The sequence below is a fragment of the Mesoplodon mirus genome (genome assembly GCF_964341445.2).
Source record: "Mesoplodon mirus genome assembly, contig: HAP1_SCAFFOLD_34, whole genome shotgun sequence".
Taxonomy (NCBI): Eukaryota; Metazoa; Chordata; class Mammalia; order Artiodactyla; family Ziphiidae; genus Mesoplodon; species Mesoplodon mirus.
In genome coordinates, this window is record NW_028295813.1 from 2,386,090 (window position 1) to 2,458,178 (window position 72,089).

Consider the following 72,089-nt stretch of genomic DNA (forward strand, 5'->3'; position numbering starts at 1 on the left):
TATTAGCATTGTGATGAAAAGGTAATGGAGCATTGTGAGGAGAAGGCCATGGCGCATTCTGATGACATGCATCATGGAGCTTTGTGATGACAAGGGCATGGAGAACTGTGATTACAGGGGTCTTCAGCATTGTGATGACAAGTGTCATGGATCCTTGTGATGACTAGGCGTTGGATCATTGTGATGGCAGTGGTCATGGTGCATTGTTATGACAGAGGTAATGCAGCATTGTGATGAGAAGGGCTTGGAACATTGGTCTGAAATGTTTCATGGATTATTGTGATGAGAGTGGACATGGAGCATTGTGATGACAAGGGTACGGAACACTATGATACATGGTTCATGCAGGATTGTAATGACAAAGGCATGGAGCATTGTGATGAGAAGGGCATCGAGCATTGTGATGAAAAGTGTCATGGAGCTTTGTGATGACAAGGGCATTTAGCAACGTTATGAGAGGTTTCATGGAGCATTGTGATGACAATGACATGGAGCATTGTGATGCCAAGTGTCATGGAGCTTTGTGATGACAAAAGTCATGGAGCATTTTGATGACAAGTGTGTTGTGCATTGTGATGAGAAGGGCAGGGAGCATTTTGATGACAGGGTCATGCAGCAATTTGATGAAATGTGTAATGGAACATTTTTATGGCAGGGGTTATAGAACATTGTGATGTCAGGGATCTTGGAGCTTTGGGATGAAAAGGGCCATGGAGCATTTTGATGACAGGGGTTATGGAACACTGTGATGTCAGGGGTCATGGAACATTGTGATTATATGGGGATGTAGCAGTGTGATGACAGAGTCATGGAACATTGTGATTACAGGGGTGATGGAGTATTGTGATGACTACTGATGGAACACTGTGATATCTCTGTTGGGAGAGCATTTTGATGAGAGGAGCATGGAGCATTGTGATTCCAAGCTTTATGGAGCATTGCAATGCCAAGGTTGTGGACCGTTATGATGAAGTGCGCGTGGAACATTGTGATGATAATTGTCATGGAGCATTGTTCTGACAAAGACATGGAGCATTGGGATGACAAGGGTCACAGAGAATTGTGAAGAAAAGTTCAAGGAGCATTGTGGTTACAAATGTCAAAGAGCCTTGTGATGACACGGGCATGGACCACTGTGATGACAAAGGTCATGAAGCATTGTGATGACTGTAGTCACGGAGCATTGTGATGACAGGGGTCATGGAGCATTGTGATAATAAGGGAATAGAGCATTGTTATGACAAGGGCATGGAACATTGGTCTAATAAATTTCATTGATTATTGCGATGAGAGTTGGAATGGCGCATTGTGATGACAAGGGCCTGGATCATTGTGATGACCAGGTCATGCATTATTGTGAAGACAGGTGTCAGGGAGCATTGTGATGACATATGCAATGGCCCGTTGTGATGACAATGGCATGGAGCATTGTGATGCCAAGTGACATGGAGGATTCTGATGACAAAGGTAATGGAGCATTGTGATGACAATGGCTTGGAGCATTGTGATGACAAGGGTCAGGGAGCATTGTGCTGACAAATGCATGGAGAATTGTGATGACAAGGGTCATGGAGCATTCTGATGACAAGCTTATGGAGTATTTTGATGACAGTGACATGGAGCATTGTGATGAAAACGGCATGGGGCATTGTGATGAAAAAGGCATGGAGCCTTTTCGTGACAGGGTTCAAGGAGCATTCTGATGACATATATCAGGGAGCATTGTGATGACAAGTGTATTGAGCATTTTGATGACAATGTCATGGAGCATTGTGATGAAAAGTGCATGGAATATTGTGATGATAGGTATCATGGAGCGTTGTGATGACAAGTGTTATTGAACACTGTGATCACATGGGTTTGGAACATTGTGATGACAGAGGTCATGGATCATTTTGATTTCAAGTAGCATGGAACATTGTGATGACAAGGGCATGAGGCAATGTGATCCCAAGGTTCATGGAGGATGGTGATGACAATGGAAATGGAGTATTGTGATGAATAGTGCATAGAGCATTGTAATGACAACGTCATGTAGCATTTTGGTGACAAAGGCATGGAGCATTGTGAGGACATGTTTCATGGAGAACTGTGATGACAGGCGTCACGGAGCATTTTGAATACAGGCGTCAGGGAGCATTGGGATGACAAGTGCAAGGATCATTGTGATGACAAGGTTCATGGAGCCCTGGGCTGAAATATTCATGGAGTGTTGTGATGACAGGGGTCATGGAGCATTGTGATGACTAGTGAATGGAGCACTGTGATGACAAGAGTCCCGGATCATTGTGTTGTCAGGAGTCATGGAGTGTTGTGATGACAGTGGTCATGGAGCATTGTGATGATATTGGCCATGGAGCACTGTGATGTGTAGGTCGTGGAGCATTGGGCTGAATATGTTCATGGATTATTGTGATAATACGGGTCATTGAGCATTGTGATGACAAGGGAATGGAGCATGGTGATGACAATGTCCTGGAGCATTGCGATGAGAAGACCATGGAGACTTGTGATGACAAGTCTCATGGAGCAGTCTGATGAAAAGGGGCATGGAGCATTGTGATTACAGGGGTCATGGAGCACTGTGATGACTAGGGCATGGAGCTTTGTGATGAGAAGGCCATGGAGCATTCAGATGACATGTGTCATGGAGTTTTGTGATGACAAGGGCATAGAGCATTGTGATTACAGGGATCTTGGTGTATTGTGATGAATACGGCACGGATCATTGTTATGAAAAAGGCATGGAGCCTTGTCATGACAGGGTTCAAGGAGCATACTGACGACTAGTGTCAGGGAGCATTGTGATGACTAGTTTATTGAGCATTGTGATGACAAAGCTCATGGAGCATTGTGATAAGAAGACCAGGGTTAATTGTTATGATGAGCGTCATGGGGTGTTGTGATTCTAAGTGTTATGGAACATTGTGATCACAAGGGTTTGGAGCATTATGATGAGAGAGGACATGGAGAATATTGATTTCATTGTGATGACAATATCCTGTAGCATTATGATGATGGGCATGGTGCATTGTGATGACAGCGTTCATGGAGCATTGAGATGAAAAGGGGCATGGAACATTTTGTTTACAGTGTTCTTGGAGCATTGTGATGACAAGGGCATGGAGCATTGTGATGAGAAGGCCATGGAACTTTCTGATGACATGCGTCATGGAGCTTTGTGATGACAAGGGCATGGAGCATTGTGATTACAAGGGTCTTCAGCATTGTGATAACAAGTGTCATGGAACCTTGTGATGACTAGGCCGTGGAATATTGTGATGGCAGGGGTCATGTTGCATTGTTATGACAGAGGTAATGGAGCATTGTGATGAGAAGGGCATGGAACATAGGTCTAAAATATTTCATGGATTATTGTAATGAGAGTGGGCATAGAACATTGTGAAGACCAGGGTATGGAACACTATGAAGCATGAGTCATGTAGGATTGTAATGACAAATGCATGTTGCATTGTGATGACAAATGTCATGAAGCATTGTGATGACTGGAGTCACGGAGCATTGTGATGACAAGGGCATGGAGCATTGTGATGAGAAGGTCATGGAGTATTGTGAAGACAGGTTTCAGGGAGCATTGTGATGACCTATGTCATGGTCCATTGCGATGACAATGGCATGGAGCATTGTGATGCCAAATGTAATGGAGGATTGTTATGACAAATATAATGGAGCATTGTGATGACTAGGGCTTGGAGAATTATGATGACAAGGGCCATTGAGAATTTTCATGACAAGGTCGTGAAGCATTGTGATGACAAGGTCCTGGAGCATTGTGATGAGAAATCCATGGAGCCTTGTGATGACAATTCTCATGGAGCATACTGATGAAAAGGGTCATGGACCATTGTGATTATAGGGGTCTTGGAACATTGTGATGAAAATGGCATGGAACCTTGTTATGACAGGGTTCAAGGAGAGTACAGACAACAAGTGTCAGGGAGCATTTTGATGACAAGAGTATTGAGCATTGTGATGACAAAGGTCATGGAGCATTGTGATGAGAAGACCATAGATAACTGTGATGACGAGCATCATGGGGCATTGTGATGACAAGTGTTATGGAATATTGTGATCACAAGGGTTTGGAGCATTGCTATGACAGAGGTCATGGAGCATTTTGATTTCATTGTGATGACAATAGCATGAAGAATTATGATGATGGGCATGGTGCATTGTGATGACAGGTTTCATGGATCATTGTGATGAAAAGGGGCATGGAGCATTGTGATTACAGTGGTCTTGGAGCATTGTGATGACAAGGGCATGGAGCATTGTGATGACCAGGTCATGCAGTATTGTGAAGATAGGTGTCAGGGAGCATTGTGATGACATATGCAATGGCCCATTGGGATGACAATGGCATGGAGCATTGTGATGATAACGGCATGGGGCATTGTGATGAAAACGTCATGGAGCCTTTTCGTGACAGGGTTCAAGGAGCATTCTGAAGACAAGTGTCAGGGAGCATTGTGATGACAAGTGTATTGCGAATTGTGATGACAAAGGTCATGGAGCATTGTGATGAAAAGGGCATGGAGTATTGTGATGACAGGCATCATGGAGCGTTGTGATGACAAGTGTTATGGAACATTGTGATCACAAGGGTTTGGAGCATTGTGATGGCAGAGGTCATGTATCATTTTGATTTCAAGGATCATGGAGCATTGTGGTGACAAGGTCATGAAGCAATGTGATCCCAAGGTTCATGGAGAATTGTGATGACAATGGTAATGGAGTGTATTGATGACAAGCGCATAGAGCATTGTAATGACAAGGTTATGTTGCATTTTGCTGACAAAGGCAGGGAGCATTGTGATGACAGGTGTCATGGAGCACTGTGATGACAAGCGTCATGGAGCATTGTGAATGCAGGCGTCATGGAGCACTGGGATGAAAAGGGCAAGGATCATTTTGATGACAAGCGTCATGGAGCATTGTGCTGAAAATGTTCCTGGAATATTGTGATGACAGGGGTCATGGAGCATTGTGATGATAGAGGTCATGGAGAATATTGATTTCATTGTGCTGACAATAGTCGGAAGCATTATGATGATGGGCATGATGCATTGTGATGACAGGGTTCATGGAGCATTGAGATGAAAAGGGGCATGGAGCATTGTGAATACAGGGGTGTGGGAGCATTGTGATGACAAGGGCATGGAGCATTTTGATGAGAAGGCCATGGAACATTCTAATGACATGTGTCATGGAGCTTTGTGATGACAAGGGCATGGAGCATTGTGATTACATATGTCTTGGAGCCTTGTGAGGACAAGGCCGTGGAACATTGTGATAGCAGGGCTCATGGAGCATTGTTATGACAGGGGTAATGGAGCATTGTGATGAGAAGGGCATGGAGCATTGTGATTACAAGGTTTATGGAGCATTGTGATGACAAATTTGTGGACAATTGTGATGCAAAGCGCGTGGCACATTGTGATGACAAGGGTCATGGAACATTTTTCGGACAAAGGCATGGAGCATTGTAATGACAAGGTTCACGGAGCATTGTGATGAATAGTTCATGGAGCATTGTGGTTACAAAGGTAACAGAGCCTTGTGATGACGCGGGCATCGACCACTGTGATGACAAATGTTAAAGAGAAATGTGATGAATGGAGTCAAGGAGCATTGTGATGACAGGGGTCATCGATCATTGTGATGAGAAGGGCATGGAGCATTGAGCTGAGAAAGGCATAGATCATTGTGATGACAAGGGTCAAAGAGCATTGTGATGAAACGTTCATGGAGCATTGTGGTTAAAAAGGTAACAGAGACTTTTGATGATGAGGGCATGGACCATTGTGATGAGAAAGGTCATGGAGCATTGTGATGACTGGAGTCACGGAGCATTGTGATGACAGGGGTCATGGAGCATTGTCATAAAAAGGGCATGGAACATTTTGATGACAAGGGCATGTGTCATTGGTCTAATAAGTTTCATGGATTATTGTGATGACAGTTGGAATGATGCATTGTGATGACAAGGGCATGGAGTATTGTGATGACCAGGTCATGCAGTATTGTGAAGACAGGGGTCAGGGAGCATTGTGATGACATATGTTATGTCCCATTGTGATGACAATGGCATGGAGCATTGTGATGACCGGTGTGATGGTGCACTGTGATGACAAGCGTCATGGAGAATTGTGAATAGAGGGGTCATGGAGCATTGTGATGACAAGTGCATGGAGCATTGTGATGCCAAGTGTCATGGAGGATTCTGATGAGAAAGGTAATGGAGCATTGTGATGACAATGGCTTGGAGCATTGTGATGACAAGGGTCAGGGAGCATTTTGCTGACAAGTGCATTGAGAATTGTGATGACAAGGGTCATGGAACATTCTGATGACAAGATTGTGGAGTATTTTGATGACAATGGCATGCAGCATTTTGATGAAAACGGCATGGGGCATTGTGATGAAAAAGGCATGGAGCCTTTTTGTGACATGGTTCAAGGAGCATTCTGATGACAAGTGTCAGGAAGCATTGTAATGACAAGTGTATTGAGAATTGTGATGACAAAGATCATGGAGCATTGTGATGAAAATGGCATGGAATATTGTGATGACAGGCATCATGGAGCGTTGTGATGACAAGTGTTATGGGACACTGTGATCACAAGGGTATGGAGCATTGTGATGACAGAGGTCATGGATCATTTTTATTTCAAGGAGCATGGAGCATTGTGATGACAAGGGCATGAAACAATGTGATCCCAAGTTTCATGGAGGATTGTGATAACAACGGAAATGGAGTATTGTGATGACAAGCGCATAAAGCATTGTAATGACAAGGTCATGTAGCATTTTGCTGACAAAAGCATGGAGCATTGTGATGACATGTGTCTTGGAGCACTGTTATGACAAGTGTCACGGAGCATTATGAATACAGGGTTCATGGAGCTTTGGGATGACAAGGGCATGGATCATTGTGATGACAAGGGTCATGGAGCACTGGGCTGAAAATGTTCATGGAGTGTTGTGATGACAAGGGTCATGGAGCATTGTGATAACTAGGGAATGGAGCAATGTGATGACAAGAGTCCCGGATCATTGTGTTGTCAGGTGTCATGGAGTGTTGTGATGACAGTGGTCATGGAGCATTGTGATGATATTGGCCATGGAGCATTGTGATGAGTAGGTCGTGGAGCATTGGGCTGAAAATGTTCATGGATTATTGTGATTACAGGGGTCATGGAGCATTCTGATGACAAGGGAATGGAGCATGGTGATGACAAGGTCCGGGAACATTGTGATGAGAAGACCATGGAGAATTGTGATGACAAGTCTCATGGAGCATTCTGATTGAAAGGGGCATGGAGCATTGTGATTACAGGGGTCTTGGAGCATTGTGATGACAAGGGCATGGAGCATTGTGATGAGAAGGCCATGAAGCATTCTGATGACATGCGTCATGGAACTTTTTGATGACAAGGGCATGGAGCATTGTGATTACAGGGATCTTGGAGCATTGTGATGAAAAGTGAATGGATTATTGTAATGAAAACGCCATGGAGCCTTGTCATGACAGGGTTCAAGGAGCATACTGACGACAAGTGTCAGGGAGCATCGTGATGACAAGTGTATTGAGCATTGTGATGACAAAGATCATGGAGCATTGTGATGAGAAGACCATGGATAATTGTGATGATGAGCGTCATGGGGTGTTGTGATGATAAGTGTTATGGAACATTGTGATCACAAGGGTTTGGAACATTATGATGACAGAGCTCATGGAGAATATTGATTTCATTGTGATGACAATAGCCTGAAGCATTATGATGATGGGCAGGGTGCATTGTGATGACAGGGTTCATGGAGCATTGAGATGAAAAGGGGCATGGAGCATTGTGATTACATGGGTCTTGGAGCATTGTGATGACATGGGCATGGAGCACTGTGATGAGAAGGCCATGGAACATTCTGATGACATTCGTCATGGAGCTTTGTGATGACAAGTGCATGGAGCATTGTGATTTCAGGGGTCTTGAGCATTGTGATGACAAGTGTCATGGAACCTTGTGATGACTAGACCGTGGAACATTGTTATGGCAAGGGTCATGGTGCATTGTTATGACAGGGGTTATGGAGCATTTTGATGAGAAGGGTATGGAATATTTGTCTGAAATGTTTCATGGATTATTGTGATGAGAGTGGGCATGGAGCACTGTGATGACAAGGGTACGGAACACTGTGATACATGGGTCATTCAGGATTGTAATGACAAGGGCATGGAGCATTGTGATAAGAATGGCATCGAGCATTGTGATGAGAAGTGTCATGGAGCTTTGTGATGACAAGGGCATGGAGCAATGTGATCAGAGGGTTCATGGAGCATTGTGATGACAATGACATTGAGCACTGTGATGCCATGGGTCATGGAGCTTTGTGAAGACAAGTCATGGAGCATTTTGGTGACAAGTGCATGGTGCATTGTGATGAGAAATGCAGGGAGCATTTTGATGAACGGTTCATGCAGCAAATTGATAAAAAGTGTAATGGAACATTTTGATGGCAGGGGTTATAGAACACTGTGATGTCAGGGGTCTTGGAGCTTTGGGATGAAAAGGGTCATGGAGCATTTTGATGGCAGGGGTTATGGAACATTATGTTGTCAGGGGTCATGGAACATTGTGATGATAAAGTGATATAGCATTGTGATGATAGGGTCATGGAACTTTGTGATACCAGGGGTGTGGGAGTATTGTGATGACTAGTGATGGACCATTGTGATATCTCTGGTGAGAGAGCATTTTGATGAGAATTGCATGGACCATTTTGATTACAAAGTTTATGTAGCATTGCAATGACAAAGTTGTGGACCGTTGTGATGACATGCACGTGGAACACTGTGATGACAATGGTCATGGAGCACTGTTCTGACAAAGACATGGAGCATTGTGATGACAAGGATCATAGAGAATTGTGATGAAAAGTTCATGGAGCATTTTGGTTACAAAGGTCACAGAGCCTTGTGATGACGCGGGCATGGTCCATTGTGATGACAAACTTTATGAAACATTTTGGTAACTGGAGTCACGGAGCATTGAGATGACATGGTTCCTGGAGCATTGTGATGACAAGGGCATGGAGCATTGTGATCATAGGGGCATGGAGCATTAGTCTGACAATTTTCATGGATTATTGTGATGACAGTGGGCATGGTGCATTGTGAAGACAAGGGCATGGAGCATTGTGATGAGAAGGTCATTGAATATTGTGAAGACAGGTGTCAAGGAGCATTGTGATGACATATGTCATGGTCCATTGCAATGACAATGGCATGTAGCATTGTGATGCCAAATGTAATGGAGAATTGCGATGACAAATATAATGGAGCTTTGTGATGATTAGGGCTTGGAGCATTATGATGACAAGGGCCATTTAAAATTTTTAAGACAATGTCGAGAAGCATTGTGATGACAATGTCCTGAAGCATTGTGATGACAAATCCGTGGAGCCTTGTGATGACAAGTCTCATGGAGCATACTGATGTAAAGGGGCATGGAGCATTGTGATTACAGGGGTCTTGGAACATTGTGATGACAAGGGCATGGAGCATTGTAAGGAGAAATCCAAGGAGCATTCTTATGGCATTCGTCCTTGAGTTTTGTGATGACAAGGGCATGGAGCATTGTGATTATATGGGTCTTGAACCATTGTAATGAAAGACCATGGATCATTGTGATGACAATGGCATGGAGCCTTCTCATGACAGGATTCAAGGAGCATACAGACAACAAGTGTCAGGGAGCATTTTGATGACAAGTGTATTGAGCATTGTGATGACAAAGGTCATGGAGCATTGTGATGAGAAGACCATTGATAATTGTAATGACGAGCTTCATGGGGCATTGTGATGACAAGTGTTATGGAATATTGTGATCACAAGGGTTTGGAGCATTGTTATGACAGATGTCATGGAGCATTTTGATTTCATTGTGATGACAATAGCATGAAGCATTATGATGATGGGCATGGTGCATTGTGATGACAGTGTTCATGGACCACTGAGATGAAAAGGGGCATAGAGCATTGTGATTACAGGGTTCTTGGAGCATTGTGATTACAGGAGTCGTGGAACATTGTGATGACAGGGGTGAGGGAGTATTGTGACAAATAGTGATGTAGCATTGTGATATCAGTGGTGAGAGAGCATTTTGATGAGAAGTGCATGGAGCATTGTGATGACAAATTTTAAGGAGCATTGTGATGAGAAAATTGTGGAGCACTCTGATGATAAGAACATGGTGCATTGTGATGACATGGGTCATGGACATTTGTGCTGACAAGCGCAAGGAGCATTTTGATGACAATGTTCAAAGAGCATTGTAATGAATAGTTCATGGAGCATTGTGGTTAAAAAGGTCACAGAAACTGTTGATGACGAGGGCATGGACAATTGTGATGACAAAGGTCATGAAGCATTGTGATGACTGGCGTCACGGAGCATTGTGATGACAAGGTTCATGGAGAATTCTGATAACAAGAGCATGGAACATTGTGATGACAAAGGCATGAAACATTGGTCTAATATGTTTCATGGATTATTGTGATGACAGTTGGAATGGCGCATTGTGATGACAAAGACATGGAGCATTGTGATGACCAGGTCATGCATTATTGTGAAGAGAGGTTTCAGGGAGCATTGTGATGACATATGTAGTGGCCCATTGTGATGACAATGGCATGGAGCATTGTGATGCCAAGTGTCATGGAGGATTCTGATGAGAAAGTTAATGGAGCATTGTGATGACAATGGCTTGGAGCATTGTGATGACAAGGGTCAGGGAGCATTTTGCTGACAAGTGCATGGAGAATTGAGATGACAAGGGTCATGGAGCATTCTGATGACAAGATTGTGGAGTATTTTGATGACAATGGCATGCAGCATTGTGATGAAAACGGCATGGGGCCTTGTGATGTAAAAGGCATGGAGCCTTTTTGTGACAAGATTCAAGGAGCATTCTGATGACAAGTGTCAGGAAGCATTGTAATGACAAGTGTATTGAGAATTGTGATGACAAATGTCATGGAGCATTGTGATGAAAAGGGCATGGAGTATCGTGATTACAGGCATCATGGAGCGTTGTGATGAAAAGTGTTATGGAACATTGTGATCACAAGGGTTTGGTGCATTGAGATGACAGAGGTCATGGATCATTTTGATTTCAAGGAGCATGGAGCATTGTGATGACAAGGGCATGAAGCAATGTGATCCCAAGTTTCATGGAGGATTGTGATGACAATTGTAATGGAGTATTGTGATGACAAACGCATAGAGCATTTTAATGACAAGGTCATGTAGCATTTTGCTGACAAAGGCATGGAGCATTGTGATGACATATGTCATGGAGCACTGTGATGACATATGTCATGGAGCACTGTGATGATAAGCGTCACGGAGCATTGTGAATAAAGGGGTCATGGAGCATTGGGATGACAAGAGCATGGATCATTGTGATGACAAGTGTCATGGAGCATTGTGATGAGTAGAGAATGGAGCATTGTGATGAAAAGAGTCCCGGATCATTGTGTTGTCAGGTGTCATGGAGTGTTGTGATGACCGTGGTCATGGAGCATTTTGATGATATTTGTCATGGAGCATTGTGATGAGAATATCATGGAGCATTGGGCTGAAAATATTCATGGATTTTTGTGATGACAGGTGTCATGGAGCATTGTGATGACAGGGGAATGGAGCATGGTGATGACAAGGTCCTGGAGCATTATGATGATAAGACCATGGAGACTTGTGATGACAAGTCTCATGGAGCATTCTGATGAAAAGGGGCATGGAGCATTGTGTTTACAGGGGTCTTGGAGCATTGTGATGACAAGGGCATTGAACATTGTGAGGAGAAGGCCATGGAGCATTCTGATGACATGTGTCATGGATCTTTGTGATGACAAGCGCATGGAGCATTGTGATTACAGGGGTCTTGAAGCATTGTGATGAAAAGGGCATGGATCATTGTGATGAAAATGCATGGAGCCTTGTCATGACAGGGTTCAAGGAGCATACTGACGACAAGTGTCAGGGAGCATTGTGATGACAACTGTATTGAGAATTGTGATGACAAAGATCATGGAGCATTGTGATGAGAAGACCATGGATAATTGTTATGATGAGCATCACAGGGTGTTGTGATGACAAGTGTTATGGAACATTGTGATCACAAGGGTTTGGGGCATTATGATGACAGTGGTCATGGATAATATTGATTTCATTGTGATGACAATAGCCTGAAGCCTTATGATGATGGGCAAGGTGCACTGTGATGAGAGGGTTCATGGATCATTGAGATGAAAAGGGGCATAGAGCATTGTGATTACAGGGTTCTTGGAGCATTGTGATGAGAAGGTTCATGGAGCTTTGTGATGAAAAGGCCATGGAACATCGTGATGGCATGGTTCATGGAGCATTGTTATGACTGTTGTAATGGAGCATTGTTATGGCAAGGTCATGGAGCATTGTGATGAGAAGGCCATGGAGCATTCTAATGACATATGTCATGGAGCTTTGTGAAGACAAGGGCATGGAGCAATGTGATGAGAGCTTTCATGGAGCATTGTGATGACAATGACATGGAGCATTGTGATGCCAAGGGTCATGGATCTTTGTGATGACAAAGGTCATGGAACATTTTGATGGCAAGGGCATTGTGCATTGTGATGAGAAGGGCAGGGAGCGTTCTGATGACAGGGTCATGGAGCTATTTGATGAAAAGTGTCATGGAACATTTTGATGACAGGTGTTATGGAACATTGTGATGTCAGCGTTCTTGGAGCATTTTGATGAGAAGGGTCAGGGAGCTTTGTGATGACAAGGCCATGGAACATCGTCATGGCAACGGTCATGGAGCATTTTGATGATAAATGCCATGGAGAATTTTGATGACAGGGGTTATGGAACATTGTGATGTCAGTGGTCATTGAGCATTTTGAGGAAAATTGTTATGGAGCATTTTGATGACAGGGGTTATGGAACATTGTGATGTCAGTGTTCATCGAACATTGTGATGATAAGTGCATGTAGCATTGTGATGACAGGAGTCATGGAATATTGTGATGACAGAGGTGAGGTAGTATTGTGACTAATAGTGATGTATCATTGTGATATCAGTGGTGAGAGAGCGTTTTGATGAGAAGTGCATGGAGCATTGTGATGACAAGTTTTATGGAGCATTGTGTTGACAAGATTGTGGAGCACTGTGACGACAGGTGCATGGCACATTGTGATGACATGTGTCATGGAGCATTGTGCTGACAAGCTCATGGAGCATTGTGATGACAAGTGTTATGGAGCATTGTGCTGAGAAAGGCATAGAGCACATTGATGACAAGGGTCAAAGAGCATTGTGATGAAAAGTACATGGAGCATTGTGGTTAAAAATGTCACAGAGACTGTTGATGATGAGGGCATGGATCATTGTGATGACAAACGTCATGAAATATTGTGATGACTGGAGTCATGGAACATTGTGATGACAGGTGTCATGGAGCATTTTGATAACATGGGCATGGAGCATTGTGATGCCAAAGGCATGGAGCATTGGTCTAATAAGTTTCATAGATTATTGCATTGACAGTTCGAATGGCGTATTGTGATGACAAGGGCATGGAGCATTTTGATGACCAGGTCAAGCAGTATTGTGAAGACATATGTCAGGGAGCACTGTGACGACATATGTAATGGCCCATTGTGATGACAAGGGAATGGAGCACTGTGATGACAATGTCCTGGAGCACTGTTATGTGATGACCAAGGAACCTTGTGATGACAATTCTCATGGAGCATTCTGATGAAAAGGCGTAGGGAACATTGTGATTACAGGGGTATTGGAGCATTGTGATGACAAGGGCATGGAAAATTATGATAAGAAGACCATGGAGCATTCTGATGACATGCGTCATGGAGCTTTGTGATGACAAGTGCAAGGAGCATTGTGATCACAGGTGTCTTGGAGCATTGTGATGAAAAGGGCATGGATCATTGTGATGAAATAGGCAAAGAGCCTTGTCATGAAAGGGTTCAAGGTGCATACTGAGGGCAATAGTCAGAGAGCATTGTGATGACAAGTGTATTGAACATTGTGATGACAAAATCATGGTGCATTGTGATGAGAAGACCATGGATAATTGTGCTGACCAGCGTCATGGGGCATTGTGATTACAAGTGTTATGGAACATTGTGATCACAAGGGTTTGCAGCATTGTGAGGACAGAGGTCATGGAGCATTTTGATTTCATTGTGATGACAATAGCATGAAGCATTATGATGATGGGCATGGTGCATTGTGATGACAGCGTTCATGGATCATTGTGATGAAAAGTGTCATGGAGCATTGGTCTGACAATTTTCATGCATTATTGTGATAAGAGTGGCCATGGCACATTGTGATGTCAAGGGCATGGAGCACTGTGATGACAAGGTCATGGATTATTGTGAAGAAAGGTGTCAGGGAGCATTGTGATGAAATATGACATGTTCCAGTTTGATGACAATATCATGGAGCATTGTGATGCGAAGTGTCATGGAGGATTCCTGTGACAAGTTAAAGGAGCATTGTGATGACAAGGGCATGGAGCATTGTGATATCAAGGGCCATTGATCATTTTAATATCCAGGTCGTGAAACATTGTGATGAACAGCGCATGGAGCTTCCTATGACAGGGGTCATGGAGCATTGCGATGACAAGTGCATGGAGTATTGTGATGACAAGAGCATATAACATTATGATGTGAAGTGCCATGGAGCATTGTAATGACAAGGACGTGGAAAATTGTGAGGACAAGGGACATTGAGCTTTGAGATGACAAGGCATGGAGCATGGTGATGGCAAAACTGTGGAGCATTGTGATGAGAAGACCTTGGGTAATTGTGGTGTCGAGCATCATGGAGCACTGTAATGACAAGGGGCATGAAGCATTGTGATGACAGGTGTCAGGGAGCATTGTGATGACAGGTGTCATGGAGCAATGTGATGACAAGGGCATGGAACATTGTGATGACACGTGCATTGAGCATTATGATGACAAGTGCATGGAGCATTGCAATTTCATGTGCATGGAGAATTGTGATGACAAGAGCATGTAATATTTTGATGAGAAGTGTCATGTAGCATTGTGATGACAAGGACGTGGAGAATTGTGATGACAAGGGACATGGAGCATTGTGATAACCAGGGCATGGAGCATTGTGATGACAGGGGCCATGGAGCATTATTATGACAAGGCCATGGTGCATTCTGACATAAGATATCACTTATGAAGGGAATGTAAACATGGTTACATATGAACTGAATTAGGGAAGAGAACAGAGTCTCAGATTTAGAAAACACTCTAATGCTTGCTTAAGGGGAAAGACAGGTGGGGAGATGCACAAAACAAAAGTTTGATATTAGCACAGGTACCGTTCCATAATCCAAAAAGAGAAGAGACAAGCCCTACTCCTTCCTCAGTGAACGGAACTCAACATCCTTATTCCCCACAGAGAAATATATCTGACTAGTAAGAATCTTAAAACCTATGAATTGATATGTCTCCGTAAGGGAAATAAGTGTGTCTAGAACGACATAAACATGGCAGTGAGAATAAGCTCAAACCCACTATAAAAATGAATTTCAAAACAAAACATAAAAACAGTAAAATTCTTACACAATACCTTCAGGGGTTCTGATGAAACCTGGAATGACCCTATCTACAATGACAGCTGGATGTGGCATAACGCTGGTCACTTGGGACTGAGAGGATTGGTGAGATTGGGTGAAAAAATGCAGAACCTTTAAAGCAATAATGCCTGCCACGCATTCCATGGTTCCCAACTCTCCAAGTAGAAGGGAATATCACTACAGTTATAACATGTATGGGAACCTAGAGAATGGAAACCATCTGATGGTGAAAGGTTTCTAAAACTCTACTACTTTTTTCTCTCCTTGTGCTCCAGTTTGACATTCCAACTGCTTTACTATCAATCTCCCAACTTGGAGAGTCAGGCCCTATAACCTCCTGGTTCGAACAGCTGGCAAATTGTGCAGAGGATATAAGGGAACAGAGAGAACGAATGAGAGAGTAGCTGCAGGCATTTGGACGGCCACATTTCACTCTAATTTCCCGTCATGAAGAGGAATTAACCAAAGACTCAGCCTGCCCCCCCCCCCAGAACCAGTATAGGTCCAGAAGCAAAACTGTGGATTTGCGGTCAGCTCACAAAAACGCGAGTTGAAAAATGAAACTCAGGGCCACAGCAATTCACTAACCTGCAGAGTTATAAAGGACTACTCTCTTCAAAAATCTGTTGAGGGAAAGCCACGAGGCGGAAGTGAAAATGAGGCAGAGTGGCATGAAACAGATTTCAAGAGGTACATTGGAATCGCCTTTAAACACAGGAAAAGCATCACAACTTCGAAAATAATGGAAATGGTCATAAAGGACATGTGGGCTTTCACGTGAATATATTCAGGAGAAAACGCATATGCCCTTTTCGGCCAAGCAAGCAAGCAGGCAATGCAAATCTGCATTACAAAGGACTATCACTTTCCACCAGCCAAAAGGGATATCCGCAAAATGTGTAAAAACCAGACAGGCAAGAAAGGCACTGGAGAACAGGGAGCCTTGTTATGCTGATGGGCGGGATGCAAATTGCCAACTGCCTCTCTGGAGGAGTGCATTGTGTTCCCTAAAACAAGTAAACAACAGAGCTACAGAGCCAAGGGCACTTCCAGTCTAGGGAATATAGCTTGGGAAAACTGAAAATTAATAAGAGAGATCCACACCAAAATTCAGGGCTGCAATGATTACAAAAACCTCAACTTGGGTACACCTTAAATATCCCAGGAAAGACAAAAATGGTTCAAGAAATTGTGGTACTTACGTATGACGGAATATCCCTCAGCCATGAAATCAATGTCATATGACCAGTAGCAGCAAAATGAGTGGATTCAGGTGCGATAATTCTAAGTGAAATAAGTCACACAGAAAAAGAAAATTATCATAAGATATCAATGATGAAGATCCTGTAAACATGGCTACACATGAACTGAGTTAGGAAAGAGAAGGGAGTCTCACATTTAGAAAACACCCTTATGCCTTCTTAAGGGGGAAGGAGGGGTGGGGTGATGCATAAAAGCAGATTTTGATATTAGTACAGGTACAGTTCCAAAAACCAAATACGGAATAGAAAAGACCTACACCTTCCTCAGTGAAAGGGACTCAACACCCCATATTCACCACAGAGTAATATATCTTACTAATAAGAATCTTAAAACCTATGTATTGATATGTCTCCATAAGGGAATCAAGTGTGTCTAGACTGGCATAAAAATGGCAGTGAGAATCACCTCAACCCACTATAAAAAGGAATTTCAAAAACAAAACAAGAAAAACAGGGAAATTCCTTAAAATTCCTTCAGGGTCTCTGATGAAACCTGGAATGACCCTATCTACAATGACAGCTGGATGTGGCATAAGGCTGGGCACTTTGGACTGAGAGGATTGTTGAGATTGGGTGAGCAAATGCAGACCCTTTAAAGCAATAATGAGTGGCACCCATTCCATGGGTCTCAACTCTCCAGGTTGAAGGGAATATTACAACAGCTATAACATGTACGGGAAACCTAGAGAATGGACACACTGTGAATACGAAAGATTTCTAAAACTCAACTAATAGTCCCTCTCCTGGTGCTCCGGTTTGACTTTCCAACTGCTTTACTATCAATCTCCCAAATTAGAGAGACAGCCCCTTTAACCTCCTGCTTCTCACAGGTTGCCAATTTGGCAGAGGATGAAAGGGAAGAGGGAGAACCAATTAGAGAGTAGCTGTTAGGCATTTGGACGGGCATATGTCACTCTAATTTTCCGGCCGGAAGAAGAATTAACCAAAGTCTCAGCCACCCACCGGACACCAGTATAAGTCCTGAACCAAAATTTGGACTTGCATTCAGATCACAAAACACGAGGTGAATAATGGAGCTCAGTGGCACAGCAATTCACCAAATGGCAGAGTAGTAAAGGACAACTCTCGTCCAAAACTCTGTTGAGGGAAGGTTAAGAGGCAGACGTGAAAGCGAGGCAGAATAGCAGGAAACAGATTTCAAGAGGTATGCTGGAATCGCCTTTAAAGCACAGGAAGAGGGGCTCAACTTCGACAATGATGCACTTGGCCAAAAAGGGTGTATGAGTTTTCTCCTGAATATATTCAGGAGAAAACACATACACCCGTTTTGGCCAAGCAAGCAAGCAGGCAATGCAAATCTGCACTACAAAGAAGTATAATTTCCCACAAGTCAAAAGGGATATTCAGAAAATGGGTAAAAACCCGAAAGGCAAGACAGGCCCTGGCGAACTGGGAGCATTGTTATGCTGATGGGTGGGAGGCAAATTGCCAACGGCCTCTCTGGAGCAGTGCACTGTGTTCCCTAAAACAAGTAAACAACAGAGCTACAGAGCCCAGGGCACATCCAGTCTACATAAGATACCTTGGGAAAACTGAAAATCAATAAGACACAGCCACCCCGATATTTAGGGGTGCACTGCTTACAAGGCCCTCATCTTGGATTCACCTTAAATATCCCAGGAAAGATAAAAATGGTACAAAAATTTGTGGTACTTACGTCCAATGAAATATCCCTCAGCCATGAAATCAATGCCATAAGACATGTAGCAACAAAATGAGTGGATTCAGGTACGATGATTCTAAGTGAAATAAGTCACACAGAAAAAGAAAGTTATCGTAAGATATCACTTATAGAGATTCTGTAAACATGGCTACACATGAACTGAGTTAGGAAAGAGAACAGAGTCTCACATTTAGAAAACACTCTTATGCCTGCTTAAGGGGGAAGGAGAAGTGGGGTGATGCATAAAACCAGTTTGATATAAGCACAGGTACCGTTCAAAAAATCAAGTACGGAATAGACAAGACCTACACCTTCCTCAGTGAAAGGGACTCCAAACCCCATATTTCACTCAGAGGAATATATCTGACTAGTAAGAATCTTATAATCTATTTATTGATATGTCTCCATGAGGGAATCAACTGTGTCTAGACTGGCATAAACATGGCAGTGAGAATCAGCTCAAACCCAATATAAAAAGGAATTTCAGACACACAAAAAAAACAGGAAATTCTTTACAATTTCTTCATGGTCTCTGACGAAACCTGGAATGACCCTATCTACAACGACAGCTGGATGTGGCATAAGACTGGACACTTGGGACTGAGAGGATTGGTGAGATGGGGTGAGCAAATGCAGACCCTTTAAAGCAATAATTCATGGCCCCCCTTCCATGGGTCCCAACTCTCCAGGGTGAAGGGAATATTACTACGGTTATAACATGTATGGGAAACCTAGAGAATGGACACACTGTGAACATGAAAGGTCTCTAAAACTCAACAAATAGTCCCTCTGCTGGTGCTCTGGTTTGACCTTCCAACTCCTTTACTATCAATCTCAGAGGTTGCAGAGACTGCACATTTAACCTCCTGGTTCGCACAGGTTGCCAATTAGGCAGAGGATGAAAGGGAAGAGGGAGAACCAATGAAAGTGTAGCTGTTAGGCATTTGGACGCGCACATGTCATTCTTATTTCCTGGAGGAAGAAGAATTAACTAAACTCTCAGCCACCCACCGGGAACCAGTATAGGTCCTGAACCAAAATATTGGACTTGCATTCAGCTCACAAATAACGAGTTAAATAATTGAGCTCAGGGGCAAAGCAATTCACAAACAGGCAGAGTAATAAAGGACAACGATCGTCCAAAAATCTGTTGAGGGAAGGCAAAGAGGTGGACTTGAAAGCGAGACAGAAAAGCAGGAAACAGATTTCTAGAGGTACGTTGGAATCGCCTTTAAAGCACAGGAAGAGGGGCACAACTTCGACAATGATGCACTTGGCCAAAAAGGGCGTATGCGTTTTCTCCTGAATATATTCAGGAGAAAACGCATACGCCCTTTTTGGCCAAGCAAGCAAGCGGGCAATGCCAATCTGCACTACAAAGCAGTATCACTTCCCACCTGTCAAAAGGGACATCCACAAAATGGGTAAAATCCAGAAAGGTAAGACAGGCCCTGGAGAACAGGGAGCATTGTTATGCTGATGCGCGGGATGTAAATTGCCAACTGCCTCTCTGGAGGTGTGCATTGTGTTCCCTAAACCAAGTAAACAGCAGAGCTACAGAGCCAAGGGCACTTCCAGTCTAGGGAATATATCTTGGGAAAACTGAAAATCAATAAGACAGATCCATTCCAAAATTTAGGGCTGCACTGCTTACAAGAACCTCAACTTGGGTACACCTTAAATATCCAAGGAAAGATAAAAACGGTTCAAAAAATTATGTTATTTACATACAATGAAATATCACTCAGCCATGAAATCAATGTCATAAGACCAGTAGCAGCAAAATGAGTGGATTCAGGTACGATAATTCTAAGTGAAATAAGTCACGCAGAAAAAGAAACTTATCATAAGATATCACTTATGAAGATCCTGTAAACATGGCTACACATGAACTGAGTTAGGAAAGAGAACAGAGCCACACATTTAGAAAACACGATTATGCCTGCTTAAGGGGAAAGGAGAGGTGGGGTGATGCATAAAACCAGAGTTTGATATAAGCACAGGCACCGTTCCAAATACCAATTATGGAATAGAAAATACCTAAAACCTTCCTCAGTGAAAAGGACACAAATCACCATATTTCCCACAGAGCATTATATCTGAGTAGTAAGAATCTTAAAACATATGTATTGATATGTCTCCGTAAGGGAATCAACTGTGTCTAGACTAGCATAAACATGGCACCGAGAATCAGCTTAAACCCAGTATAAAAAGGAATTTGAAAAACAAAAAAAAAAAAAGGTAAATTTTTTACAATTCCTTCAGGGTCTCTGACGAAACCTGCAATGACCCTATCTACATTGACAGCTGGATGTGGCATAAGGATGGACACATGGGACTGCGAGGATTGGTAAGATTGGTGAGCAAATGCAGACACTTTAAAACAATAATGCATGGCACCCATTCCATGGGTCCCAACTCTCCAGGTTGAAGGGAATATTACTGCAGCTATAACATGTACGGGAAACCTAGAGAATGGACAAACTGTGAATACGAAAGGTCTCTAAAACTCAACGATTAGAACGTCTTGTGGTGCTATGCATTGACTTTCCAAATGCTTTACTATCAATCTCCCAGCTGGGAGAGACAGCACCTTTAACCTCCTGGTTCCCACAGGTTGCCAATTTGGCAGAGGATGAAAGGGAAGAGAGAGAACCAATGAAAGAGTAGCTGTTAGGCATTTGGACGTACACATGTCACTCTTATTTCCCGGGAGGAAGAAGAATTAAGTAAAGTCTCAGACACACACTGGGAACCAGTATAGTTCCTGAACCAAAATTTTGGACGTGCTTTCAGCTCACAAAAAACAAGTTAAATACTTGAGCTCAGGGGCACAGCAATTCACTAAGAGGCAGAGTAATAAAGGACAACTATCGCCCAAAAATCTGTTGATGAAAGGCAACTAAGTGGACTTGAAAGCGAGGCAGAATAGCAGGAAACAGATTTCAACAGGTATGTTGGAATCGCCTTTAAAGCACAGAAAGATGGGCACAAATTCGACAATGATGCACTTGGCCAAAATGGGCGTATGTGTTTTCCCCTGAATATATTCAGCAGAAAACGCATACACCCTTTTTGGCCAAACAAGCAAGCGGACAATGCAAATCTGCACTACAAAGAAGTATCACTTCCCAACGGTCAAAAGGGACCTCCACAAAATGGGTAAAAACCAGAAAGGCAAGACTGGTCCTGGAGAACAGGGAGCCGTGTTATGCTGATGGGCAGGATGTAAATTGCCAACTGCCTCTCTGGAGGAGTGCACTGTGTTCCCTAAAACAAATAAACAACAGAGCTACAGAGCCAAGGGCACTTCCAGTCTAGGGAATATACCTTGGGAAAACTGAAAATCAATAAGACAGTGCCAGCCCCAAATTTAGGGCTGCACTGCTTACAAGAACCTCAACTTGGGTACACCTGAAATATCCCAGGAAAGATCAAAACGGTTCAAAAAACTGTGGTACTTACGTACGATGGAATATCCCTCAGCCATGAAATCAATGTCATAACGCCAGTAGCAGCAAAATGAGTGGATTCAGGTACGATGACTCTAAGTGAAATAAGTCACACAGAAAAAGAAACTTATCATAAGATATCACTTATGAAGATCCTGTAAACATGGCTACACATGAACTGAGTTAGGAAAGAGAACAGAGTCTCATATTTAGAAAACACCCTTATGCCTGCTTTAGAGGGAAGGAGAGGTGGGGTGATGCATAAAACCAGAGTTTTATATAAGCACATATACTGTTCCAAAAACCAAACATGGAATAGAGAAGACCTACACATTCCTCAGTGAAAGGGATTCAAAACACCAAATTTCCCGCAGAGGAATATATCTGACTAGTAAGAATCTTAAAACCTATGTATTGATATGTCTCCATAAGGGAAACAAGTGTGTCTAGACTGGCATAAACATGGCAGTGAGAATCAGCTCAAACCCACTATAAAAAGGAATTTCAAAAACAAAACAAAAAAACAGGGACATTCTTTACAATTCCTTCAGGGTCTCTGATGAAACCTGCAATGACCCTATCTACAACGACAGCTGGATGTGGCATAAGGCTCGACACATGGGACTGAGAGGATTGGTGAGATTGGGTGAGCAAACGCAGACCCTTTAAAGCAATAATGCATGGCACCCATTCCATGGGTCCCAACTCTCCAGGTTGATGGGAATATTACTATAGCTATAACATGTATGGGAAACCTAGAGAATGGACACACTGTGAATACGAAAGGTCTGTAAAACGCAACGAATAGTCCCTCTCCTGGTGCTACGGTTTGACTTTCCAACCTCTTTACTATCAATCTCCCAACCTGGAGAGAGAGCACCTTTAACCTCCTGTTTCGCACAGGTGGCCAGTTTCGCAGAGAATGAATGGGAAGAGGGGGAACCAATGAGAGAGTAGCTATTAGGCATTAGGACGGGGATATGTCACTCTTATTTCCCAGGAGGAAGAAGAATTGACCGAAGTCTCAGCCACCCACTGGGAACAATTATAGGTCCTGAACCAAAATATAGGACTGGCGTTCAGCTCAAAAAAAAAAGAGATAAAAAAAGGAGCTATAGGGCAGAGCAATTCACAATCTGGCAGAGTAATAAAGGACAACTATCATCCAAAAATCTGTTAAGGGAAGGCAACGAGGTGAACTTGAATGTGAGGCAGAATAGCAGGAAACACATTCCAAGAGGTACGTTGGAATCGCCTTTAAAGCACAGGAAGAGGGGCACAACTTCGACAATGATGCACTTGTCCAAAAAGGGAGTATGCGTTTTCTCCTGAGTATATTCAGGAGAAAACACATACGCCCTTTTTGGCCAAGCAAGCAAGCGGACGATGTAAGTATGCACTACAAAGAAGTATCACTTCCCACCGGTCCAAAGGGTCATCCGCAAAAAGGGTAAAAACAAGAATTTTAAGACTGGCCCTTGAGAACAGGGAGCCATTTTATGCTGTTGGGCGGGATGTAAATTGCCAACTGCCTCTCTGGAGGAGTGCATTGTGTTCCCTAAACAAGTAAACAACAGAGCTACAGAGCCAAGGACAATTCCAGTCTAGGGAATATACCTTGGGAAACATGAAAATCAATAAGACAGAGCCACCCCAAAATTTAGGGCTGCACTGCTCTCAAGAACCTCAAATTGGGTTCACCTTAAATATTCCAGGAAATATAAAAATGGTTCAAAAAATTTTGGTACTTACGTACGATGGAATATCCATCAGCCAAGAAATCAATGTCTTAAGACCAGTAGCAGCAAAATGACTGGATTCAGGTACGATGATTCTAAGTGAAATAAGTCACACAGAAAAAGAACCGTATCATAAGATATCACTTATGAAGATCCTGTAAACATGGCTACACATGAACTGAGTTAGGAAAGAGAACAGAGTCTCACATTTAGAAAACACGCTTAGGCCTGCTTAAGGGGGAAGGAGAGGTGGGGTGATGCATAAAAGCAGAGATTGATATAAGCACAGGTACCGTTCCAGAAACCAAATATGGAATAGACAAGACCTACACCTTCCTCAGGGAAAGGGACTCAAACCCCATATTTCCCGCAGAGGAATATATTTGACTAGTAAGAATCTTAAAACCTATGTATTGATATGTCTCTGTAAGGGAATCAAGTGTTTCTAGACAGGCATAATCATGACAGCGAGAATCAGCTCAAACGCACTATAAAAAAGAATATCAAAAACAAAACAAAAAAAACAGGGACATTCTTTACAATTCCTTCAGGGTCTCTGATGAAACCTGGAATGACCCTATCTACAACGACAGCTGGATGTGGCATAAGGCTGGACACATGGGACTGAGAGGATTGGTAAGATTGGGTGAGCAAAGGCAGACCCTTTAAAGCAATAATGCATGGCACCCATTCCATGGGTCCCAACTCTCCAGGTTGAAGGGAATATTACTACAGCTATAACATGTATGGGAAACCTAGAGAATGGACACACTGTGAATACAAAAGGTCTCTAAAACTCAACGAATAGAACCTCTCATGGTGCTACGCTTTGACATTTCAACTGCTTTACTATCAGTCTCCCAGCTTGGAGAGACTGCACTTTTAACCTCCTGGTTCTCACAGGTTGCCAATTTGGCAGAGGATGAAAGGGAAGTGGGAGAACCAATGAGAGAGTAGCTGTTAGGCATTTGGACGAGCACATGTCACTCTTATTTCCCGGAGGAAGAAGAATTAAGTAAAGTCTCAGCCAACCACTGGGAACCAGTATAGGTCCTGAACCAAAATATTGGACTTGCGTTCAGATCACAAAAAACAAGTTAAATAATTGAGCTCAGGGGCAAAGCAATTCACAAACTGGCAGAGTAATAAAGGAAAACTATCGTCCAAAAATCTGTTGAGGGAAGGCAACGAGGCAGACTTGAAAGCGAGGCAGAATAGCAGGAAACAGATTTCAAGAGGTACGTTGGAATCGCCTTTAAAGCACAGGAAGAGGGGCACAACTTCGACAATGATGCACTTGGCCAAAAAGGGTGTATGCTTTTTTTCCTGAATATATTCAGGAGAAAACGCATACACCATTTTTGGCCAAGCAAGGAAGCGGGCAATGCAAATCTGCACTACAAAGAAGTATCACTCCCACCTGTCAAAAGGGACATCCACAAAATGGGTAAAATCCAGAAATCCAAGACAGGCCCTGGAGAACAGGGAGCATTGTTATGCTGATGGACGGGATGTAAATTTCCAACTGCCTCTCTTGAGGAGTGCCTTGTGTTCCCTAAACCAAGTAAACAACAGAGCTACAGAGCCAAGGGCACTTCCAGTCTAGGGAATATATCTTGGGGAAACTGAAAATCAATAAGACAGAGCCATTCCAAAATTTAGGGCTGCACTGCTTACATGAACCTCAACTTGGGTACACATTAAATATAAAAGGAAAGATAAAAACGGTTCATAAAATTATGTTACTTTCATACAATGGAATATCCCTCAGCCATAAAATCAATGTCATAAGACCAGTAGCAACAAAATGAGTGGATTCAAGTACGATGATTCTAAGTGAAATAAGTCACACAGAAAAAGAAACTTATCAAAAGATATCACTTAGGAAGACCCTGTAAACATGGCTACACATGAACTGAGTTAGGAAAAAGAAGAAAGTCCCATATATAGAAAACACTCTTATGCCTGCTTAACGGGGAAGGAGAGCTGGGGTGATGCATAAAACCAGAGTTTGATATAAGCACAGGTACTGTTCCGAAAACCAACTATGTAATAGACAAGACCTACACCTTCCTCAGTGAAAGGGACTCAAAACCCCATATTTCCCACAGAGGAATATATCTGACTAGTAAGAATCATAAAACCTATGTATTGATATGTCTGTGTTAGGGAATCAAGTGCTTCTAGACTGGCATAAACATGGCAGCGAGAATCAGCTCAAACCCACTATAAAAAGGAATTTGAAAAACAAAAAATAAAGGGATATTCTTTACATTTCCTTCAGTGTCTCTGATGAAACCTGGAATGACCCTATCTACAATGAGAGCTGGATGTGGCAAAAGGCTGGACATATGGGACTGAGAGGATTGGTGAGATTGGGTGAGCAAATGCAGACCCTTTAAAGCAATAATGCATGGCAACAATTCCATGGGTCCCAACTCTCCAGGTTGAAGGGCATATTACTACAGCTATAACATGTACGGGAAACCTAGAGAATGGACACACTGTGAATACGAAAGTTTCCTAAAACTCAATGAATAGTCCCTCTCCTGGTGCTCCGGTTTGACTTTCCAACTGCTTTACTATCAATCTCCCAACTTGGAGAGACAGCCCCTTTAACCTCCTGTTTCACACAGGTTGCCAATTTGGCAGAGGATGAAAGGGAAGAGGGAGAACAAATGGGAGAATAGCTATTAGGCATTTGGACGGGCACATGTCACTCTTGTTTCCCGGCAGGAAGAAGAACTAACCAAAGTCGTAGCCACCCACCGGGAACCAATATAGGTCCTGAACCAAAATTTTGGACATTCGTTCAGCTCACAAAAAACGAGTTGATAAATGGAGCTCAAGGGCACAGCAATTCACAAACTGGCAGAGTTATAAAGGAAAACTATCATTCAAAAATCTGTTGAGGGAAGGCAACGAGGTGGACTTGAAAGCGAGGCAGAATAGCAGGAAACAGATTTCAAGAGGTACGTTGGAATCGCCTGTAAAGCACAGGAAGAGGGGCACAACATCGACAATGATGCACTTGGCTAAAAAGGGCGTATGGGTTTTCTCCTGAATATATTCAGGAGAAAACGCATACGCCCTTTTTGGCCAAGCAAGCAAGCGGGCAATGCAAATATGCACTACAAAGAAGTATCACTTCCCACCGGTCAAAAGGGACAGCCACAAAATGGGTAAAAACCAGAAAGACAAGACAGGCCCTGTAGAACACGGAGCCGTGTTATGCTGATGGGCGGGATGTAAATGGCCAACTGCCTCACTGGAGGAGTGCACTGTGTTCCCTAAAACAAGTAAACAACAGAGCTACAGAGCAAAGGGCACTTCCAGTCTAGGGAATATACCTTGGGAAAACTGAAAATCAATAAGACAGAGCCACCCCCAAATTTAGGGCTGCACTGCTTACAACAACCTCAACTTGTGTACACCTTAAATATCCCTGGAAACATAAAAATGGTTCAAAAAATTGTGGTACTTACGTACGATGGAATATCCATCAGCCAAGAAATCAATGTCTTAAGACCAGTAGCAGCAAAATGACTGGATTCAGGTACGATGATTCTAAGTGAAATAAGTCACACAGAAAAAGAACCGTATCATAAGATATCACTTATGAATATCCTGTAAACATGGCTACACATGAACTGAGTTAGGAAAGAGAACAGAGTCTCACATTTAGAAAACACGCTTAGGCCTGCTTAAGGGGGAAGGAGAGGTGGGGTGATGCATAAAAGCAGAGATTGATATAAGCACAGGTACCGTTCCAGAAACCAACTAGGGAATAGACAAGACCTACACCTTCCTCAGGGAAAGGGACTCAAACCCCATATTTCCCGCAGAGGAATATATTTGACTAGTAAGAATCTTAAAACCTATGTATTGATATGTCTCTGTAAGGGAATCAAGTGTTTCTAGACAGGCATAATCATGACAGCGAGAATCAGCTCAAACGCACTATAAAAAAGAATATCAAAAACAAAACAAAAAAACAGGGACATTCTTTACAATTCCTTCAGGGTCTCTGATGAAACCTGGAATGACCCTATCTACAACGACAGCTGGATGTGGCATAAGGCTGGACACATGGGACTGAGAGGATTGGTAAGATTGGGTGAGCAAAGGCAGACCCTTTAAAGCAATAATGCATGGCACCCATTCCATGGGTCCCAACTCTCCAGGGTGAAGGGAATATTACTACAGCTATAACATGTATGGGAAACCTAGAGAATGGACACAGTGTGAATACAAATGGTCTCTAAAACTCAACGAATAAAACCTCTCGTGGTGCTACGCTTTGACTTTTCAACTGCTTTACTATCAATCTCCCAACTTGGAGAGACAGACCCTTTAACCTCCTGGTTCCCACAGGTTTCAAATATGGCAGAGGATGAAAGGGAAGAGGGAGAACCAATGAGAGAGTTGCTGTTAGGCATATGAACGGGCACATGTCACTCTAATTGTCCGGCAGGAAGAAGAATTAACCAAAGTCTCAGCCACTCACCGGGAAACAGTATAGGTCCTGAACCAAAACTTTGGACTTGCATTCAGCTCACAAAATACGAGTTGAAAAATGGAGCTCAGGGACAGAGCAATTGACAAACTGGCAGAGTAGTAAAGGCCAACTATCGCCCAGATATCTGTTGAGGGAAGGCAACGAAGTGGACTTGAAATTCAGGCTGAATAGCAGGAAACAGATTTCAAGATGTACGTTGGAATCGTCTGTAAAGCACAGGAAGAGGGGCACAACTTCGACACTGATGCACTTGGCCAAAAAGGGCATATGCATTTTCTCCTGAATATATGCCGGAGAAAACGCATACGCACTTTTTGGCCAAGCAAGCAAGCGGGCAATGCAAATCTGCACTAAAAAGAAGTATCACTTCCCACCGTTCCACAGGGACATCCACAAAATGGGTAAAAACCAGAAAGGCAAGACAGGCCTTGTAGAACAGGGAGCCTTGTTATGCTGATGGGCGGGATGTAAGTTGTCAACTGCCTCTCTGGAGGATTGCATTGTGTTCCCTAAAACAAGTAAACAACAGAGCTACAGAGCCAAGAGCACTTCCAGTCTAGGGAATATACCTTGGGCAAACCTAAAATCAATAAGACAGAGCCAGTCCATAATTTAGGGCAGCACTTCTTACAAAAACCTCAACTTGTCTACACCTTAAATTTCCCAGGAAACATAATAATGGTTCAAAAAATTGTGGTAATTACGTACGATGGAATATCCCCCAGCCATGAAATCAATGTCATAAGACCAGTAGCAGCAAAATGAGTGGATTCAGGTACGATGATTCTAAGTGAAATAAGTCACACAGAGAAAGAAACTTATCATAAGATATCACTTATGAAGTTCCTGTAAACATGGCTACACATGAACTGACTTAGGGAAGAGAAAAGAGTTTGACATTTAGAAAATATTCTTATGCCTGCTTAAGGGGGAAGGAGAGGTGGGGTGATGCATTAAACCAGATATTGATATTAGTTCAGGTACCGTTCCAAAAACCAAATATGGAATAGACAAGAACTACACCTTCCTCAGTGAAAGGGACTCAACTCACCATATTCCATGCAGAGGGATATAACTTAGTAGTCAGAATCTTAAAACCTATGTATTAATATGTCCCCATAATGGAATCAAGTGTGTCTAGACGGGCATAAACATGGCAGTGAGAATCAGCTCAAACCCACTATAAAAAGGAATTTCAAAAAGAAAACAAAAAAACAGGGAAATTCTTTTCAATTCCTTCAGGGTCTCTGATGAAACCTGGAATGACCCTATCTACAATGACTGCTGGATGTGGCATAAGGCTGGACACATGGGAGTGAGAGGATTGGTGAGATTGGGTGAGCAAATGCAGACCCTTTAAATCAATAATGCATGGCACCCATTCCATGGTTCCCAACTCTCCATGGTGAAGGGAATATTACCACAGCTATAACATGTACGGGAAACCTAGAGAATGGACACACTCTGAATACGAAAGGTCTCTAAAACTCAACAAATAGTCCCTCTCCTGGTGCTCCAGTTTGACTTTCCAACTGCTTTACAATCAATCTCCCAACTTGGAGAGACAGCCTGTTTAACCTCCTGTTTCACACAGGTTGCCAATATGGCAGAGGATGAAACGGAAGAGGGAGAAACAATGAGAGATTAGCTGTTAGGCATTTGGACGGGCACATGTCACACTTGTTTCCCGGGAGGAAGAAGAATTAACCAAATCCTCAACCCCCACCCGGTACCAGTATAGGTCCTGAACCAAAATATTGGAGTTGCATTCAGCTCACAAAAACGGGTTAAATAATGGATCTCTGGAGCACAGCAATTCACAAACAGGCAGAATAATAAAGGACAACTATCGTCCAAAAATCTGTTGATGGAAGGCAACGAAGTGGACTTGAAAGCGAGGCAGAATAGCAGGAAACAGATTTCAAGAGGTATGTTGGAATCGTCTTTAAAGCACAGAAAGTGGGGCACAACTTCGACAATGATGCACTTGGCCAAAATGGGCGTATGCGTTTTCTCCTGAATATATTCAGCAGAAAACGCATACACCATTTTTGCCCAAACAATCAAGCGGGCAATGCAAATCTGCACTACAAAGAAGTATCACTTCCCACCGGTCAAAAGGGACATCCACAAAATGGGTAAAAACCAGAAAGGCAAGACTGGTCCTGGAGAACAGGGAGCCTTGTTATGCTGATGGGCAGGATGTAAATTGCCAACTGCCTCCCTGGAGGAGTGCATTGTGTTCCATAAAACAAGTAAACAACAGAGCTACAGAGCCAAGGGCACTTCCAGTCTAGGGAATATACCTTGGTAAAACTGAAAATCAGTAAGACAGAGCCATCCCCAAATTAAGGGCTGCTCTGCTTACAAGAACCTCAACTTCGGCACACCTTAAATATCCCAGGAAATATAAAAATGGTTCAAAAAACTGTGGTACTTACGTACGATGGAAAATCCCTCAGCCATGAAATCAATGTCATAAGAGCAGCAGTAGTAAAATGAGTGGATTCAGGTACGATGATTCTAAGTGAAATAAGTCACACAGATAAAGAAGCTTATCATAAGATATCACTTATGAAGTTTCTGTAAACATGGCTACACATGAACTGAGGTAGGAAAGAGAACAGAGTCTCACATTTAGAAAACACTCTTATGCCTCCTTAAGGGGGAAGGAGAGGTGGGGTGATGCATAAAACCAGAGTTTGATATAAGCACAGGTACCGTTCCAAAAACCAACTATGGAATAGACAAGACCTACCTATACCTTCCTCAGTGAAAGGGACTCAAAACACCATATTTCCCACAGAGGAATATATCTGACTAGTAAGAATCTTAAAACCTATGTATTGATATGTCTCTTTAAGGGAATCAAGTGTGTCTAAACTGGCATAAACATGGCAGCGAGAATCAGCTCAAACCCACTATAAAAAGGAATTTCAAAAACAAAACCAAAAAACAGGGAAATTCTTTACAATTCTTTCAGGGTCTCTGATGAAACCTGGAATGACCCTATCTACAATGACAGCTGAATGTGGCATAAGGCTGGACACTTGGGACTGAGAGGATTGGTGAGATTGTGTGAGCAAATGCAGACCCTTTAAAGCAATAAAGCATGAAACCCATTCCATGGGTCCCATGTCTCCATGTTGAAGGGAATTTTACTACAGCTATAACATGTACGGGAAACCTAGAGAATGGACACACTGTGAATACGAAAGGTCTCTAAAACTCAACGAATACTCACTCTCCTGGTGCTCCGGTTTGACTTTCCAACTGCTTTACTATCAATCTCCCAGCTTGGAGAGACAGCCCCTTTAACCTCCTGTTTCGCACAGGTTGCCAATTTGGCAGAGGATGAAAGGGAAGAGGGAGAACCAATGAGAGAGTAGCTGTTAGGCATTTGGACGGGCACATCTCACTCTTATTTCCCGACAGGATAAAGAATTAACCAAAGTTTCAGCCACCCACTGGGAACCAGTATAGGTACTGAACTAAAATATTGGACTTTCGTTCAGCTCACAAAAAGACGAGTTAAATAATGTAGCTCAGGGGTACAGCAATTCACAAATAGGCAGAGTAATAAAGGACAACTATCATGCAAAAATCTGTTGAGGGAAGGCAACGAGGCGGACTTGAATGTGAGGCAGAATAGCAGGAAACAGATTTCAATAGGTACTTTGGAATTGCATTTAAAGCACAGGAAGAGGGGCACAACTTCGACAATGATGCTCTTGGCCAAAAAGGGCGTATGCGTTTTCTCCTGAATATATTCAGGAGAAAACGCATACGCCCTTTTTGGCCCAGCAAGCAAGCAGACAATGCAAATGTGCACTATTAAGAAGTATCACTTCCCACCGTTCAAAAGGGACATCCACAAAATGTGTAAAATTCAGAAAGGCAAGACAGGCCCTGGAGAACAGGGAGCCTTGTTATGCTGTTGGGCAGGATGTAAATTGCCTACTGCCTCTCTGGAAGAATGCATTGTGTTCCCTAAAACAAGTAAACAACAGAGCTACAGAGCCAAGGGCACTTCCATTCTAGGGAATATACCTTGGGAAAACTGAAAATCAATAAGACAGAGCCACACCAAAATTTAGGGCTGCACTGCTTACAAGAACCTCAAATTGGGTACACCTTAAGTATCCCAGGAAAGATGAAAATGGTACAAAAAATTGTGGTACTTACGTATGATGGAATATCCCTCAGCCATGAAATCAATATCATAAGACCAGTAGAAGCAAAATGAGTGGATTCAGGTATGATGATTCTAAGTGAAATAAGTCTCACAGAAAAATAATCTTATCATAAGATATCACTTATGAAGTTCCTGTAAACATGGCTACACTTGAAGTGAGTTAGGAAAGAGAACAGAGTCTCATATTTAGAAAACACTCTTATGCTTGCTTAAGGGGGAAGGAGAGGTGGGGTGATGCATAAAACCAGAGTTTGATATAAGCACAGGTACCGTTCCAAAAACCAACTATGGAATAGACAAGACCTACAACTTCCTCAGTGAAAGAGACTCAAAACCCCATATTTCCCACAGAGGAATATATCTGTCTAGTAAGAAATTTAAAACCTATATATTGATATGTCTCCATAAGGGAATCAAGTGTGTCTAGAATGGCATAAACATGGCAGCGAGAATCAGCTCAAACCCACTATAAAAAGGAATTTGAAAAACAAAAAAACAGGGAAATTCTTTACAATTCCTTCAGGGTCTCTGATGAAACCTGGAATGACACTATCTACAATGACAGCTGGATATGGCATAAGGCTGGACACATGGGACTGAGAGGATTGGTGAGATTGGGTGAGCAAATGCAGACCCTTTAAAGCAATAATGCATGGCACCCATTCAATGGATCCCATGTCTTCAAGTTGAAGGGAATATTACTACAGGTATAACATGTACTGGAGACCTAGAGAATGGACACATTGTGAATACAAAAGGTCTCTAATACTCAACGAATAGGCCCTCTCCTGGTGCTCCGGTTTGAACTTCCAACTGCTTTACTATCAATCTCCCAACGTGGAGAGACAGCACCATTAACCTCCTGGTACACAGGTTGCCAATTTGGCAGAGGATGAAAGGGAAGAGGTAGAATCAATGAAAGAGTAGCTCTTAGGCATTTGGACGGGTACATGTCACTCTTATTTCCCAGGAAGAAAAAAATTAACCAATGTCTCAGCCACCCACGGGGAACCAGTATAGTTCCTGAAACAAAATATTGGACTTGCGTTCAGCTCAGAAAAAACGAGTTAAAAAATGGAGCTCAGGGGCATAGCAATTCACAAACAGGCAGAGAAATAAAGGACAAATATCGTCCAAAAATCTGTTGTGGGAAGGCAACGAGGCGGACTTGAAAGCGAGGCAGAATAGCAGGAAACAGATTTCAAGAGGTACGTTGGAATTGCCTTTAAAGCACAGAAAGAGGGTCACAACTTCGACAATGATGCACTTTTCCAAAAAGTGCGTATGTGTTTTCTCCTGAATATATTCAGGAAATAACGCATACGCCCTTTTTGGCCAAGCAAGCAAGCGGGCAATGCAAATCTGCACTACAAACAAGTATCAATTCCCAGCAGTCAAAATGGACATCCACAAAATGGGTAAAAACCAGAAAAGCAAGATATGCCCTGGAGAACAGGGAGCCTTGATATGCTGATGGGCTGGATGTAAATTGCCAACTGCCACTCTGGAGGAGTGCATTGTGCTCCCTAAAACAAGTAAACAACAGAGCTACAGAGCCAAGGGCACTTCCATTCTAGGGAATATACCTTGGGAAAACTGAAAATCAATAAGACAGAGCCACCCCAAAATTTAGGGCTGCACTGATTACAAGAACTTCAACTTGTGTACAACTTAAGTATCCCAGGAAAGATAAAAATGGTTCAAAAAATTGTGGTACGTACGTACGACGGAATATCCCTCAGCACTGAAATCAATATCATAAGACCAGTAGTAGCAAAGTGAGTGGATACAGGTACGATAATTCTAAGTGAAATAAGTCACACAGAAAAAGAAACTTATCATAAGATATCACTTATGAAGATCCTGTAAACATGGCTACACATGAACTGAGTTAGGAAAGAGAACAGGGTCTCACATTTAGAAAACACTCTTATGCCTGCTTAAGGGGGAAGGAGAGGTGGGGTGATGCATAAAACCAGAGTTTGATATTAGCACAGGTACCGTTCCAAAAACCAACTGTGGAATAGAGAAGACCTACACATTCCTCAGTGAAAGGGACTCAAAACCACATATTTCCCGCAGAGGAATATATCTGACTAGTAAGAATCTTAAAACCTATGTATTGATATATCTCCATAAGGGAATCAACTGTGTCGAGACTAGCATAAACATGGCAGTGAGAATCAGCTCAAACCCACTATAAAATGAAATTTCAAAAACAAAACAAAAAAACATGGAATTTCTTTACAATTCCTTCAGGGTCTCTGATGATTTCTGGAAAGACCATATCTACAATGACATCTGGATGTGGCATAAGGCTGGACACTTGGGACTGAGAGGATTGGTGAGATTGGGGGAGCAAATGTAGACCCTTTAAAGCAGTACTGCATGGCACCCATTCCGTCAGTCCCAAATCTCCTGGTTGAAGGTAATATTACTATAGATATAACAAGTAAGGGAAACTTAGAGAATGGACACACTGTGAATACAAAATGTTTCTACAACTCAACAAATAGTCCCTCTCCCGGTGCTCCAGTATGACTTTCCAACTGCTTTACTATCAATCTGCTAACTTGCAGAGACAGCCCCTTTAACCTCCTGGTCCGCAAAGGTTGCCTATTTGGCAAAGGATGAAAGAAAAGAGGGAGAACCAATGAGAGAGTAGCTGTTAGGCATTTGGACGGGCACATATCACTCTAATTTCCCAGCAGGAAGAAGAATTAACTAAAGTCGCAGCCACCCACCAGGAACCAGTATAGGTCCTGAATCACAATTTTGGACTTGGGTTCAGCTCACAAAAAACGAGTAGAAAAATGGAGATCAGGGGCACAGCAATTCAAAAACTGGCAGAGTAATAAAGGACTACTATCATCCAAAAATCTGTTGAGGGAAGGCAACGAGGCGGACTTGAAACGAGGCAGAATAGCAGGAAACAGATTTCAAGAGTTACGTTGGAATCGGCTTTAAAGCACAGGAAAAGGGACAAAACTTCGACAATGATGCACTTGGCCAAAGAGGGCTTATGCGTTTTCTCTTGAATATATTCAGGAGAAAACGCATAAACCCTTTTTGGACAAGCAAGCAAGCGGGCAATGCAAATCTGCACTACAAAGATGTATCACTTCCCACTGGTCAAAAGGGACATCCTCAAAATGTGTAAAAACCAGAAAGGCAAGACAGGCCCTTGAGAACAGGGAGCCTTTTTATGCTGATGGGCGGGATGTAAATTGCCAACTGCCTCTCTGGAGGAGTGCATTGTGTTCCCTAAAACAAGTAAACAATAGAGCTACAGAGCCAAGGGCACTTCCAGTCTAGGGAATATACCTTGGGAAAACTGAAAATCAAAAAGACAGAGCCTCCCCAAAATTTAGGGCTGCACTGCTTACAAAAACGTCAACTTTGGTACACTTTAAATATCCCAGGAAAGATAAAAATGGATCAAAAAATTGTGGTACTTACGCACGATGGATTATCCCTCAGCCATGAAATCAATGTCATAAGGCCAGTAGCAGCAAAATGAGTGGATTCAGGTACGATGATTCTAAGTGAAATAAGTTACACAGAAAAAGAATCTTATCATAAGATATCACTTATGTAGGTCCTGTAAACATGGCTACACAGGAACTGAGTTAGGAAAGAGAACAGACTCTCACATTTAGAAAACACTCTTATGCCCGCTTAAAGCGGAAGGAGAGGTGGATAATGCATAAAACCAGAGTTTGATATTAGTACAGCTACCATTCTAAAAACCAAATACAGAATATATATTACCTACACCTTCTTAAGTAAAAGGGACTCAACCCCGCATATTCCCCGCAGAGCAATATATCTGACTAGTAAGAATCTTAAAACCTATGTATTGATATGTCTCCAAAAGGGAATCAAGTGTGTCTAGACTGGCATAAACATAGCAGTGACAATAAGCTCAAACCCACTCTAAAATGGAATTTAAAACACAAAACAATAAAACAGGGACATTCTTTACAATTCTTTCAGGGTCTCTGATGAAACCTGGAATGACCCTATCTACAATGACAGCTGGATGTGGCATAAGGCTGGACACCTGGGACTGAGAGTATTGGTGAGATTGGGTGAGCAAATGCAGACCCTTTAAAGCAATAATGTGTGGCACCCATTCCATGGGTCCCAACTGTCCAGGTTGAAGGGAATATTACTACAGCTATAACATGTATGGGAAACCTAGAGAATGGACACACTGTGAATATGAAAGGTTTCTAAAACTCAACTAATAATCCCTCTCCTGGTGCTCCAGTTTGACTTTCCAACTGCTTTACTATCAATCTGCCAACTTGGAGAGACAGCCCCTTTAACCTCCTGGTTCGCACAGTTGCCAATTTGGCAAAGATGAAAGGGAAGTGGGAGAACAAATGAGAGAGTAGATGTTAGGCATTTGGACGGGTACATGTCACATTAATTGCCCGGCAGGAAGAAGAATTAACCAAAGTCTCAGCCACGCGCCGGGAACCAGTGTATGTCCTGAACCAAAATTTTGGACTTGCGGTCTGCTCACAAAAAACGAATTTATAAATGGAGCTCAGGGGCACAGCAATTCAGAAACTGGCAGAGTAATAAAGGACAACTATCGCCCAAAAATCTGCTGAGGGAAGGCAACGAGGCGGACTTGAAAGCGAGGCAGTATAGCAGGAAACAGATTTCAAGAGGTATGCTGGAATCGCCTTTAAAGCACAGGAAGAGGGGCACAACTTCGACAATGCTGCACTTGCCCAAAAAGGCCGTATATGTTTTATCCTGAATATATGCAGGAGAACACGCATACACCCTTTTTGGCCAAGCAAGCAAGCAGGCAATGCAAATCTGCACTACAAAGAAGTATCACTTCCCACTGGTCAAAAGGGATATCTGCAAAATGTGTAAAAACCAGAAAGGTAAGACAGGCCCTGGAGAACAGGGAGCCTTGTTATGCTGATGGGTGGGATTTAAATTGCAAAATGCCTCTCTGGAGGAGTGCATTGTGTTCCCTAAAACAAGTAAACAACAGAGCTACAGAGTCAAGGGCACTTCCAGTCTAGGAAATATACCTTTGGAAAACTGAAAATCAATAAGACAGAGCCACCACAAAATTTAGGGCTTCACTGCTTACAAGAACCTCAACTTGGGTATACCTTAAATATCCCAGGAAAGACAAAAATGGTTCAAGAAATTCTGGTACTTACGTACGATGGTATATCCCTCAGCCATGAAATCAATTTCATAAGGCCAGTAGCAGCAAAATGAGTGGATTCAGGTATGATGATTCTAAGTGAAATAAGTCACACAGAAAAAGAAACTTATCATAAGATATCACTTATGAATGTCCTGTAAACATGCCCTCACATGAACTGATTTAGGAAAGATACCAGAGTAACGAATCTATCATAAGATATCACTCATAGCGGGAATGTACACATGGTTACACATGAACTGATTTACAAACACAACGGAGTCACAGATTTAGAAAACAAGCTTCTGCCTGCTTAATGGGAAAGGCGAGGTGGGGTTACGCATAAAATCACAGTTTTAAATTAGCACAGATACCGTTACATAAACCAAGTATGTAATAGACAACACCTAATCCCGCCACAATGAACTGGATTCAACACCCCCTATTCATTGCAAGGAATATGTCTGACTCTCAGTATTTTAAAACATATGTATTCCCATGTCTCCATAAAGGAATCATGTGTGTGTATAACGTCATGAACAGAGCACTGAAATTCAGTTAAACCCACTTATAAAAATAAATTTCAAAAGCAAAATGCAAAAACAGCGAAACAGTGAGAAAGTCTTAAAAATTTCGTTCAGGGCCTGTGATGCCACCTGGATTGACCACCTTTACACCCACAGCTGGATGAGACATAAGCCTGGACACTTGGGGCTGACAAGATTGCTGAGGTTGTGTGAGCAAAAGAACACCACTTAGAGCAATAGTGTGTGCTACCCATTCTAGTGGTCCCAACTCTCCAGGTTTAAGGGAATCTTCCTACAGTTAAAACATGCATGGGAAACCCAGTGGATGGTACACTGTGTAATTGGGAAAGTTTTCTAAAAGGTACCTCATTTTTCCTTTTGTCGTGCTCGGCTTCGCCATTCCATCTGCATTACTCAAAATCTCCCCACTTGGAGTGTCAGCGCCTTTACCTTCCTGATATGCACAGTTTGCAAATTGTGCAGAGGATGAACAGGAAGAGGGGGAATAAATGAGAGATTAGCTGTAGGTGTTTGGATGGGCACATGTCACTCTAGTTTCCCACCAGGAAGAAGAATTAAACAAAGCCTCAGCCTGAAGCCCCGGAACCAGACTAGTGCCTAAAGCCATCCTGCGGTATTGCAGCCAGCTAACAAAGAGGCGAGTTGAAAAATGTAAATCAGGGGCACAGCAACTCACAAACTTGCAGAGTTATAAAGGACAACTATCATCCAGAAATATATTGAGGAAAGGCAGTGAAGAGGATTTGAATGCAAGGCAGAATTGAAGGAAACAGATTTCAAGAGGTAGATTGGAGTCGTCTTTAAAGCACATGAAAAGGGACAGAATTTCGACAATGTTGCCCTTGGCTGAAAAGGGACTATGTGTATTTTCTTGAATATATTCGGGAAAAAATGCATATCCCCTTTTTGGCCAAGCAAGACATCAGGCATTGCAAATCCACACTACAGAGAAGTGTCCCTTACCTCCAGTCAAAAGGGCCATCCACAAATAGTGTAAAAACCACAAATGCAGGACAGGCCATGGAGAAAAGGGAGCCTGGTTACGCCGATGGACAGGATGTAAATTGCCAACAGCCTCTCTGGAGAACTGTATGTTGTTTTCTAAAACAGAGCTACAGAGCATAGCACACTTCCACTCATGGGCGTGTATTTTGGGAAAACTAAAAATCCACAACACACAGCCAGCCCAAACTTTAGGGCTGCTCTGTTTACAAGAACCTCGACTTCAGTACACTTTAAATATCCCAGGAAAGGAAAAAAAATAGATATAGATGTTGTGGTACTTATATACAATTGAATATCACTCAGACATAAAATCAATGTCATAAGGCCAGTAGCAGCTTAATGAGTGGCTTTAGGTATGATGATGCTAAGTGAAATGAGCCACAAAGAAAAAGAAACTTTTTGTAATATATCACTTATAGAGGGAATGTAAAAATGGCTACACATGAACTGAATTCAAAAGAGAACAGAGTTACACATTTAGAAAACACACTTATGCCTCCTTAAGGGGAAAGGTGCCGTGGGGTGATGTGTAAAAGCAGAGTTTGAAATTAGCACAGATCCCATTCCATATACCAAATATGTAATAGACAAGACCTACTCTTTTCTCAATGAACTGGACACAAAACACCCTATTCACTGAAGATGAATATATCTGACTGGTAATAACCTTGAAACCTATGTATTTATATGTCTCCATAATGGAATCAAGTGTATGTAGATTGGCATAAACACAGATCAATGGAACAGGACAGAAAGCCCAGAGATAAACCTACATACCTATGGCTATCTCATCTATGACAAAGGAGCTAAGGATATACAATGGAGAAAAGACAGTCTCTTCAGTAATTGGTGCTGGGAAAACTGGACCCCTACACATAAAAGAATGAAATTAGAACACTCCATAACACCATACACAAAAATAAACTCTAAATTGATTAGAGATCTAAATATAAGACCAGACAATATAAAAAACTTAGAGGAAACCATAGGCAGAACACTCTATGACATAAATCACAGCAAGATCCTTTTTGACCCACCACTTAGAGAAATGGAAATAAAAACAGAAATCAACAAATGGGACCTAATGAAACTTAAAAGCTTTTACACAGTACAGGAAAACATAAACAAGATGCAAAAACAACCCTCAGAATGGGAGAAAATATTTTCAAATGAAGCAATTGACAAAGGATTAATCTCCTAACTTTACAAGCACCGCATGTAGCTCAATATCACAAAAACAAACAACCCAATCCAAAAACGGGCAGAAGACCTAAATAGACATTTCTCCAAAGAAGATATACAGATTACCAAGAAACACATGAAAGGATGCTGAACATCACTAATCATTAGAGAAATGCAAATCAAAACTACCGTGAGGTATCACCTCACAGCAGTCAGAGTGGCAATCATCAAAAAAATCTACAAAACAATAAATGCTGGAGAGGCCTTTATTGGAGAAAAGGGAACACACTTGCACTGTGGGTGGGAATGTAAATTGATATGGGAACTAGGGAGAACAGTACGGAGGTTCCTTTAAATAACTAACAATAGAAGTACCGTACGACACAACAATCCAACTACTGGACATTTGCCTTGTGAAAACCATAATTCAAAAAGAGTTATGTACAAAAATGTTCATTGCAGCTCTATTTGCAATAGCCAGGACATGGAAACAACCTAAGTGTCCATCAACAGATGAATGGATAAAGAAGATCTGGCACATATATACAATGAAATATTACTCAGCCATACATAGGAATGAAATTGGGTCATTTGTAGAGACCTTGATGGATCTAGAGACTGTCATACAGAGTGAAGTAAGTCAGAAAGAGAAAAACAAATATTGTATATTAAAGCATATATGTGGAACCTAGAAAAATGGTACAGATGAACCGGTTTGCAGGGCAGAGATAGAGACACAGATGTAGAGAACAAACATATGGACACCAAGTGGGGAACACCATGTGAGGGTGGTGGTGGGATGAATTGGGAGACTAGGATTCACATGTGCACACTTATATGTATAAAATAGATATCCAATAAGAACCTGCTGTATAAAAGAAATAAATAAATTTTAAAAAATTAAAAATAAATAAATAACATTTAATTAAATAAAACAGAAAAAAAGTATTTCCCTTCACATAGATGTCTTTATATTAATGCATTATTTCCATGTTTATATCTCCAAATTAAAAAAAAAATAGAGGAATAAATAAAATTTACCTTGAACCAAAAAGAAAAAAAGAAAAAAAAAAAAAAAAAAACAGAACCCACCAGTTATACAGAGGAAAATCGTATCAGGGACTTGCTCCAGTGGTAAAAAATTCTTAAGTTGGTCAGAGGTGGGAAATCGTCTCCCATGCACTCAGCAGCACTCCCCCCCACAAGGAGCATCCTCATTGCAAAGCTGGGGTACTGTGTCGAGGCGTCTGTGAGTAAATGTGAGCTGAGCCCCAGTCCTGCTGCATCTGAACTCTTCCCACCCTTTCCAGGTAAAACACCTGAATATGTACAAGCACTTGCAAGCCTAGAGGAAGGGCTGTGGAGCCACACCAGCGACAGAACGCAGGCCGACTTGGAGCCTGCAGGCCAGTCAGGATGGTCCTGGCCCCAGATGCTCTTCTGGAATCTTTCCATTTCCCTGCCTGAGATACCCCTCCTGCCATGGCCCCCACTGCTTTTTTTACTTCCTCACCTCTGCCTGGGGAGAAATTCCAGCGGCAGGTATGGGTGACACATCCTCTTCTTTAGCAGGTGGCAGCCTGGCAATTCCTGCAGAAAGTCCAGCAGAGCCCCACTCACACTGGGCCACCCACAAAGCCACGGCCTCTCCCTCCGTACCACCACCCCAGCCCCGACACTGCTGACGGGGCAGAGAATATGGTGTCAGGCACAGCTACAGGGGCTCTTGCTGACTGGAGAGGTGTTTATATTGACCTCAACACAGGCACACCTGGGGAGGGCTGGCAGGCAGTGTCAGGCTGCCCAAATCAGCCAATCCTCACCACTCAGGGGCTCACAGTTGCAGAAAATGAAACTTGTTAAACGGGCCAGGCCCAAGGAAGAGGTGTGGGCTCTTGAGAGTCAGGATAGACAAGGGGCTGCAGCTGCGGCTTGTTTTCTTATCATTTTATCTGGTCCATGAGTGGAAAACAACTTCAAGAAGACCCTATCCTAATGAGAGGAACCCAGGAGTCAGGGAGAGGAGTGATGGTGGGTGGAGACAGAGGCCTGGTGCCCTGGCTGCAGTGGAAGTGTCTGGAAGACCAGGCAGAGAGAGGCTGCACAGAGTGATAGCCAGGGTCACAGACCTGTCAGAGCTGCTGTTTGTTAGTTCAAGTCCTGCTCTGAGGTGTTCTGTGTCAGCTGTGAGCGACAGGTGAGCTGGGGGTTCTCTGCAAGGTGGGCTATGTGCACAGTTCCTGTGTGTCCAGCCCTGCTGGGGTACCTGCCCAGGGGAGTTCCGTATCCTGGGAAGGGCCTGACTATGAGAGCCCCATGGGCTGCTGGGTAGCTGCACAGGTGATCTCCATACCCTGGGAAGGACTTGACCACGAGAGCCCCGTGGGCTGTGGGGTGCGTGATGCAGCCCAGGTGAGCTCCATATCCTGGGATTGGCCTGACCACGAGAGCCCCATGGGCTGCTGGTGACCTGGTAAAGGATATCAGGACAGTCAGTGAAGCCACCGAGGATATACATCCAGTAGCTCCTATTTCCTACACCCTGCTGCTGATTCTACCATCCACCAGGCCATGGCATTCTGTATTACACTTCAATGATGCCTTCTTCTGTATTCCATTCATCTCAGAGTCACAAGAATTTTTGGCTTGTGAGTGGCAGGACACAACATGCAACACAAGCAATAATGCTGGGCCGTCCTGCCCCAATGGTTCAAAAATCCCCACACCATCATTGGGGAAATGTCCTCTAAAGACCAAAAAGTTCTACCTCTGTAAAAGGGAACCCTCCTTCAATATGCTGATGACATTCTGATTGCCAGGCCTACTAAAGACGCCTCTGAACTACCTAGCCAAGAAAGGATAGAAGGTGTCCAAGAAAAAGGCTCAAATATCCCAGGCTCAGGTGACATGCCTGGGATTCATTCTCACAGATATACAGAGAAACGCATCCCAGGATAGGGAAGAAGCCATTTGCAGCCTTACCTCTTCTAAAACTAGAAGACAGCTTAGGGGTTCCTGGGGAGGCCAAGGTTTTCTGCATCTGGATCCCTAAATACAGTCTAATAGCTGGGCCTCTACATGAAACACTGACACGAAAAGATGATGATCCTTTTGTATAGAATCCAGAAGCAGCCTTTCAAGAATGGAAAGAGCAGTCAATTCAGACCCTTGCCCAGGAACTCCCTAATTTAGCTAAACCCTTTGACCTTTACATACCCGGTCAAAGGTTAATCACCCTTGGAGCCTTAGTGCAAAAACTGGGACCACTTGAAATGGAGCAACACAAGAATGCCCTTCAGGTATGATAAACTATGGTCACCAAGGGCTTTGCCCACCGACTCATCAGGCCAGGATACTGGGGTATCTAAAAAGCTAGAAATCAGCAGCCCACAAGGCCAGCTCCCTCCTAAGGGAAAAGGACCCCACGTCGTGATCCTAACCACCCATCATGCCCTGAAGTTGCAGGGGTCGCTCTGTGGACACACTGACCTCGAGTGAGGAGGCCCTCCAACTCCAACCTCCAGAGAGACAAATGGGGGCAACGGGACCCCAAGATGACTCGTGTGACCATCACTTGACCTGGAGTTTCTCTCAGAAAACAACAAGACTGTGCCCCGAAGGAGCAGACTACTGCTTGCAGGACTTACTGCACCCAGATGGGAGCTAATAAGCTTGGCGGGGGAAACGTATATCACGCTTTCACCATAGAAAACCCTACAGACACCACGGTGATGGTGGCCAATATGACCGGCTGGACTGCTGGCTACTTCTAAAGGCCGTTGACTCAGTGGACGTCATGGTCCTGGAGCACCACTGACCCTGGACTGTCTGGGAGTTGCGCGGGCAGGGTTCTGACACATGGTGCTGTTTGTACATTAATTCAGGGACATAATTAAAGAAAGCACAGACTACTGGTCAGAGCATCTAGGCTGGCAAAAACCGTCAGCCTAAGGTCACCAAACAAATGTGGGGTAGGGTGAAACCTGCCACCTCAGCATCTCTGCACATCTCTCTCCTGGACACTTAAAGGTCATTAGAATCTATAACACTTCCAATGCTGGTGCTCAGGCGTACGAGAAGTGAGGCAGGAGGCCTTGGGACAATCAACCTCACCTGGAGGCTGGTGGGGAGACGTTTTGCCCCTCCCCCGAAGTATCAGGGCTCCCACCACAGCATGAAGCAGTTACAAAAGAGGGGTCTGCACCCTCAACACCCGAAGAATGAGGAACAGTACAAAAATCAGAGGAGGTGTTTGTCTCTGGCAACGTTCATTAAAAATTCCTGGGAGATAAAAAGAGAATCTGGGCAATAAAATAAAGTCTTACCTGTTTTTCCTTTGTGCTTTGTCTAATTTCACGTGCTCCTTGGGTTCCACATGCAGAGGTCCCACACCCGGCACTTCAGACCCGATTTCATAGTGCAGAATGGCTGGGTCCACACCTCAGCTAGCGGGGTCCCATGCAGACTCCACGGCATAGAGCCTGAGCTTCAGCCAACCCAGCCCTCGAGAGCTCCATCCCCTCCCTCCCAGTGACGCTCCTGGGATCCTTACACAGCATCCCAGCCAACAGCCCATGGGGGAGTGCACGCTCTCACCTCTCCATTCTGTTTTCAAAATAATGTTTCCTTTGCTTCTGAACCAAACTCAGTCTTGATCTGTTGGCTCCAATGACACTGGGCACGGGGACTTCTGTTGGGGTCCACTCTAGAGGATCAGTAACAGAAATTGAGAACATTGTAACTTCAATGAACAGATGTGTGAGCCAAACTGTAGTTAACATAGAGCAGTGTATAATGCTCGGGTAAAATAAGATGTTTCTAAGACTTACCTTTGATATTTCCATCACTTTACTATAATCAAGTTCAGTGAAGACGTCTGTCTTATTTGTCAGGTCAACATTAGAGAAATGAAGTGATTTATTTCCATGGATGTACATCAAATACTCATAGCTGAAGCTTCAATCATGTTTTGAATGCTTTTCCATTGAAAATGATACCACTCTTTCAGCTCCCCCATTTCTGAGAAGTATAAAATCTTATAATTTATTATTACCAAAGGGGAAAGGTAGGACAAGGGATAAATTAACCGTGTGGGATTAAGACATACACACTGCTATGTATAAAATAGATCATCAACAAGGAACTACTGTATAGCACAGGGAACTACACTGAATATTTTGCAATAACCTATAAGGGGAAATAATCTGAAAAATAATAGATATTTTTATTGACATCGTTTATCAAAGACAGATAAAATGTAACCTAAGCAAGGCCGATGGTGAACGCTTCTGAACCTGAAGATTTCAATCATCTAAAGTTTGGGCTCTGCCTATTTCCCAAGGCGCTTAATGGACATACGTGTAGCCGTAGCTTAAAAATTCCCCAGTTTGGGGTACGGGGAGGCACTGATTTGGAAAAATCCCTGGTGTTCTCCTTCCATGCACTGGACCCTTCCTACAGCTAAAACATGCCTGTCACACCTAGAGGATGGTACACCATTTGTTCGGAAAGAGTTTGGAAAAGGCACCTCATCTCCTCATCGTCTGGTGCTCGGGTTCACACCTCCAGCATCTTTCCTAACAATCTCCTCACTTGGGGATATCAGCACCGTCAACATCCTGTTGCACACAGTTTGGAATTTGTCCAGAGGATGAAGCGGAAGGATGAGAAAAATTTAGAGACAAGTCTTAGTTGTTCGGACAGGAACATGCCACTCTAATTTCCAATCTGGAAGACAAATTCATCAAAGGCTAGAATTGCCCACGGAAACAGAATAGGGCTAGAGGAAATCCCGCTGTTTTGTGTCCAGTTTCCAAAAACACAAGTTGAATAATGGAACTCAGGGGCACTAAAATTCATGAAACTGCAGAGTTGAAAATATCTATCGTCGAAAAATGTCTTGAGGTAAGTCACAGAAAAGGAGTTGTAAGCAAGGGAGAGTGGCAGGAAACAGATTTGAAGAGGTAGAAAGGACTCCCTTTTAAAACACAAGAAAAGGGGCTGAACATCGCCAATGATGCAGTTGGCCCAAAAGGGCGTATGTCATTTTTTCCGAATATATTCAAGTAAAGGCCATACACACTTTTTATCCAACCAAACAGGTGGGCACTGGAAATCAATACTACAAAATGTATCACTTCACATCAGTCAGAAGGGCCATCCACATAAAGTGTAAACACCAGAAATGCAGGACAGGGCGAGGAGAAAAGGGAGCCCTGTGAAGCTTATAGTGGAATTGTAATTTGCCAACGGCCACTATGGAGAAGTGTATTGTATTTGCTAAAACATCTAAAAGATGAGCTACAGAGCATAGGGCACTTTCACTCATGGACGTATCTGCACTGTGATGAAAAGGTCATGGAACATTGTGGTGACAAATTTCACAGAGCATTGTGATGATGAGGGCATTGACCATTGTGATGACACAGGTCATGAAGCCTTGTGATGATGGGACACACGGAGCATTGTGATGACTGGGGTCATGTAGCATTATGATGACAGGGGCATGGAGCATTGGTCTGACAAGTTTCATGGATAATTGTGTTGACAGTGGGCATGGCACATTGTGATGACAAGGGCATGGAGCATTTTGATGACAAGGTCATGGAGTATGGTGAAGAAAGGTGTCAGGGAGCATTGTGATGGAATATTTCATGTACCATTGTGATGACAATGGCATGGAGCATTGTGATGCCAAGTGTTATGGAGGATCGTGATGACAAAGGTAATGGAGCATTGTGATGACAAAGGCTTGGAGCATTGTGATGACAAGGGTCATGGAGCATTGTGATGACAAGGGCATGGAGCATTGTGATGACAACGGCCATTGAGAATTTGGATGAAAATGTCGTGAAGCATTGTGATGACAAAGGCATGGGGCTTGCTATGAAAGGGGTCAGGGGGCATTGCGATGACAAGTGCATTGAGAATTGTGATGACAAGAGCATGTAACATTGTGATGAGAACTGTCATGGAGCATTGTGATGACAAGGACGTGGAGAATTGTTATGACCAGGGCATGGAGCATTGTGAGGGCAAGACCGTGGAGCACTGTGATGAGAAGACCATGGATAATTCTGGTGACGAGCATCATGGAGCACTGTAATGACAAGGGGCATGGAGCATTGTGATGATACGTTTCATTGAGCATTGTGATGACACGGGTCATGGATCATTTTGATGACAAGTGTCATGGAGTGTTGTGATGACAAGCTTGTGGAGTATTTTGATGACAAAGCATTTAACACTGTGATGGGAAGTGTCATGGAACATAGTTATGCCAAGAACGTGGAGAATTGTGATGACAGGGAACATGGAGCATTGTGATGACCAGGGCATGGAGCATTGTGATGGCAAGACCCTGGAGCATTGTGATGAGAAGACCGTGGATAATTGTGATGATGAGCACCATGGAGCGCTATAATGACAAAAGGTATGGAGAATTGTGATGACAGTGGCCATGGAGCATTGTGATGAAAAGAGTCATGGAGCATTTTGATGACAAGGGTGTGGAGCATTGTGATGAGAAGACCATGGATAATTGTGAATGACGAGCGTCATGGAGCACTGTAATGACAAGTAGTATGGAGCATTGTGATGACAGTGCTCATGGAGCATTGTGATGACAAGTGTCATGGAGCATTCTGATGACAAGCTTGTGGAGTATGGTGATGACAATGGCATGGAGCATTGTGATGAAAAGGGCATGGAGCATTGTGATGAAAAATGCATGGAGCCTTTTCATGACAGTGTTCAAGGAGCATACTGACGACAAGTGTCAGGGAGACTTGTGATGACAAGTGTATTGAGAATTGTGATGACAAATATCATGGAGAATTGTGACGACAAGGGCATGGAGTATTGTGATGACAGGCATCATGGAGCGTTGTGATGACAAGGGTTATGGAACATTGTGATCACATGGGTTTGGAGCATTGTGAAGACAGAGGTCATGGATCATTGTGATTTCAAGTATCATGGAGCACTGTGATGAGAGGAGTCATGGAACATTTTGATGAAAGGGGTCATGGAGCATTTTGATGACAGGGGTTATGGAACATTGTGATGTCAGTGGTCATCGAACATTGTGATGATAAGTGCATGTAGCATTGTGATGACAGGAGTCATGGAACATTGTGATGACAGGGCTGAGGGAGTATTGTGATGAATAGTGATGAAATATTTTGATATCAGTTGTGAGAGAGCATTTTGATGAGAAGTGCATGGAGCATTGTGATGACAAGGTTTATGGAGCATTGTGATGACAAGATTGTGGAGCACTCTGATGACAAGCACATGGCAAATTGTGATGACAGGTGTCATGGAGCATTGTGCTGACAAGCGCATGGAGCATTGTTATGACAACGGTCATAGAGCATTGTGCTGAGAAAGGCATAGAGTATTGTGATGACAAGGGTCAAAGAGCATTGTGATGAAAAGTTCATGGAGCATTGTGTTTAAAAAGGTCACAGAGACTGTTGATGATGAGGGCATGGACCATTGTGATGACAAAGGTCATGAAGCATTGTGATGACTGGAGTCACGGAGCATTGTGATGACAGGGGTCATGGAGCACTGTGATAACAAGGGCATGGAGCATTGTGATGACAAGGGCATGGAACATTGGTCTAATAAGTTTCATGGATTATTGTAATGACAGTTGGAATGGTTCATTTTGATGACAAGGGCATGGAGCATTGTGAAGACCAGGTCATACAGTATTGTGAAGACAGGTGTCAGGGAGCATTGTGATGACATATGTAATGGCCCATTGTGATGACAATGGCATGGAGCATTGTGATGCAAGTGTCATGGAGGATTCTGATGACAAAGGTAATGGAACAGTGTGATGACAATGGCTTGGAGCATTGTGATGACAAGGGTCAGGGAGCATTTTGCTGACAAGTGCATGGAGAATTGTGATGCCAAGGTCATGGAGCATTTTGATGACAAGCTTGTGGAGTATTCTGATGACAATGGCATGGAGCATTGTGATGAAAACTGCATGGGTCATTGTGAGGAAAAAGGCATGGAGCCTTTTCGTGACAGGGTTCATAGAGCATTCTGACGACAAGTGTCAGGGAGCACAGTGATGACAAGTGTATTGAGAATTGTGATGACAAAGGTCATGGAGCATTGTGATGAAAAGTGCGTGGAGTATTGTGATGACAGGCATCATGGAGCGTTGTGATGACAAGTGTTATGGAACATGGTGATCACAAGTGTTTGGAGCATTGTGATGACACAGGTCATGGATCATTTTGATTTCAAGAAGCATGGAGCATTGTGATGACAAGGGCATGAAACAATGTGATACAAAGGTTCATGGAGGATTTTGATGACAACGGTAATGGAGTATAGTGATGACAAGCGCATGGAACATTGTAATGACAAGTTCATGTAGCATTTTGCTGACAAATTCATGGAGCATTTTGATGACAGGTGTCATGGAGCACTGTGATGCCATGCGTCTCAGAGCATTGTGAATACATGGGTCAAGGAGCATTGGGATGAAAAGGGCATGGATCATTGTGATGACAAGAGTCATGGAAGATTGGGCTGAAAATGTTCATGGAGTATTGTGATGACAGGGGTCATGGAGCATTGTGATGAAAAGAGTTCCGGATCACTGTGTTGTCAGGTGTAATTGAGTGTTGTGATGACAGTGGTCATGGAGCATTGTGTTGATATTGGTCCTGGAGCATTGTGATGAGAAGACCATGGAGACATGTGATGACAAGTCTCATGGAGTATTCTGATGAAAAGGGGCATGGAGCATTATGATTACAGTGGTCTTGGAGCATTGTTATGACAAGGGCATGGGGCATTGTGAAGAGAAGGACATGGAGCATTCTGATGAATGCGTCATGGAGCACTGTGATGACAAGTGCATGGAGCATTGTGATTACAGGTGTCTTGGAGCACTGTGATGAAAAGGGCATGAATCATTGTGATGAAAAAGGCTTGGAGCCTTGTCATGACAGTGTTCAAGGAACATACTGACGACAAGTGTCAGGGAGCATTGTGATGAAAAGTGTATTGAGCATTGTGATGACTAATGTTATGGAGCATAGTGATGAAAAGACCATGGATAAATGTGATTATGAGCATCATGGGGTGTTGTGATGATAAGTGTTATGGAATATTGTGATCACAACGGTTTGGAGCATTGTGATGACAGAGGTCATGGAGCATTTTGATTTCATTGTGATGACAACAGCCTGAAGCATTATTGTGATGGGCATGGTGCACTGTGATGATAGGATTCATGGAGCTTTGAGATGAAAATGGGCATCGAGCATTTTGATAACAAGGGTCTTGGAGCATTGTGATGACAAGGGCATGGAGCATTGTGATGAGAAGTCCATGGAACATTGTGATGACATGCGTCATGGAGCTTTCTGATGACAAGGGCATGGAGCATTGTGATTACAGGGGTCTTGGAACATTGTGATGACAAGTGTCATGGAGCCTTGTGAATGACAAGGCCGGGGAACATTGTGATGGCAGGGGTCATGGAACATTGTTATGACAGGTGTAATGGAGCATTGTGATGAGAAGGGCAGGAAGCATTGTTGTGAAATGTTTCATGCATTATTGTAATGAGAGTGGGCATGGAGCATTGTGATGACAAGAGCACAGAACGCTGTGATACATGGGTCATGGAGGATTGTAATGGCAAGGGCATGGAGCATTGTGATGAGAAGGGCATTGAGCATTGTGATGACAAGTGTCATGGAGCTTTGTGATGACAAGGGCATGGATCAATGTGATGAGAGGGTTCATGGAGCATTGTGATGACAATGACATGGAGCATTGTGATGTCAAGTGTCATGGATGTTTGTGATGTCAAAAGTCATGGAGCATTTTGATGACAAGGGCGTGGTGCATTGTGATGAGAAGTGCAGGGAGCAGCTTGAGGAGAGGGTCATGCAGCAATTTGATGAAAATTATAATGGAACATTTTGATGACAGGTGTTATAGAACATTTTGATGTCAAGGGTAATGGAGCTTTGGGATGAAAAGGGTCATGGAGCATTTTGATGACAGGGGTTGTGGAACATTGTGATGTCAGGGGTCATGGAACATTGTGATGATAAGGGGATGTAGCATTGTGATGACAGGGTTCATGTAACATTGTGATTACAAGGGTGAGGGAGTAATGTGATGACTAGTGATGGAACATTATGATATCTCATGTGAGAGAGCATTTTGATGAGAAGTACATGGAGCATTGGGATTACAAGGTTTATGGAGCATATCGATGACAAGGTTGTGGAAGTTTGTGATGAAAGGCACGTGGCACATTGTGATGACAAGGGTCGTGGAGCATTGTTCTGACAAAGGCATGGAGCATTGTGATGACAAGGGTCACGGAGCATTGTGATGAAAAGTTCATGGAACATTGTGGTTACAAAGGTCACAAAGCCTTGTGATGACGCCGGCATGGACCGTTGTGATGATAAAAGTTATGAAGCAATGTGATGACTGGAGTCACGGAGCATTGTGATGACAGGGGTCATGGAGCATTGTGATGAAAAGGGCATGGGGCATTGTGATGACAGAGGTCATGGAGAATTTTGATTTCATTGTGCTGACAATAGCCAGAAGCATTATGATGATGTGCATGATGCATTGTGATGACAGGATTCATGGAGCATAGAGATGAAAAGGGGCATGGAGTTTTGTGATTACAGGGGTCTTGGAGCATTGTGATGACAAGTGTCATGGAGCCTAGTGATGACAAGGCCGTGGAACATTGTGATGGCAGGGGTCATGGAGCATTGTTATGACAGGGGTAATGGAGCATTGTGATGGGAAGGGCATGGAGCATTTTGATTACAAGTTTTATAGAGCACTGTGACGACAAATTTGTGGACCGTTGGGATAAAAAGTGCGTGGCACATAGTGATGACAAGGGTCATGGAGAATTTTTCTGACAAAGGCATGGAGCACTGTGATGAGAAGGGTCACGGAGCACTGTGATGAAAAGTTCATGGAGCATTGTGGTTAAATAGGTCACAGAGCCTTGTGATGATGCGGGCATGGACCACTGTGATGACAAATATTATGAAGCATTGTGATGACTGGAGTCACAGAGCATTGTGATGACAGGGGTCATGGAGCATTGTGATGACAAGGGCATGGAACACTGTGCTGATAAAGGCGTAGAGCATTGTGATGTCAAGGGTCAAAGAGCATTGTGATGAAAAGTTCATGGAACATTGTGGTTAAAAAGGTCACAGAGACTGTTGATGATGAGGGCATGGACCATTGTGATGACAAATGTCATGAAGCATTGTGATGACTGGAGTCACGGAGAATTGTGATGACAGGTGTCATGGAGGATTGTGATAACAAGGGCATGGAGCACTGTGATGACAAGGGCATGGAGCATTGGTTTAATAAGTTTCATGGATTATTGCAATGACAGTTGGAATGGCGCATTGTGATGACAAGTGCATGGTGCATTGTGATGACATGTGTCATGGAGCATTGTTCTGACAAAGACATGCAGCATTGTGTTGACAAGTGTCACAGAGAATTGTGATGAAATGTTCATGGAGCATTGTGGTTACAAAGGTCACAGAGCCTTCTGATGAGTCGGGCATGGAACATTGTGATGAGTAGGGCATAGAACACTGTGATGACAAACATTATGAAGCATTGTGATGACTGGAGTCACGGAGCGCTGTGATGACAGGGGTCATGGAGCATTGTGAGGACAAGGGCATGGAGCATTGTGATGACAGGGGTATGGAGCATTGGTCTGACAAGTTTCATAGATTATTGTGATGACAGCGGGCATGGTGCATTGTGATGACAAGGGCATGGAGCATTGTGATGAGAAGGTCATGGAGTATTGTGAAGACAGGTGTCAGGGAGCATTGTTATGACATATGTCATGGTCCATTGCGATGACCATGGCATGGAGCATTGTGATGCCAAATGTAATGGAGGATTGTGATGACAAATATAATGGAGCATTGGGATGACTAGGGCTTGGAGCATTATGATGACAAGGGCCATTGAAAATTTTCATGACAAAGTCGTGAAGCATTGTGATGACAAGGTCCTGGAGCATTGTGATGACAAAACCATGGAGCCTTGTGACGAGAATTCTCATGGAGCATACTGATGAAAAGGGGCATAGAGCATTGTGATTACAGGAGTCTTGGAACATTGTGATGAAAAGGGCATGGAACATTGTGAGGAGAAGTCCAAGGAGCATTCTGATGGCATGCGTCATTGAGCTTTGTGATGACAAGGGCATGGAGCATTGTGATTACATGGGTCTTGGAGCATTGTGATGAAAAAGCCATGGATAATTGTGATGAAAATGCCATGGAACCTTGGCATGACAGGGTTCAAGGAGCATACAGACAACAAGTGTCAGGAAGCATTTTGATGACAAGTGTATTGAGCATAGTGATGACAAAGGTCATGGGGCATTGTGATGAGAAGACCATGGATAATTGTGATGACGAGCGTCATGGGGCATTGTGATGACAAGTGTTATGGAATATGGTGATCACAAGGGATTGGAGCATTGTTATGACAGAGGTCATGGAGCATTTTGATTTCATTGTGATGACAATAGCATGAAGCATTATGATGATGGGCATGGTGCATTGTGATGACAGGGTTCATGGATCATTGAGATGAAAAGGGGCATAGAGCATTGTGATTACAGGGTTCTTGGAGCATTGTGATGAGAAGGGTCATGTAGCCTTGTGATGACAAGGCCATGGAACATCGTGATGGCAGGGGTCATGGAGTATTGTTATGACAGGGGTAAAGGAGCATTGTGATGGCAAGGGCATGGAACATTGTGATGAGACGGCCATGGAGCATTCTGATGACATATGTCATGGAGCTTTGTGATGACAAGGACATGGAGAAATGTGATGAGAGTGTTCATGGAGCATTGTGATGACAATGACATGGAGCATTTTGATGCCAAGGGTCATGGATCATTGTGATGGCAAAGGTCATGGAGCATTTTGATGGCAAGTGCGCTGTGCATTGTGATGAGAAGGGCAGGGAGCATTGTGATGACATGGTCATGGAGCAATTTAATGAAATGTGTCATGGAACATTTTGAGGACAGGTGTTATGGAACATTGTGATGTCAGGGGTCATGGAGCATTTTGATGAAAATGGTCATGGAGCATTTTGATGACAGATGTTATGGAAAATTGTGATGTCAGGGGTCATCGAACATTCTGATGATAAGTGCATGTAGCATTGTGATGACCGGAGTCATGGAAAATTGTGATGAGAGGGATGAGGGAGTACTGTGACAAATAGTGATGTAGCACTGTAATATCAGTGGTGAGAGAGCATTTTGATGAGATGTGCATGGAGCATTGTGATGACAAGATTGTGGAGCACTGTGATGACACGCGCATGGTTCATTGTGATGACATGTGTCATGGAGCATTGTGCTGACAAGCGCATGGAGCATTGTGATGACAAGGGTCATGGAGCATTGTGCTGAGAAAGGCATAGAGCATTTTGATGACAAGGGTCAAAGAGCATTGTGATGAAAATTCATGGAGCATTGTTGTTAAAAAGGTCACAGAGACAGTTGATGATGAGGACATGGACCATTGTGATGAGAAAGTTCATGAAGAATTGTGATGACTGGAGTCACGGAGCATTGTGATGACAGGGGTCATGGAGCATTGTGATAACAAGGGCATGGAGCATGGTGATGACAAGGGCATGGAGCATTGGTCTAATGAGTTTCATGAATTATTGCGATGAGAGTTGGTATGCCGCATTGAGATGACAAGGGCATGGATCTTTGTGATGACCAGGTCATGAATTATTGTGAAGACAGGTGTCAGGGAGCATTGTGATGACATATGTCATGGCCCATTGTGATGACAATGGCTTGGAGCATTGTGATGACAAGGGTCAGGGAGCATTGTGCTGACAAGTGCATGGAGATTTGTGATGACACGGGTCATGGAACATTCTGATGACAAGCTTGTGGAGTATTTTGATGACAATGGCATGGAGCATTGTGATGTAAATGGCATGAGGCATTGTGATGAAAAAGGCATGGAGCCTTTTCGTGACAGGGTTCAAGGAGCATTCTGATGACAAGTGTCAGGGAGCATTGTGATGACAAGTGTATTGAGAATTGTGATGACAATGGTCATGGAGCATTTTGATGAAAAGGGCATGGAGTATTGTGATGACAGGCATCATGGAGCGTTGTGATGACAAGTGTTATGGAACATTGTGATCACAAGGGCTTGGAGCATTGTGATGACAGAGGTCATGGATCATTTTGATTTCAAGGAGCATGGTGCATTGTGATGACAAGGGCATGAAGCAATGTTTTCCCAAGTTTCATGGAGGGTTGTGATGACAATGGTAATGGAGTATTGTGATGATAAGCACATAGAGCCTTGTAATGACAAGGTCATGAAGCATTTTGCTGACAAAGGCATGGAGCATTGTGATGACAGGTGTCATGGAGCACTGTGATGACAAGCGTCATGGAGCATTGTGAATACAGGGCTTATGGAGCATTGGGATGACAAGTGCATGGATCATTGTGATGACAAATGTCCTGTAGCATTGTGATGACTAGGGAATGGAACACTGTGATGAAAAGAGTCCCGGATCATTGTGCTGTCAGGTGTCATGGAGTGTTGTGATGACAGTGGTCATGGAGAATTGTGATGATATTGGTCATGGAGCATTGCGATGACAAGCGAATGGAGCATGGTGATGACAATGTCCTGGAACCTTTTGATGAGAAGACCATGGAGACTTCTGATGAGAAGTCTCATGGAGCATTCTGTTGAAAAGGGGCATGGAGCATTGTGATTACAGGGGTCTTGGAGCATTGTGATGACAAGGGCATGGATCATGGTGATGAGAAGGCCATGGAGCATTCTGATGACATGCGTCCAGGAGCTTTGTGATGACAAGGGCATGGAGCATTGTGATTAAAGGGGTAATGGAGCATTGTGATGAAAAGGGCATGGATCATTGTGATGAAAAAGGCATGGAGCCTTGTCATGACAGGTTTCAAGGAGCATACTGAAGACAAGTGTCAGGGAGCATTGTGATGACAAGTGTATTGAGCATTGTGATGACAAAAATCATAGAGCACTGTGATGAGAAGCCCATGGATAATTGTGATGATGAGCGTCATGGGGTGTTGTGATGATACGTGTTATGGAACATTGTGATCACAAGGGTTCGGAGTATTATGATGACAGAGGTCATGGAGCATTTTGATTTCATTGTGATGACAATAGCCTGAAGCATTATGATGATGGGCATGGTGCATTGTGATGACAGGGTTCATGGAGCATTGATATGTAAAGGGGCATGGAGCATTGTGATTACAATGGTCTTGGAGCATTGTGATGACAAGGACATGGAGCATTGAGATGAGAAGGCCATGGAACATTCTGATGACATGCGTCATGGAGCTTTGTGATGACAAGGGCATGGAGCATTGTGATTTCAGGCGTCTTGAGCATGGTGATGTCAATTGTCATGGAACCATGTGATGACTAGGCCATGGAACATTGTGATGGCGTGGGTCATGGTGCATTGTTATGAAAGGGGTAATGGAGCATTGTGATGAGAAGGACATGGAATATTGGTCTTAAATGTTTCATGAATTATTGTGATGAGAGTGGGCATGGAGCATTGTGATGACAAGGGTACGGAACACTATAATACATGGGTCATGCAGGAATGTAATGACAGGGCATGGAGCATTGTGATGAGAAGTGCATCGAGCATTGTAATGACATGTGTCATGGAGCTTTGTGATGACAAGGGCATGGAGCAATATTATGAGAGAGTTCATGGAGCATTGTGATGACAATGACATGGAGCATTGTGATGATAAGGGGATGTAGCATTGTGATGACAGGGACATGAAACCTTGTTATTACAGGGGTGAGGGAGTATTGTGATGACTAGTGATGGAACATTGTGATATCTCTGGTGAGAGAGCATTTTGATGAGAAGTGCATGGACCATTGTGATTACAACGTTTATGGAGCATTGCAATGACAAGGTTGTGGACCGTTGTGATGAAATGCGCGTGGCACATTGTGATGACAATGGTCATGGATCATAGTTCTGACAAAGACTTGGAGCATTGTGATGACAAGGGTCACAGAGAAATGTGATGAAATGTTCATAGAACATTGTGGTTACAAAGGTCACAGAGCCTTGTGATGATGCTGGCATGGATCATTGTGATGACAAACGTTATGAAGCACTGTGATGACTGGAGTCACGGAGCATTGTGATGACAGAGGTCATGGAGCATTGTAATGACAAGAGCATGGAGAATTGTTATGACAGGAGAATGGAGCATTCGTCTAACAAATTTCATAGATTATTGTGATGACAGTGGGCATGGTGCATTGTGATGACAAGGGCATGGAGCATTGTGATGAGAAGGTCATGGAGTATTGTGAAGAAAGTTGTCAGCGAGCATTGTGATGATATATGTCATGGTCCATTGTGATGACAATGGCATGGAACATTGTGAGGAGAAGACCAAGGAGCATTCTGATGGCATGTGTCATTGAGCTTTGTGATGACAAGGGCATGGAGCATTGTGATGAAAAGGGCATGGATCATTGTGATGACAAATGTCATAGAGCACTGTAATGAGATGACCATAGATAACTGTGATGACGAGCCTCATGGGGCATTGTGATGACAAGTGTTATGGAATATTGTGATCACAAGGGTTTGGAACATTGTTATGACAGAGGTCATGGAACATTTTGATTTCATTGTGATGAAAATAGCATGAAGCATTATGGTGATGGGCATGGTGCATTGTGATGACAGGGTTCGTGGATCATTGAGATGAAAAGGGGCATGGAGCATTGTGATTACAGGGTTCTTGGAGTGTTGTGATGAGAAGGGTCATGGAGCCTTGTGATGACAAGGCCATGGAACATCGTGATGGCAGGGTCATGGAGCATTGTTATGACAGGTGTAATGGATATTTGTGATGGCAAGGGCATGGAGCATTGTGATGACAAGGCCATGGAGCTTTCTGATGACATGTGTCATGGAGCTTTGTGAAGACAAGGGCATGGAGCAATGTGATGAGAGCGTTCATGGAGCGTTGTGATGACAAGGACATGGAGCATTGTGATGCCAAGGCTCATGGATCTTTGTGATGACAAAAGTCATGGAGCATTTTGATGGCAAGGGCGTTGTACATTGTGATGAGAAGGGCAGGGAGAACTGTGATGACAGGGTCATGGAGCAATTGGATGAAAACTGTCATGGAACATTTTGATGACAGGTGTTATGGAACATTCTGATGTCGGGGGTCATCGAACATTGTGATGATAAGTGCATGTAGCATTGTGATGACAGGAGTCATGGAACATTGTGATGACAGGGGTGAGGGAGTATTGTGACGAATAGTGATGTAGCATTGTGATATCAGTGGTGAGAGAGCATTTTGATGAGAAGTGCATGGAGCATTATGATGACAATGTTTATGGAGCACTGTGATGACAAGTTTGTGGAGCACTGTGATGACAAGCGTATGGTGCATTGTGATGACATGTGTCGTGGAGCATTGTGCTGACAAGCGCATGGAGCATTGTGATGCCAAGGGTTATGGAGCATTGTGCTGAGAAAGGCATAGAGCATTGTGATGACAAGGGTCAAATAGCATTGTGATGAAAAGTTCACGGAGCATTGTGGTTAAAATGGTCACAGAGACTGTTGATGAAGAGGGCATGGACCATTGTGATGACAAAGGACATGAAGCATTGTGATGACTGGAGTCACGGAGCATACTGATGACAGGGGTCATGGAGAATTGTGATAACAAGGGCATGGAGCATTGTGATGACAAGGGCATGGAACATTGGTCTAATAAATTTCATGGATTGTTGCAATGACAGTTGGAATGGCGCATTGTGATGACAAGGGCATGGATCATTGTGATGACCAGGTCATGCAGTATTGTGAAGACATGTGTCAGGGAGCATTGTGATGACATATGTAATGGCCCATTGTGATGACAACGGCATGGAGCATTGTGATGCCAAGTGTCATGGAGGATTCTGATGACAAAAGTAATGGAGCATTGTGATGACAATGGCTTGGAACATTGTGATGAGAAGGGTCACGGAGCATTGTGCTGACAAGTGCATGGAGAATTGTGATGACAAGTGTCATGGAGAATTCTGATGACAAGCTTGTGGAGTATTTTGATGACAATGGCATGGAGCATTGTGATGAAAACGGCATGGGGTATTGTGCTGAAAAAGACTTGGAGCCTTTTCGTGACAGGGTTCAAGGAGCATTCTGATGACAAGTGTCAGGGAGCATTGTGATGACAAGTGTATTGAGAATTGTGATGACAAAGTTCATGGAGTATTGTGATGAAAAGTGCATGGAGTATTGTGATGAGAGGCATCATGGAGCGTTGTGATGACAAGTGTTAAGGAACATTGTGATTACAGGGTTTTGGAGAATTGTGATGACAGAGGTCATGGATCATTTTGATTTCAAGGAGCATGGAGCATTGTAATTACAAGGGCATGAGTCAATGTGATCCCAAGGTTCATGGAGCATTGTGATGACAATGGAAATGGAGTATTGTGATGACAAGCACATAGAGCATTGTAATGACAAAGTCATGTAGCATTTTGTTGACAAAGGCATGGAGCATTGTGATGACATGTGTCATGGAGCAATATGATGACAAACGTTACGGAGCATTGTGAATGCAGGGATCATGGAGCATTGGGATGACAAGGGCATAGATCATTGTGATGACAAGGGTCATGGAGCACTGGGCTGAAAATGTTCATGGAGTGTTGTGATGACAGGGGTCATGGAGCATTGTGATGAGGAGACCATGGAGACTTGTGATGACAAGTCTAATGGAGCATTCTGATTAAAAGAGGCATGGAGCATTGTGATTACAGGGGCCTTGGAGCATTGTGATGACTAGGGCATGGAGCATTGTGATGAGAAGACCATGGCACATTCTGATGACATGCGTCATGGAGTTATGTGATGACAAGGGCATGGAGCATTGTGATTACAGGGATCTTGGAGCATTGTGATGAAAAGGGCACTGATCATTGAGATGAAAAAGGCATGGAGCCTTGTCATGACAGGGTTCAAGGAGCATACTGACGACAAGTGTAAGGGAGCATTGTGATGACAAGTTTATTGAGCATTGTGATGATAAAGATCTTGAAGCATTGCGATGAGAATGCCATGGCTAATTGTGATGATGAGCGTCATGGAGTGTTGTGATGATAAGTGTTATGGAACATTGTTATCACAAGGGTTTGGAGCATTATGATGACAGTGGTCATGGAGAATATTGATTTCATTGTGATGACAATAGCCTGACGCATTATGATGATGGGCATGGTGCATTGTGATGACAGGTTTCATGGAGCATTGAGATGAAAAGGGGCATGGAGCATTGTGTTTACAGGGGTCTTGGAGCATTGTGATGACAAAGTCATGGAGCATTGTGATGAGAAGGCAATGGAACATTCTGATGACATGCGTCATGGAGCTTTGTGATGACAAGGGCATGGAGCATTGTGATTACAGGGGCCTTCAGCATTGTGATGACAAGTGTCATGGAGCCTTGTGATGACTGGGCCGTGGAACATTGTGATGGCAGGAGTCATGGTGCATTGTTATGACAGAGGTAATGGAGCATTGTGATGAGAATGGCATGGAAAATTGGTCTGAAATGTTTCATGGATTATTGTGATGAGAGTGGGCATGGAGCATTGTGATGGCAAGGGTACGGAACACTATGATACCTGGGTCATGCGGGATTGTAATGACAAGGGCATGGAGCATTGTGATGAGAAGGGCATCGAGCATTGTGATGACAAGTGTCATGGAGCTTTGTGATGACAAGGGCATTGAGCAATGTAATGAGAGGGTTCATGGAGAATTTTGATGACAATGACATGGAGCATTGTGATGCCCAGGGTCATGGAGCTTTGTGATGACAAGTCATGGAGCATTTTGTTGACAAGGGCATGGTTCATTGTGATGAGAAGGGAAGGGAGCATTTTGATGACCGTGTCATGCAGCAAATTGATGAAAAGTGTAATGGAACATTTTTATGGCAGGGGTTATAGAACATTGTGATGTCAGGGGTCTTGGAGCTTTGGGATGAAAAGGGTCATGGAGCATTTTGATGACAGGGGTTATGGAACATTGTGATGTCAGGGGTCATGGAACTTTGTGATGATAAGCGGATGTTGCAGTGTGATGACAGGGTCATGGAACATTGTGATTACAGGGGTGAGGGTGTATTGTGATGACTAGTGAAGGAACACTGTGATATCACTGGTGAGGGAGCATTTTAATGAGAAGTGCATGGAGCATTGTGATTACAATGTTTATGGAGCATTGCAATGACAAGGTTGTGGACCGTTGTGATGAATTGCCCGGGGCACATAGTGATGACAATCGTCATGGAGCATTGTTCTGACAAAGACATGGAGCATTGTGATGACAAGGGTCACAGAGAATTGTGATGAAAAGTTCATGGAGCATTGTGGTTACAAAGGTCACAGAGCCTTGTGATGATGCGGGCAGGGCCCATTGTGATGACAAACGTTATGAAGCATTCTGATGACTGGGTTCATGGAGCATTGTGATGAAAGGGTTCATGGAGCATTGTGATGACAAGGGCATGGAGCATTGTGATGAGAATGTCATGGAGCATTTGGCTGAATATATTCATAGAATATTGTGATGACAGTGGTCATGGAGCATTGTGATGACAAGGGAATGGAGCATGGTGATAACAAGGTCCTGGAGCGTTTTGATGAGAAGACCATGGAGAATTGTGATGACAAGTCTCATGGAGCATTCTGATGAAATGGGGCATGGAGCATTGTGATTACAGGGGTCTTGGAGCATTGTGATGACAAGTGCATGGAGCATGGTGATGACAATGTCCTGGAGCATTGAGATGAGATGACCATGGAGAATTGTTATGACAAGTCTCATGGAGCTTTCTGATGAAAAAGTGCATGGATCACTGTGACTACAGGGGTCTTGGAGCATTGTGATGACAAGTGTATGGAGCATTGTGAGGAGAAGGCCATGGAACATTCTGATGACATGTGCCATGGAGCTTTGTGATGACAAGGGCATGGAGCTTTGTGATTACAGGGGTCTTGGAGCATTGTGATGACAAGGGTCATGGAGCCTTGTGATGACAAGTCCGTGGAACCTTGTGATGGCACGGGTCATGGAGCATTGTTATGACAGAAATAATGGAGCATTGTGATGAGAAGGGCATTGAGCATTGGTCTGAAATATTTCATGGATTATTGTGATGACATTGGATATGGAGCATTGTGATGAGAAGGGCACGGAACACTGTGATACTTGGGTCATGGACGATTGTAATGTCAAGGGCATGGAGCATTGTGATGAGAAGAGCATCGAGCATTGTGATGACAAGTGTCATAGAGCTTTGTGATGACAAGTGCATGGAGCAATGTGATGAGAGGGTTCATGGAGCATCGTGTTGACAATGACATGGAGCATTGTGATGCCAACGGTCATGGAGTTTGTGATGACATAGTTCATGGAGCATTTTGATGACAAGTGTGTGGTGCATTGTGATGAGAATTGCAGGAAGCATTTTGATGACAGGGTCATGCAGCAATTTGATGAAAATTGTCATGGAGCACTTTGATGACAGGGGTTATGGAACATTGTGATGTCAGGGGTCATGGAACATTGTGCTGATAAGGGGATATAGCATTGTGATGATAGGGGTCATGGAACATTGTGATAACAGGGGTGAGGGAGGATTGTGATGACTAGTGATGGAACATTGAGATATCTCATGAGAGAGAGCGTATGGATGAGAAGTGCATGGAGCATTGTGATTACAAGGTTCATGGAGCATAGCGATGACAAAGTTGTGGATCATTGTGATGAAAAGAGCATGGCACATTTTGATGACAAGGGTCCTGGAGCATTGTACTGACAAAGGCATGGAGCACTGTGATGACAGGGATCACGGAGCATTGTGATGAAAAGTTCATGGAGCATTGTGGTTACAAATGTCACAGAGCCTTGTGATGATGTGGGCATGGACCGTTGTGATGGCAAACGTTATGAAGCATTGTGATGACTGGAGTCACGGAACATTGTGATGAAAGGGGTCATGGAGCATTGTGATGACAAGGGTATGGAGCACTGTGATGACAGGGGCATGGAGCATTGGTCTGACAAGTTTCATAGATTATTGTGATGACAGTGGACATCGTGCATTGTGATGACAAGGGCATGGAGCATTGTGAAGACAAGGGCATTGAGTATTGTGAAGGCAGGTGTCAGGGAGCATTGTGATGACATATGCCATGGTCCATTGCGATGACAATGGCATGGAGCATTGTGATGCCAAATGTAATGGAGGATGTGATGACAAATATAATGGAGCATTGTGATGACTAGGGCTTGGAGCATTATGATGACAAGGGCCATTGAGAATTTTCATGACAATGTCGTGAAGCATTGTGATGACAAGGTTCTTGAGCATTGTGATGAGAAAACCATGGAGCCTTGTGATAAAAAGTTTCATGGAGCATACTGATTAAAAGGGGCATGGAGCATTCTGATTACAGGGGTGTTGGAACTTTGTGATAACAAGGGCATGGAGCATTGTGATGCCAAGGGCATGGAACATTGGTCTAATAAGTTACATGGATTATTGTGATGACAGTAGGAATGGCGCATTGTGATGACAAGGGCATGGAGCATTGTGAGGAACAGGTAATGCAGTATTGTGAAGAGAGGTATCAGGGAGCAATGTGATGACATTTGTAAGGGCCCATTGTGATGACAATGGCATGGAGCATTGTGATGCCAAGTGTCATGGAGGATTCTGATCACAAATGTAATGGAGCATTGTGATGACAATGGCTTGGAGCATTGTGATGACCAGGTCATGCAGTATTGTGAAGAGAGTTATCAGGGAGCATTGTGATGACATATGTAACGGCCCATTGTGATGACAATGGCATGGAGCATTGTGATGCCAAGTGTCATGGAGGATTCTGATGACAAAGGTAATGGAGCATTGTGATGACAATGGCTTGGAGCATTGTGATGACAAGGGCCAGGGAGCATTGTGCTGACAAGTGCATGGAGAATTGTGATGACAAGGGTCATGGAGCATTCTGATGACAAGTTTGAGGAGTATTTTGAAGACAATGGCATGGAACATTGTGAAGGAAATGGAATGGGGCTTTGTGATGCAAAAGGCATGGAGCCTTTTCGTGACAGGTTTCAAGGAGCATTCTGACGACAAGTGTCAGGGAGCATTGTGATGACAAGTGTATTGAGAATTGTGATGACAATGTTCATGGAACATTGTGATGAAAAGGGCATGGAGTATTGTGATGACAGGCATCATGGAGCGTTGTGATGACAAGTGTTTTGGAACATTGTGATCAAAAGTTTTGGAGCATTGCAATGACAGAGGCCATGGATCATTTTGATTTCCAGGAGCATGGAGCATTGTGATGTCAAGGGCATGAAGCAATGTGATCCTAAGGTTCATGGAGGATTGTGATGACAATGGTAATGGAGTATTGTGATGACAAGCGCATAGAGCATTGTAATGAAAAGGTGACGTAGCATTTTGCTGACAAAGGCCTGGAGCATTGTGATGACAGGTGTCATGGAGCACTGTGATGAGAAGCGTCACGGAGCATTGTGAATACATGGGTCATGGGGAATTTGGATGAAAAGGACATGGATCATTTTGCAGACAAGTGTCATGGAGCATTGGGCTGAAAATGTTCATGGAGTATTGTGATGACAGGGGTCATGGAGCATTGTGATGACAGAGGTCATGGAGAATTTTGATTTTATTGTGCTGACAATAGCCGGAAGCATTATGATGATGGGCATGATGCATTGTGATGACAGGGTTCATGGAGCATTGAGATGAAAAGAGGCATGGAGCATTGTGATTACAGGGGTCTGGGAGCATTGTGATGACAAGGGCATGGAACATATTGATGAGAAGGCCATGGAACATTCTGATGACATGCGTCATGGAGCTTTGTGATGACAGGGGCATGGAGCATTTTGATTAAGGGTTCTTGGAGCATTGTGATTAAAAGGGTCATGGAGAATTGGGATGACAAGGTCATGGATGATTGTGATGACAAGGGTCATGGATCATTGGGCTGAAAATGTTCATGGAGTACTGTGATGACAGGGGTCATGGAGCATTGTGATGAGTAGGAAATGGAGCATTTTGATGACAAGAGTCCCGGGTCATTGTATTGTAATGTGTCATGGAGTGTTGTGATGACAGTGGTCATGGAGTATTTTGATGATATTTGTCATTGAGCATTGTGATGAGAAGTTCATGGAGCACTGGGTTGAAAATGTTCATGGAGTATTGTGATGAGAGGGGTCATGGAGCATTGTGATGACAAGGGAATGGAGCATGGTGATGACAAGGTCCTGGAGCATTGTGATGGGAAGACCATGGAGACTTGTGATGACAAGTCTCATGGAGCATTGTGATGAAAAGGGGCATGGAGCATTGTGATTACACGGGACTTGGAGCATTGTGATGACAAGCGCATGGAGCATTGTGAGGAGGAGGCCATGGAGCATTCTGATGACATGCGTCATGGAGCTTTGTGATGACAATGGCATGGAGCATTGTGATTACAGGGGTCTTGGAGCATTGTGATGAAAAGGGCATGGTTCATTGTGATGAAAAGGCATGGAGCCATGTCATTACAGGGTTCAAGGAGCATACTGACGACAAGTGTCAGGGAGCATTGTGATGACAAGTTTATTGAGAATTGTGATGACAAAGATCATGGAGCATTGTGATGAGAGGACCATGGATAATTGTGATGATGAGCGTCATAGGGTGTTGTGATGATAAGTGTTAAGGAACATTGTGATCACAAGGGTTTGGAGCATTATGATGACAGTGGTCATGGAGAAATTTGATTTCATTGTGATGACAAGATCCTGAAGCATTATGATGGTGGGCATGGTGCATTTTGATTACAGGGTTCATGGAGCATTGAGATGAAAAGGGGCATGGAGCATTGTGATTACAGGGGTCTTGCAGCATCGTCATGACAAGGGCATGGAGCATTGTGATGAGAAGGCCATGGAATATTCTGATGGCATGTGTTATGGAGCTTTGTGAAGACAAGGCCATGGAGAATTGTGATTACAGGGGTCTTGGAGCATTGTGATGACAAGGGTCATGGAGCCTTGTGATGACAAGGCCATGGAACATTGTGATGGCACGGGTCATGGAGCATTGTTATGACAGAGGTAATTGAGCATTGTGATGAGAAGGGCATTGAGCATTGGTCTGAAAAGTTTCATGGATTATTGTGATAAGAGTGGGCATGGAGCATTGTGATGACAAGGGCACGGAACACTGTTATACATGGGTCATGGAGGATTGTAATGACAAGGCCATGGAGCATTGTGATGAGACCGGCATCGAACATTGTGATGACAAGTGTCATGGAGCTTTGTGATGACATGTCATGGAGCAATGTGATGAGAGAGTTCATGGAGCATTGTGATGACAATGACATGGAGCATTGTGATGCCAAGTGTCATGGAGCTTTGTGATGACAAAGGTCATGGAGCATTTTGATGACAAGGGTGTGGTGCATTGTGATGAGAAGGGCATGGTTCATTGTGATGAAAAAGGCATGGAGCCTTGTCATGACAGGATTCAAGGAGCATACAGACAACAAGTGTCAGGGAGCATGTTGATGACAAGTGTATTGAGCATTTTGAGGACAAAGGTCATGGAGCATTATGATGAGAAGTCCATTGATAACTGTGATGACGAGCATCATGGGGCATTGTGATGACAAGTGATATGTAATATTGTGATCACAAGGGTTTGGAGCATTGTTATGCCAGAGGTCATGGAGCATTTTGATTTCATTGTGATGACAATAGCATGAAGCATTATGATGATGGGCATGGTGCATTGTGATGACAGGGTTCACGGATCATTGAGATGAAAAGGGGCATAGAGCATTGTGATCACAGTGTTCCTGGAGCATTGTGATGAGAAGGATCATGGAGCTTTGTGATGACTAAGCCATGGAACATCATTATGGCAGGGGTCATGGAGAATTGTTATGTCAGGTGTAATGGAGCATTCTGATGGCAAGGGCGTGGAGCATTGTGAGGAGAATGCCAAGGATCATTCCTGATGACATGTGTCATGGAGCTTTGTGAAGACAAGGGCATGGAGCAAAGTGATGAGAGCGTTCATGGAGCATTGTGATGACAATGACATGGAGCATTGTGATGCCAAGGGTCATGTATCTTTGTGATGAAAAAAGTCATGGAGCATTTTGATAGCACGGGCGTTGTGCATTGTGATGAGAAGGGCAGGGAGCATTGTGATAACAGGGTCATGGAGCAATTTGATGAAAAGTGTCATGGAACATTTTGATGACAGATGTTATGGAACATTGTGATGTCAGGGGTCATCGAACATTGTGATGATAAGTGCATGTAGCATTGTGATGACAGGAGTCATGGAACATTGTGATGACAGGGGTGAGGGAGTATTGTGACAAATAGTGATGTAGCATTGTGATATCAGTGGTGAGAGAGTATTTTGATGAGAAGTGCATGGAGCATTGTGATGACATATTTTAAGGAGAATGTGATGACAAGATTGTGAAGCACTGTGATGACAATCGCATGGTGCATTGTGATGACAATGGTCAAAGAGCATTGTGATGAAAATTTCATGGAGCATTGTGGTTAAAAAGGTCAGAGACTGTTGATGACGACGGCATGGACCATTGTGATGACAAAGGTCATGAAGCATTGTGATGACGGGAGTAACGGAGCATTGTGATGACAGGGGTCATGGAGCATTGTGATAACAAGGGCATGGAGCATTGTGATGACAAGGGCATGGATCATTGGTCTAATATGTTTCACGGATTATTGCAATGACATTTGGAATGGCCCATTGTGATGACAATGGCATGGAGCATTGTGAAGCCAAGTGTCATGGAGAATTCTGATGACAAATGTAATGGAGCATTGTGATGACAATGGCTTGGAGCATTGTGATGAGAAGGATCAGGGAGCATTGTGCTGACAAGTGCATGGAGAATTGTGATGACAAGGGTCATGGAGCATTCTGATGACAAGCTTGTGGAGGATTTTGATGAAAATGGCCAGGACCATTGTGATGAAAATGGCATGGTGCATTGTGATGAAAACGGCATGGAGCCTTTTCGTGACAGGTTTCAAGGAGCATTCTGATGACAAGTGTCAGGGAGCATTTTGATGACAAGTGTATTGAGAATTGTGATGACAAAGGTCATGGAGCATTGTGATGAAAAGGGCATGGATTATTGTGATGACAGGCATCATGGAGCGTTGGGATGACAAGTGTTATGGAACATTGTGATCACAAGGTTTTGGAGCATTGTGATGACAGAGGTCATGGATCATTTTGATTTCAAGGAGCATGGAGCATTGTGATGACAACGGCAGGAAGCAATGTGATCCCAAGGTTCATGGAGGATTGTGGTGACAATGGAAATGGAGTATTGTGATGACAAGCACATAGAGCATTGTAATGACAAGGTCATGTAACATTTTGTTGACAAAGGCATGGAGCATTGTGATGACAGGTGTCATGGAGCACTGTGATGACAAGCGTTACTGAGCATTGTGAATACAGGGGTCATGGAGCATTGGGATGAAAAGGGCATGGATCATTGTGATGACAAGGGTCATGGAGCACTGGGCTGAAAATGTTCATGGAGTGTTGTGATGACAGTGGTCATGGAGCATTGTGATGACAAGGGAATGTAGCATTGTGATGACAAGTGTCCCGGATCATTATGTTGTCATGTGTCATGGAGTGTTTTTTTTTTTTTTTGCTGTACGCGGGCCTCTCACTGTTGTGGCCTCTCCTGTTGCGGAGCACAGGCTCCGAACGCACAGGCTCAGCGGCCATGGCTCACGGGCCCAGGCGCTCCATGGCATATGGGATCCTCCCAGACCGGGGCACGAACCCGTATCCCCTGCATCGGCAGGCGGACTCTCAACCACTGCGCCACCAGGGAGGCCCTTCATGGAGTGTTTTGATGACAGTGGTCATGGAGCATTGTGGTGATATGGGCTATGGTGCATTGTGATGAGAATTTTGTAGAGCATTGGGCTGAAAATATTCATGGATTACTGTGATGACAGGGGTCATGGAGCATTGTGATGACAAGGGAATGGAGCACTGTGATGACAAGGTCCTGGAGCACTGTGATGTGAAGACCATGGAACCTTGTGATGAAAAGTCTCATGGAGCATTCTGATGCAAAGGCACATGGATCATTTTGATTACAGGGGTCTTGGAGCATTGTGATGACAAGGGCATGGAACATTATGATGAGAAGGCCATGGAGCATGCTGATGACATTCGTCATGGAGCTTTGTGATGACAAGTGCAAGGAGCATTGTGATCACAGGTGTCTTGGAACATTTTGATGAAAAGGGCATGGATCATTGTGATGAAATAGGCATGGAGCCTTGCCATGAAAGAGTGCACGGTGCATACTGAGGTCAATAGTCAGAGAGCATTGTGTTGACAAGGGTATTGAACATTGTGTTGACAAAAGTCATGGAGCATTGTGATGATAAGCCCATGGATAACTGTGGTGACCAGCGTCATGGGGCATTGTGATTGCAAGTGTTATGGGACAGTGTGATCACAAGGGTTTGCAGCATTGTGGTGACAGATGTCATGGAGCTTTTTGATTTCATTGTGATTACAATAGCATGAAGCATTATGATGATGGGCATGGTGCATTTTGATGACAGCGTTCATGGATCATTGTGATGAAAAGGGGCATGGAGCATTGGTCTGACAAGTTTCTTGGATTATTGTGATAAGAATGGGCATAGCACATTGAGATGACAAGGTCATGGAGCACTATGATGACAAGGTCATGGATTATTGTGAAGAAAGGTGTCAGGGAGCATTGTGATGAAATATGTAATGTTCCAGTTTGATGACAATATCATGGAGCATTTTGATGCCAATTGTTATGGAGGATTGTTGTGACAAAGTAAAGGAGCATTGTGATGAAAATGGCATGGAGCATTGTGATATCAAGGGCCATTGAGAATTTTGATGCCCTGGTCGTGAAACATTTTGATGAAAATCACATGGAGCTTCCTATGACAGGGGTCATGGAGCATTGCGATGACAAGTGAATGGAGTATTGTGATGACAAGACCATATAACATTGTGATGTGAAGTGCCATGGAGCACTGTAATGACAAGTACGTGGAGAATTGTGAGGACAAGGGACATTGAGATTTGAGATGACAAGGCATGGAGCATGGTGACGGCAAAACCGTGGAGCATTGTGATGAGAAGGCCTTGGGTAATTGTGATGTCGAGCATCATGGAGCACTGTAATGACAAGGGGCATGAAGCATTGTGATGACAGTTGTCAGGGAGCAATGTGATGACAGGGGTCATGGAGCAATGTGATGACAAAGGCATGGAGCATTGTGATGACAAGGGCATGGAGCATTGCAATGTCAAGAGAATGGAGAATTGTGATGACAAGAGCATGTAACATTTTGATGAGAAGTGTCATGTAGCATTGTGATGACAAGTACGTGGAGAATTTTGATGACAAGGGACATGGAGCATTTTGATAACCAGGGCATGGATCATTGTGATGACAGGGGTCAAGAAGCATTATTATGACAAGGGCCATGGTGCATTCTGACATAAGATATCACTTATGAAGGGAATGTAAACATGGCTACATATGAACTGATTTAGGGAAGAGAACAGAGTCTCAGATTTAGAAAACACTCACGCTTGCTTAAGGGGAAATACAGGTGGGGAGATGCACAAAACAAAAGATTGATATTAGCACAGGTACCGTTCCATAATCCAAAAACAAAAGAGACAAGCCCTACTCCTTCCTCAGTGAACGGAACTCAACATCCTTATTCCCCGCAGAGAAATATATCTGACTAGTAAGAATATTAAAACCTATGTATTGATATGTCTCCGTAAGGTAACTAAGTGTGTCTAGTATGACATAAACATGGCAGGGAGAATCAGCTCAAACCCAATATAAAAATGAAATTCAAACAAAACATAAAAACAGAACAATTCTTACACAATACCTTCAGGGTCGCTGATGAAACCTGGAATGACCCTATCTACAATGACAGCTGGATGTGGCATAAGGCTGGACACTTGGGACTGAGAGGATTGGTGAGATTGGGAGAGCAAATGTAGACCCTTTAAAGCAATAATGTGTGGCACCCATTCCATCGGTCCCAACAGGCCAGGTTTGATGGCATATTACTACAGCTATAATATGTACGGGAACCCTAGAGAATGGACACAGAGTGAATACGAAAGGTTTCTAAAACTCAACGAATAGTCCCTCTCCTGGTGCTCCCATTTGACTTTCCAACTGCTTTACTATCATTCTCCCAACTTGGAGAGACAGCACCTTTAACCTCCTGGTTCGCACAGGTTGCCAATTTGGCAGAGGATGAAAGGG